Source organism: Lagopus muta, chromosome 5 (genome assembly GCF_023343835.1).
Source record: "Lagopus muta isolate bLagMut1 chromosome 5, bLagMut1 primary, whole genome shotgun sequence".
NCBI lineage: Eukaryota > Metazoa > Chordata > Aves > Galliformes > Phasianidae > Lagopus > Lagopus muta.
The window spans coordinates 12,910,577-12,982,665 of NC_064437.1; positions in this window are offsets into that span (position 1 = coordinate 12,910,577).

Here is a 72,089-nt window from a genome sequence, read left to right on the forward strand (position 1 = left end):
GGAGTGTAAGAAATCTGATGCACATTAATGTAAATTCAACCTTAACAATGCACTGAAAAAATGTCTTATGGTTACCATGATCAGTGTCTTCCTGGATATAAGAGAATTTATAGGATTGTGAAGTAAAGCCCTAAATCCATTACATTTTTTGCTATGGAAAAATAAAGACTGATTGCTAAGGACAACTGTAACGGTATTTCGGTGAACTACAGACCCCACTTGTCATTAGTGGTCAGAAACTAAATTAGATCTCCCAATATGTTTTTCTGTATATATTCTAAACAATCTTCTTGCTATTTGACCCATGTAATTTTAGAAAATAGGCTGAACACTGGTAAGTTTGACAAAGCTGCAGTAAACCAGACTATTCTATAGTTCTGTTTCTGACATATTCTTAGATTAAAATAGCTGGTAATTTACATCCAAAGATTTAAAGCAAACAAAACATGATGCATTCAAGTTGGAAGCATAACTGCTGCAAAACTATGAATAACTTATTCACTAGTATCAACAGTAATTTCATCTGGATTGCAGTCTTTACATTGTCAGCACTGAAAGGATATTAAATACAACAATATTAACTTCTGCCTTTGTTATCAAGCAATACTTCTTAGTCTTTGAAAGTGAAAACAATAGGGAAAAAAAATGAAAGAACAACATGATCAAAATTAACTCTGCATATCCAGAGGATGTGGATAAGTGTTGTTTGTGAGTCTATCGAAACACTTAAATGAAAAACACTGTAAGCTTTAAAAATACATCCACATTGTAGCTCTGCATATAAAGAGAATAACATTACTCCTGCAAAATATTAGATGACACTGAGTGAAATATCTTACACACTTATTCCAGATTGGAGATCCATAAAGCCTGCTTATTTCTGACCTCTTTGAGACACTTTTAAGAACTCAAAAGAGAAAAGAGAGAGAGAGTAACATTGAGTATTCAGTATTTTACTATCCATCAATTGTTTTCATTCAGTATTAATGCGTATATGCTTTGGTGCTTACAAAGGGTTGCAAGGAACATTCGATGTTATTAAATTGATAACTACCTCATATCCTCTACAGGTGGCTCATAAATACTTAAACACCTGCAGATTATTTGGGAGAAGATAGTCTTCATTTGTGGTTTTAGGTCATACTAATGTGATTTTCTCTTACAAACAGAACTAAATAGATGTGTCAAGAGGTAAAATTCTTAATGGGAGAGAACACATAGTTTCTAACCTGCTGGTAAGGTTAGAAATGTCACAGGTTGTTGTCATTACCATCAAATAGAGTTCTTCATCATTTCAAATGCATTTTCATATCCACAGGTAGTCAGATAAGTGACCATTACCACACGTAGCAAAAGGACAAACAGATGGGATACAGCTCATTCATTTTTCTCTATCCTGTATGCTTCTTTTGTTTTCTAAATATGCAGTCATCTACTGATCATGATGAGAGCAGTTCACTCTTCTTCACTGCAAAGGCATTTATACATGCAACAGAAATTATCATGTCTTTTGTAAAGACATTCTGTACAAGTTGAAATTCTATACTAATTTGGATCTTGAGACAGTATTTACCTGACACATTAGTTACGTGCACACTGCTCTGCAAGAGACCAGAGGCAGAGTTAAAGGGAAGAATTGAATAAAATAAAAATAGTGATGTATCCTCATGTTATTATTTTTAAGCAAGACCAGAAAAAAAAAAAAAGAAAAAAAAAAAAGGTTAAAATTTAATAAGTGAAACAGTTACATTATCAGTACATTTAAAATACTGACAAAATAACATCAGAGTATAAATCATGACTCATTACATGATTGAGGCAACTGACCTGATGTATCATCCCAAATATTTTAAAGGCAATCTGTCATGGCAGTTAAATCACAGCTTCTTTAGAAAAATAATCCTAGCCAATTAACATTTGCAGCCATTCAGTATGATTTTCCTTAATTTTTGCATGCAATTTACACAACATGCATCCTAATACATGTACACTTTACAAACATGTAGCTTGAACAGTTAAAGCGACCTTCATAATGTCCAGAGTAAGACTGCAAATAATCCATCTCCTCGCCCATCTGCTTACAAAATTATAAAGCAGTGAAATCAGCGGCATGCACAGCTCCTACCTATAGTTGTTGCTGCCTAAGGATGGACAAAAACATCTCTAACTAGACAACTGTGTTCCTTTAGGCGCTAGCAGCATGTGTTCATTTAGTTTGACTTCACTAAGTGAGCTTTCAACAGCAAATGCAAGTTTGTAATTACGTCTCAGGAGTGGAAAGACACTGAAGCCCTGATTCTGCAAAGACTTAGATGTGCTTAGGTTTCTGCACTGTGAGAAAAGCCATTCATCTCAGTGAAACTCCCTCCCTGTGTACACAAATATATGCACAAGTCCTGAAAGAACTGGGCTGTAGGTTGGAATTTTATTTCAATCATTTAAATGTGCTGCACCCCCAAAAGAGGGGTGGCTAGTAGGGTGAGGGAGGAAATTGTCATCCTTTACTCTGCCCTGGTGAGGCCCACATGGATACTGACTCCAGGCCTTGGGCCCCCAGCACAAGAAAGACATGGAGCTTTCTGGAATGGGTCCAGAGGAAGAAAGAAGATGCTCAAAGTGCTGGAGCATTTCTCCAACGAAGACAGGCTGAGAGGCTTGTTCAGTGTGGAAAAGAGATGGCTCTGTAGAAACCATATTGTATCTTTCCAATATTTAAAAGGAGCAGAAAGAAATCAATGTTTTACACAGGCAGATTGGACAAGGGGGGAAGTTTTAAACTGAAAGTGAGAATTAAATTAGATGTTGGGGAAAATTTTTGACTCAGAGGGAGGTAAGGAATTGGCATAGGCTGCCAGTAAAGTTGTGAATGCTCCTTGTCTGGAGAGGTTCAAGGCCCAGTTGGACAGGACCATAGTCAGCTTGATCAAATGTCTGATCTAGTGATCAGGAAACCCGCCCAAGGCAGGGGGTTAAGCTAGTTGATCTTTGAGGTACTTTCCAACCCAAGCCATCCTATGAACTGTATAAATTTGCCAAGTTCAATAAAGTAGAATAAAAATGAAAAATTGATTAGTCTCTGGCTGAGACTAATGCTTATGAACCTCTCACTGTTCATGGCCCATGGGATAATTCTAGCCCAGAATGACAGTTTCTGTATCACCTAAGTAAACAGATCAGTAGAGTTATATTTACATTGGTATAGATGTCCAGAGAAAAGCCTAGTTTACTGTGTTTATAGGCATCAAGTTTTGATATGATCACATTGGAGATACCACGGAAGAGCATGCAGTGATGAACACAGAAAAAACAATCTGTTTGGTCTGCATCCAATGACTGAAAGAGCAGAATTAATTTTAATTCACATGGGATTCATTGTTCCTAGCTCATTTTGGCAGATAAATGCCCCAGTAATGGGGCAGAATAGTCCATCTTTCAAGTAACACAGCAATTTTTACATTAGAAAGTTATAAGGACAGCAAATCTGTCATAGTTTTCCTATTCTGTCTGTGCCAAAGCCCTAGAAAATAAGCTTCCTTGGCTGCTGCACCACTTAAGAGAAGTGATATTCATAAGTTTCAAAAAACTACCACATCCTAAAAACAAACTAAAACTACCAATATTAATCAGGGGTTATAGCAAGGCTTTGTCATTCAATCTTACCCCTTAACATCAAATGGAGTTTCTATCCCAAATCACCTATTCTCCTTTTCCTTTAGGGAAACGTGGTAGTAGCAAGTGTCTGTCAGGCTCCCCATGTACAGAAAGGCAGAGGAGAATTTGTGCATCAAAGCATTTACTAGGACAAGTAGGAAACTGCAGTACAGTGCTCATGACCTACAGCTTCAGGACATTCCCAAAGAATCAGAAAAGTGCTCACATTTCAAATAAAATCAAATCATCCCACCAATCACTCAGATTCTCACTGCTGATCTTCCACCAAGGCCTTTCCTTGCACGTGCTACATATCTGTACAAAAACCACACACATCCTCTCGTCTTCCCACAAATGTGACTAACTTCGCTCTTCCACAAGGAAACAGTTTTATGCTTAAGTTTTAGGAGCTTTTTTCCCTACATCTCAAAAGCAGTGCTCAGTAGTCTAGGCTATTCTATTTCAGTATTATGTAATATGGATGAAACAAAGAAATACTGGAACAACTTTCTTCTAAGCAAACTTGTGTTTCTCCAAATCAGCAGCTGACTTCTGCCTTCATGCGTAAATCCTCCTTAATATGAACTGCCCAGGTGTTACACTGAAAACTGTTTCGCCAGTAAACCTGCCATACAAAGAACTCAAATATGATATTATAGCCATGTTTAAGAGAATACGCTGTTAATCAAACATTTCACTGAAGGTGAATGTACAAGCAGACTGTTGCATACAAGAACTTCTAATTGATTCTTTAGAGGCACTGAACTTTTCATAAACAAGCTAGTTTTGAAGTGGAAATTGCTTAGCAGTAGCACTTAAGTTGCAGCTGGGCCACTTATCATGTCCAATTCTTTGGTATACTGCAATATAGTTAAATTGGAAAGTATTATCCTAGCTTCCATTCTAGGCAGTGCCATCATTATGGCTACACAGAATTACATTTAAAATTTCTGTTTTTTTCTCATTACTGTTTGCTTGGGAAAATCAAATGAGAGAGGAAGAGGTTTGGAAAGTAACAAAAGTTGTGATGCTTCCCCTCTGCAAGTTGGGTTTTATTCATTTACAGCATGAACAAGCATGAATACAACAGCATGATTTCTAAGGAAGAAAAAATTGCTCGTGTTTCCCTTCACCATACCACCATACTCCATTATCCACCCTTCTCTTTTAATTCTGTACTTATTCAGTTATACAGTGGAGTAAAGAGAAGCTGTGTGACACAATAACAAAATAGCAAATAAAGTAATTACAAAGTGTAAGCAATGCAAGGGGACAGGTACTGAACCACTACACATAAAAACTCCCAGCAGGGAATTTGTTTAATATTCACATAAAGAAACCTGTGAAATTAAGAGTTTAATATAGAAATCCTAGTAGACCCATATCTGTAGCTACCAATACACTGTCTTAACACACATTCCCTTTTGCAATATCTCCAGCTTCTTTTTTTCCTTAAATATTGTGATTTCATCCAGGTTACAAGAAGGAACTAAAGCTCTGCTAAAATACTCTAATGACATGTAAGATGTTGTCATTTTCTGTTTTACCTATCAATATTTATGAGTACCAAGTCATTTTATGTTGGTCAAGTAGAACAGATCTCTGTTGAATGTTTCCTCCTTTTTCCTTCCTAGTTAATAACTTGGAGTAGGGATTTAAGTTAAACAGTTCTACACCTTGACCTCCATCTTGATGTGAACCATAGGTGGCAGAGACTGTATTAGAGTTGTCTCTGGGGTGTTATGCAAAAGACTTCAGTAAAGAAAATTGTGCCTTTGTGCTAGCATGCTGAGCAAGAGTTATAATTCTCTAACTGTTTTCAGCAAGGTGAAATGTGGTAGTCAGTGCTTTTAAATGTTGCATATTTGTTAGGAGGTTGCATTAATTTTTCATGTAAGGTTCATGAACCAGGTTTACATGTTAAATGTGTTGCTTTTATTTTTTTGTTGTTGTTGCTGTTAAACTTACACGTGTATGTCAAATGACTTTCAGAAAATCTAAATCTCAAACCTCGGAAACCAAATTCTTCTCTTTTAGGAATTATCTGAACAGTATGATTCAATACAATGCCCTGTGAAGAATATATCAGAGGAAAACATTGTATAGTCACAAAGACAGCGTTAAAAAACGCTAAAATCTGTTAAAACCATTTCTATTCTACTCAAGATCAGTCTGGTGATATTGGCCCAACTTATTGCCTTAAATAGCAAAGACCTCACTCCAACATAAGGGGTTGTGGGGCTGGAGTCAGTCTTCATAAAAAGAGAAATTGTTGTCTTTTGAGACAGCATTCATTGTGCCTAAAGTTACCACGTTGTAATTCCTTATTCAGTGACTTCAGTATGGATCAGGGTAGGGTATATGGAGAGGGGGCAGTTAAGAAAAGCTGGTCCCACCTTTCTAGTGCTTTAACTTCAATCTATCATTAAGTCTCATCAAACAGAAACATGTAGTCCCTGCCTGAGGCACAGACTGTATTTCAGGATGTACCAGTACAGGAATCAGAACCACAGATTTCACCATTCCAGTTGAAATGTTTTCTGCTATTTCAGAGTAGATTACACAAACACTTTCTATATCTAAATATACAGGTATACATAATCTCCAGTCTGGGTATGCAGATGCATGCACACACAAACCTATATGTACACACACATACTGTGCCAAGTACATTATCAAGCAGGAATTCTGCTGAACAGCAATCCTTCATCAAGTTACGATTCATCATCAAATGATTACAAATTACAAAAAGAGATTGTACCTTATTTGTTGCTTAATTCTTATATATTAATACATTGATGAAAAATATTTTTTTTTTTTAAATATAATCGTGATCCGTAAAACAAAGTGATTAATGCTGTCAAAGAGCAAGCACTTCTAATTCTACTTGTTACCTCATTCACAAAAAGTTTTAGCTACTTCTTGTTCCTAAATTTTTCTGATGAAATGTAAAACTGGAAGACTCAGTTTTCTTTAGATAACATCAGTCTTACACAGCTATGAGAAAAACAGTTTTATTTTTGCCTTTGAATTCAAGAAAATAATATTAAGATAGTTGAAAGAAAGAAATAAAGAAAACTTCCTTTATAATTCTTTAGGAAGCAAAAATTATAGCTTTTTGCAATTCATAAATTTTCATGCTTTTTTTTTTTAAATGATGAAACATTATTAAAATGAGTTCCACATATAATTCCTCTTAATATTCCATTAGGCAACTGTGCTGAATGCAGTTTTATTTGCATGTGCTATTTACAACCTACATGTTCTCCCCAGTTCATTTAACACACATTTAGATAGGAGAAAATAACATTATAACTACAATAAGGCAGTGTTTTTGGACAACATATCCAAACTAGCCCAGAGGAAACGCAGATGCCTACCACAGAATTTAACAGGAGAATTTAACAGGAGAAAAATGACTCAGAAAAAATAAAAAGATTATAAAAGAAAAAGAAACCTGAATAGTTTTAGCCATTGATGATATATTTGTTCAGATAGACCACTCTGTTTTCATCTTGCCTTTACACAATGATTATCTTGGTGAATTATCATTACTCTAGCAGACCTTCATTACAGCTGATCATGAAGTGGGCTTATGAATCACTGATACAGAACACCAAATTTTCATCACCATCCTTTGTCAATGAATACTGCAAAAAAGAAAACAAATCCAAACCAAGTTTACTTTAGATGCCCTTAATTCTGTTTCTATTTGTCATCTGTGTGCCCAAGGAAAATTTTATTTACCTGCCTTAAACTACTCTTTGCCTCAATTCTGTTCTTCTCTTCTCAACTATTATTGTTTCCACAATCTTTCCCTACTTTTTCCCTGTCTGTTTCTGCAATATATTCCTTCAACTAACCTTTCTGCTTTTTGTTCAATGTGATTGCTAGTCCAGACCATTTAGGCATTTTATATCTAACTCAGCCACTTGCCAGCATACACATTTCAGAATTTCTGTGAGTCACTTTTAACCTTTGTTCAGCTCCTACTGCCAGGACATAAGTCTCAATACATATCAGATGTTTTATGTACCATTAAAATACCATACTGCCCTATTCACTTTCTTTATCTGAGTTCACCAGTGATGTAGGTGTTTTTGTAAGGTTTTAGTTGTTTTTTTTTTCCTTATACACAAACTACATTCCAGATAAATGACAGCTTTTGCTGTTTCCTTACCAACTCTGTAAGCCCCAATATCCCAAATACTTGCGTTGTAGGGTTTGGCTCGAGCGTGCATTTCAATATACTATCATCACACGATACTCAAATGCCACAACAAGAGAACAAAAAGTAAAAACTTTACACACAAAAGGTTGTAGTATATAAAAAGAGAATCTCCAGCCCCGTGATGTAGAACACTGAATCCTAGTTAGTAATTCTTCTAGTAGTGTGAGTAGGTAAAACTCCTACTAAGTGTGAGTTTTACCCACTCACAAGGAACCCCATTTTGGGGAGACACGAAGAGGGGTGCTTCCAAAGATATATTCCGATGACTCAGAAAAAAAAACAATTAGAAATATAGCTAGAAACAACCATTTTAGAAACATGAAACACCCATCATGATTGAGATATAAATAGCCACGTTTAACCTTTATTAAAATCATTGAAAATACTACGCATAACAATTTACTGTAGTTAGCTAAGACTCTACAAAACTGTGTCCTTAACAAATGAGGTTCATCAGTAGTAAATGGCTTGGTACAACACTGGCATCTCTAATCAAATTTGGAACAGATGAGTTCCATAGATTCCATTTATTTCATTAATTTACAACTGCTTAGTGCTCATGGTAGATGGTCAAACAATATCATTTGTGACAACACTAAATAAAATAACCAAAAGAAAAAGAGGCAGATGATGTATTACCAGGATAAATCATACCACAGAATGTAGGGAGATGAAAGCCTACTGCAGAAACACTTAGCACACTTCATTTGATTCCCATCCATCAGTTTCAGTGCCAGTGGCTCAAAAAAGAATGCAAAGGTAAATGAACACCAAAATATGATTTACGGCACTTGAAAGAGAATCACAGAAAAATAAATAAAAATTCTAGTGTTTTGTAGGCAGAGGTTTATTCAAAATATGGGACTTTCGTAATAATAATATACAGTACAAATGCAGCTATAAAAATAAATAAATAAATCCATAGCTGAGACTCCCCATGGGAAGTTGGAGGAGGGGAGCAGGTGGGATTTAGAAGATAGCTGTTATCATTCCATCCTAAAGAGCATGCACAGTCACCTAAAATGTCAGTGGTGGTTTGTGATGCTGAGTGTCCTCTTCCCTGCTTTGTTTCAAAACGTTACCTCCTTCTCTCTCTCAAAAACAAACAAACCACAAACCATCCCCTTCATTGTAGCCTTCTGGAGCCATGCGCCTGTGAGTCCTGGCTCAGAGGGGCATAGACTGGGTTTTTACCAACTCTGGGAGGTTCTCAATGCCCACCAGCTTCCACATAGCCCAGTGGCATCAGCTCTGCAACACTTGAAGCCAGATGTAACAAGTTACCAAGCTGACCAGCTGCACATTGTGCATAGGCAAGGGGCTGAGGTTCTCCTTGCTAAGACATGAGGTACACATAGTAATGAGTTGTGGTAACACTAATAAAGCAAGAGTACTGCATAGAACACAAGAACTGAAAGATCTCAGCATACACAAAATTGAGTTTTCAACAACCTATTTCCCCTGGAGAAAATAGCCTGGCTGATGGCAGGATCCCTGGCAGCAGTGCACAAAAAAAAAAAAAAAGCAGCAGCACACAGCAAAAGATACACACACACACACACACAAAGATACATATTGCAAGCCTGTTGCATGGGAAAAAGAAAAGAATAATAATAACAAAAATGAGCCTTCATATGTCACACCATATCCAGGTCAATCCTATTTAGACTACTCTTAAGCATAACAGCTCTTGAAAGACTTATATTTCACAGGTTAATCAGCATTCATTATTACACTAAGCTTAAAGTGTTGATTGTTTTTGCTTTCAATAATCAGAGCTCTTTCTCAAGGTTAACTAATCCACTGCTGCAGTTTGAACGTTTGCATTCCTTTTTACTTAATTGCATGTAGAACCAACACATTGCAGTATTTTTAACCACCTACTGCTGTATCTCATAAGATTTATATCCAGTACTTTTATTAACAGGCTAAAAAGAAGCAGCAAAGAAAAGCTTTGGCGATAATAATAAAAAATCCTAAACCTTATTTCATACCTGTAATATCTTTCCCATCAAGATGTTTTCCTAGTGCTTGCTACACAAATGCTTTTAATATTACCAAAACTTAGATGGTAATACTGTTGCAAGGAGGGATGAAACATTAACAAATCTAGGCTACTAAAGCAGTACGAAGTTACGATCACACATTTCAAAGGTTTAAATAGGTGTTTGCCTAAGAGCAGCAATCTCTGTGGAAAACAAATTTGAGAAAGAAAACACCAGTTGGATTTTCATTCTATTATCATTGAAATGGCATGAGGCTTTTTTGTTAATGACTGAATAAATCAGAACTTCAGCCTTATATTCACAACATTTTCCTCTAGTTATTCCATGTTTGATGCAAAACTGAATGGCAGCAGAAGAAATAGCTCACTTTACAATAAAATGTAGAGTCTGCAAATTTAAGCAGTTTATATTGAAACAACTCTCAGTTTTATTACAGTGAAATAAGGGTACATCTCACAAAATACAAATAAAAAATTACAGAATCAATCTTGCAGCTTTTCGCATGAAAGCTATTAAGTATCACTTGAAGTTTGAATGCATATTTAACCTCTTCTCTTCCCTGCCTGCCCTGAAGCAGGCAGTCTCAGCACCCTGTGGTTGAGCTACTGTTTGATTTTGGATCTTTCTCAACCAGATAACTTTCTAGAATCTCTAACAGAAATGGGAAGTCTGTCCAACACAAATTGGAGCAAACCTTAAAAATACATTGCTTCCCACCATCAGTAACCCAACAGTTTTCAAACAATTGGGCATAAAACAAGAACAAAAAGAAACATACACAAAAACTGCATATATGCACAAGAACAAATACAAAGCTCATGAGTGATGAGTGGATTACTTCTGGTTCTCCTCACGTACAGTATTATTTCCTACCTGCATAAAAATGTTGCAAATAAAATTCCTGCTATTGTTAACTGAATGGGCAAGTAAATCATAGATGTTCACAGAAGATCACAAAAGTTTTTTCCAGTGAAAATTATCTCTATAAACACAAGAACTACTAGAAGTAATTATGTAGTGGGTTAGTGGGTTAACCTTAAAGAATGCTAGGGGGGATTCTTCAGATGGTAATGCAATCTGTGAAAGGTACCTGACAAATGTCTGCACACAAGTTCTTGGATCCTGATTCACAGTTCCTCACATCTTTTGCAGTTATTCACACCTGAATGAGACAGGTGTGAAGCACATGTTCAGATCTGTCCGCATTTATAGCCATATAGCACAGCTGTGAACATCAACAAAAATCAGACCACAGCTCCAAGCACTGTCCTCATCCCAGCTCGTCTTCTAGTCCAATACGCTACTGGAAAAGCTATCAACTGTGTTGCCTTAAAGCTCAATACACATAAGAAGTTCAGAACGACCTTTAATACCTTTCTAATTGTATTTCTTAAATCTATAACTAACAACTGGAGTTTTTGATAAATATCAATATATCTAAATGTCTTGCCCATTTTATTTTTGGAGGAAGTATACGAGACTCATAACAACTATTTACATATGGTCTTTCTTTAGTTTTCAACCAACAATTCTGAAAGAGGGAAGGTACTTCATTGTTTTACCCATTAACATGATATGCAAATAATAATTACAGCTTGTTAGAGAACAAGCTAACTGTAATCTATTTTAATCTAGTGCATTAGCTGCCTGAATGATGCCCCAAAAGCACATGGGCTGGCAGCAGCAGCACAGAAGCACTGGAGTTAGCCCAAGAATTCTCCATCCTCAGCACTCCATGTGGGACTGCCCCTGCAGCATGGATCTGGCCAGCAGTACCACTGAAATGCTGCTGCTGTTAGGAGTGGGGGAAGCTGGAGACTGGCCACAAGATTTTGTGTTCTCCTGTACCCCTTTGGCATCCAAGTTGCAGCCATGTACAAAAAGCAAGGAGCGAGAAAAGCAGGAAGTGAGAACTCAGTTTCACTGGTGGGAGCTGCAGGTGGAGTTGTGTGCAAGCATCTGCTCAGAGCCAGCTGAACTTAAAGAAATTACAGCTTCCAGAAGAATGACAAACCCTAAACAAAGCACTGACTGTTCTAGTAACTCATAAATTTATCTTTGTCAGAATATTTCTCTGTCAATTCAGAAATGCTTCACATACAGCACGTAACTCTTATTCGTTGCTGTTGTCAGACCACTACCATCTATAGCTTGATCACAAGCAATTATGCAATTCAATATTAAAAATTCAAAGTCACGTGGAATTTGCCCATATTAGGTGTGGAACAACATAAATCTCAATCCATTAAAAATGCCTATGGAGAACAAATTAATCTGATGGTTTCTGTGAATGCCTCATGATTTCTTTCCATTAATTCTCTTTAACATTCAAAGGCAAAAAAAAAAGACAAAAAAAAGCAATGATAGATTCAGTAAAAAAAGTGAAAGGAATTTCTCTTGCAAGTTACACAAGTGAAAAGTAACATCTGACCAACTCCAACAGAAAAAAAAAAAACGTGGTTGTATGAGTGGAAGAACAAGTTACAGTATAAAAATAAAAATGGAAAGGAGTGAAAAATGAATGGTAAAGAAAATATTTATTAATTCTACTCACAATTTTGAAAGGGAGGGATGAAGGAAATAGACAGTTTTAAAATAGAGAGATCATAGAAAACTGTTATTGACCTCAAGGGATAAAGAAGAAAGCAAATCAGGAAATGTTTACGTAGATAAGGGAGGTATGTAAAAAAGCCAGTCAATTGCCCAGGAGAGATTTCAGTTACTTCTCAGATTTGAAGGACAGGGGGATTACAAAGGAAGTATTCATTTTCCTGGAGCTGGGACTGAGTTTCAAAAGCTGTTCTGGAGCTCGTTTAAGGAATTAAGCCAAACAAAATTAATAACATGGGTAAACATCTACAGTTTCATGATGAGAACAAAGTTTGGAAGACACGTGGCTAAAAAAACCCTCAAACTTCATAGTACATAAGTAGTAAAGTTTTATCAGAAGAATATAGGAAATATTTGTACAAATTAAGTAAAAATCTACAGGTCAAGTTCATTTCAATTACAAGATAGCTTGTAATTTTACTCTGCTTTCATTTGTACTCATCCCTGATACAGTATTCTTAAGTCAGAAACAAAATATTGTCACTGAAAAACCTTCAGTAGTTTGTACTCTTGAGCAACATTAAAACTATACTACCAATCTTTCAATGCTAAAATGAATTAATAGAAGGCACCATGCCTAAAATGTCTGTCTCTGAAAGACTTCAGTGCACAACTTCATACTGTCTTGATAATTGAAAGGAAATTCTGAAATCCAACCAATTATTACAATATTACCAAAAAAATTACAGTCTTAACTAAAGCCCATGATGTAAGCTGGATTAGCTGACTTCACAGTAAGGGTACCAGGAGCATCCATGCATTGCAGTACCTGAGTTGAGGAGCTGTACATTGAAGGGAATAGCCACTAACTTCTTTCAGCTGTTCTAGTAATGATTCACACTTCACGGATACTTTAAAACTCAGTTTAACATGTCCAGAAAGTCCAAATTATGTTCTCCCTCACATAGCTACACTTTATAGCTATACTTATTCCACTCTTCACTTGTTCTCATGCCCTCCACACAGTCTCTCCTTCTTTATCCCTTGTTCATCCTGGATATATCAGCCTCATCCACAGAATTGCATTATATTTAAACACAAATCAAACATGCAAGATTTCTGCTGAAAATAACTGGCATTCTCAAGTGACAAGTTTCCCTACTTATCAACCACACTTTTTTCCTCTATCCCTCCTATCTATTCTGTCAAATAGCAATTTAAATGTTCATATTTTAATTTCAGATTGGGTAGATACTAATTTAAGCCTTTCATTTGCTGCTTGGATTAATTGTACGCATTTTTCTCTTCTAACTCTTTACTCTGGGAAAAACCTTTTTTGTAGTGTTTGGTTGCTTTCTAGGAAAGCTGGCAAAGATTAACAAATTCATCAAGTGGAAAAGATGAGCAGAAGAAAAACAATCATCAAGAACTATCAAATAACATTTTCCCCAGCTGATACACTGCGTTTCCATCTCCAGCAAAGTTCCTCACCTTGTGAACTGATCCAAGACCTTTAGCTAGCAATGGTATTGAGTTTCATTTTTGGTTCAGATGGACACCTGATTGTTAGAGGCAGCATCTCCAGGCCTGCACACCTCAGTTTTGATCAGGCTCCTAAGTTGGGAAATCAAGAAATCAAAGCATAGGAAGTAAAGAAATAATTCAGTTGTGCGTACTAAAAGAAGGTAAATTCTTCACTGATCTGAAACAATGTAACTGGTTAATTTTTTTAAGCATCTTTTCCTTTCAAAGTTAAAGGTCAATTCTCAGCTTGTTTAGGTAAAGCGATAAATTGTGTTCTTCTGGGTTGTGGTGATACATATGAAGTTACTAGAAACTGTTATCTTGTAATTTATAGCAGCCAGACCTCAGCCTCCTTTTGCCTGAAACCCTGTAAAGTGTGCTTAAATGGGAATGTCAGGGCTTTTTACTTGGCAGCTTAGAGGCCATATCCCTGCTCAAAGAACTATCATGTAATGCAGACAGACAAATCATAAAAATTAACCCAGCTGGAGCCCATGCTGGGCCTGCTGCCAGAGCTGTGGAGGCCCAAGAGCTACTGGCTGTGAAGCAGAGACAGCAGGGTGACAGTGCAGGACATCTCACAATAGAGTGAAGGCAAGAGTTGCATCCTGCCATCACAGCAAAAAGATACTCCAGGTGTTGCAAGAGGAGCTGACACACACTGAGCACAGAGCAGGAGCACGGGGCTTTGGGCTGCAGTCAGCAGTCCAAGAACAGGTACCACTCCAGAGTTGAGTGGCTGCAGGAAGTAAGGCACTTGTGGCACCTTTTAGTAGAGAAAAAAAAAAAAAAAGAAAAAAGAAAAATTATGTTATACTCAGCCCTGTTTAGGTCAAAGAATTTTATTATTTTACAACTTAAAACATAAGATTTCTCAGGGCCTGAATAAGAAATCTAAGCAGCTTCAGTTCTTAGACATACCCAGTAGTCTCCTCTGATACGCAAACGCATGACACGAGGGGAATATGTCACTTCTAATTTTTTAGTATTTTTCATACACTGCATTTCTCATAACCTAACTACTTCTCTAGGTGTAGCTGTACCACAGTCAGGAATGACCAACATGCTCCTTCTGTGATGGAGAGTTTTTTGGTATGCTGACTGAAACTCAAAGGATTGTGTCCGTTCCTGGTGCTCACTGAATAATTACACAAGACCTTCTGCTCATTATCACACCATGTTTTTATTTTCTGCAGTATTGCAGGAAGTTCCTGCTTTTCAAAATCCTTATTCTTAAAAAAATATTTTTTGCATATTTTGGAGTTGAAATCCATATTGGTATTTACTGGGAATGACTTCTCTTTACACACTATTTCATTATTTGCTCGCCTTTCTGGTACTTGTTTCTTCTTTCCATTTTACATAGAATCCTCTTCAAATTGAATATGAAGATGTAGTTTTATTCCCTCATTTCTTTTATGAGTTAGGATGTTTGACATGTTCTTGAAAGAATTAATGTTGTTATATTAGAAAAGTATAATCATATGAGTATCAGCAACAGGTATGAGAAGTAAGTTATAGAATACAAACCATAGTTAAGAATATCTTGACCACATGAGAACGTATATTTTGCCTTGCATCAAAGTGGATCTCAGTAAAACAGATTTCCTTTGAATTACTGACAGATTGTACTTATTTCTTCTCATCAGTTATGTTTTTCTCAAAATGTTGCTTCCCCCACATTTCAATCCCAAAATGACCCAGCTGTTTATTGCAAGAACCTGCAACAGTGGGTCTTATGCCAGTATATTCACAGGCAGCTAACTTTTTACATTATAATTCTGACAAATAAAATGAAGACAACATTGTTCATGAGAAGTACAGCTAAATAATGACAGCAGAAAATCCAAGGAAGAATATTCAAGGGCTTAAATTAAAAAAAAAAAAAAAAAAAAAAAAAAAAGTTTAACAGGATAAAAATCTGCATCAGTTGATTGGACAGGCCACCCCACAGAGTGCCCCTTCCACACAGATCCTGGCCTTGTCCCAGTGGATCACTGAGAGGGGCTGGGCAGCCACATCACAGCCAAGCTGGTGCTCTCTGAGACAGGGCCACCAGGTTGCCAGAGGCCTGATCAGGGACACAACTGGGTGACAGAGGTGCTACCAACAACTCCAAAGTAGCATTTCTCACGTACAGTGAGGTAAATCACAATTAACAGCAAAAGGAGCAATGAAATGTGTTAAGCTATCCTACTTCAGCCTTTTCTTCCTTGCATGCAATAGATTTACAATGCGGGGGGAAAGGATCAATGGTATGGAAGTGCAAATCCTTTTTAATATTATGATGTACAAACAAAATTAAAGTGAAGTATGTGCTGTGTTTGTCTCTCCTGTGAAGAGTTCAGAAGTTTGCTTCTGAAGGAGGAAGATTTTTTTCCCCCCCTGCACTGCTGGGGAAGTTATTAAAATTGTTAGACCTTCTCAAAAACCATGGCCCAACAAATAGCCAAATGTGTTAAGGAAGTAAGGGGAGAAACTAAGGAATTAGCAGACACATTCAAAAGTTCATTTAGTTTAGAAGAGACCCCTGGAGACTGGAAAGTGGCTAACATAACAAAGTTATTTTAAAAGTGCCTGGAGACATAACAGGAAACCACAGACCAGTTAGCTTGATATAAAGTGGGGAGAAAGTCCTAGAACATCAAATGAGAAAACACTTGAAGAAGCACAGCTTGATTAAGGATTGACAGTATGAGAGCAGAGAGAGGAGAGAGATGGGGGTTCATGGCTCACTAACTTGCTGGATTCTTTGAGATTTCTGCCACACTAGACCCAGCAAACGCAGTAGGCACTGCCAACACAAACTTTTATCTCTATTAAAGGGTGCATATGCTTCTATTTGCAGATGAGGATTAACTCTTTTGTTGACTACTACATCACCACAACATATCGGTAGGGGAAAAAAAATAAAAAAGATTTCCAGACACCCAAGTAGTCCAAGAAATATCCTCAAAAGCTGGTCCTTGCATAAGTGTTTTTCTTACAATCCAGCTAAAGTAATTCCAATGAAAAATTTGGTAACATTTTTCATCAGCTGTTTCTGACAATATCACCTAGGAACGCTGTTTATCAGAAATCCTTATTAAGTGTTATAAAAGATGATAGGAAAATAGAGGAAAAATTAAGAAGTGGGCCACATTTTTAAATCAACAAAATGTAAACAGCTTGGAGTTTGATTTCTTTATACTTTACATGAAAGTAAGCACATTATCTTGATACGCTACAATCTGTAGATAATGAACCAGGCAGAAAAGACAGCACTGAAAGTCTACTTTGATTCATGGACTAGACACAATAAAGGCAATGAATATGAAGATGTCTACTACTCAGTAAGCATTTCAAATAAGTTTCGTGATTACTTATAATTGTCACCATATTTGTAAAACTGAACACTGAATTCCTCTTTTTGTTAAAGAGAACTGTCTAATTTATGTGAACAGAAGTTATTCTTTTTTCCCTGCTCCTATTAAGTAGCTGTTACATGTGCTAAGTTATATTACACAAAGCAAGAGAGCTGAGATACTGATTTGAACAGTAAGTAACTGAAATGTTAGCAAAAATGAGATGTTGAGGAAAAAAAAAAAAAAAAAAAAAAGGCAAACAGTCATGTAGAGGCATTTTGTTATTAGAAATGTCTCTTTCTATTCTCCTGCCTGCCCATGAGAAACCAAAAATTATTTGGATATCTGGCTAGGAGTTGTGAGCTTCGGCCTTGGACAGGTTGTTTTTTTTAATACATTTTGAAGAACAGAACTGATTGACAAGACTCGTCATTCTCAAACAGAAATAGCCTGGATTTAACAGCAGATTCAACTCACATGTCAAAAGTATACCTGCATTACTAGTATGAAGGCAGTAAAGCATTAACTAAGTTTTTTACTTAATCATTAATTTGGTGCTATTATCATCACAATCAATAGAATCCACATCTTTGAAAAGCATATGCTGGAAGCATATGCTTTTTTTTGTTTGTTTGCTTGTTTTGTTGTTGTTGTTGTTCGTTTTTGTTTTTATGAACTCATTTTTACCCAATTTGAGTGACAAGGCAAGGGAAATAGTTTACTGCAGACCGTGAAATAGAAAATATATTCAATTGGTACCATAGGCTGGATTCATCCGAATCCAGTTCAGGTAGCTAAAAGGTGGGATAAGATTGACACAATAGAAATTCCCACTGAAAAATCCTGTTTTGCAGAAAACCGGTGAGATTTTTGAACAAACATTAGCAACTCTCGCCAAAGCTCAGCTAGTGAAGAAAGGAACATAAAAGATACTTGGGGATGGGATCAGAAATTGAAACAACTGCAGGAGTTGGAAATAGCTGATTTAAAGATCACTTGAGAAGAATCCTGCAAGATATTTTTGCTATGTTTTGGGAAAGAAAAAAAAAAAAAAAAGAACCTAGACATTGAACTGGCTGCAATCTGCACTAGCCATCAGGAATATGGAAAAAAATCCAATAAAACAACTCATGTGACATGTAGCTGGTGTAAAAAGGTATGCTGAAATCGACAACTCTGCATGACAGTCTGAATGCCTTACACTGCAGCATGCTAACTCCACCTAAGCTAGAAAAAGATAAAAACAAAAGCACAAACCAGATGGCTTAACTCCTGTCTCCAGCTCTGTGAGCAGAGCAAGAAGAAAAATGATTTAAATATCACCTAAAATACAGCATTAACAACTACTGGTATTCCTGCCTTTTCACAGGCTTTCCTCATTCTTTCACCAGCCTGAAAAATATCTGATTTCCTTTCAAAGAGCAAGCGTCATCACCTTCACTACATACATCAACAGCAAATCTGCATGCATGATATGGAGTGCCACAGCATGCTTTGCAACTGTTTTCACAGCCAAATATTTTCTGCCTCATCCTCTCCATTTGCCTGTAGAAGTGTCAACATGTCTTTCTCCCTATTCCCCTCCCTCCCTCTAAGAAAGGAACAAAGTTCCAGTGGAAGTTCTGTTATTGTTAATTCTCAAGAAAATGTGTACCACATAAATCCTTTAAGAGACGATCTTCATGATGAGCCAAAATCACCTTTTTCTTTCCTTCTTTACAGAAGAAAAAAAGAAACAAAACAAATAAACAAAAAAACCACCAAATCTGGTAAAATAAGAGTAATGGAGTTTGGTTGTGCCTGCCTTCAGACTTCTAAATGTCAGAGATTCTATACTTTGCTGATAATACATAAGAAATAATTCTACCTCAGGCCAGCCTCTTTATAACATACAACCCAGTCCAGTCATTCCCAAAGGCAGTTTGTTCATCTACCACTTTCCATCACAATGATAACTGATAATTTTTTTAGATTCCAGCTCCATGCATCACTGTACTCAGCTCATAAAGCACAACTCTATCTGTTCCTTTTCTCCCTTATATCCAGAATCGGAGCTAAACACCTTGGAATAGATAGATAGGATTGCCTGCCAGCAAGTGGTCACAAACCAGTTTCCAGGTCTCCTCATCACCTGCAGGCTGACAAAGTCATAAGCCTTCAAACTACTTCTTGCAGAAAGGAGGCAGGAGATAGCTCCTAATTTGACGGCTCATGCACATGAGGTGCCAGAAGCTAGAATTAGATTCCCAGCCCCATACCCATCTAGGCTTATTCATGTTGCTTAGTCTGAATATCTGTTATGGCAATTGCTACTAACGCTAGCTGGAATTGTAATCCTTCTAGATGGATTCTTCCCTTTCTGACTCATCCTGAGCATGGAAGCAGCATGGCAAAGCTGGCTGACACCGAAACACTTAATTTTCTGGAGCAGTGAGAAACTGCATATCCATTATATGTGTTTTGAGGGTATTAAATAGTTCTGTCCAGTTACATCACGTAACAAGCAGTGTTAGTCAGTTGTCTCGTTCAAAGGTTTCTCTCACAATCCCAAGTTAACTTCTCACAACTCATCATCAAATTACATAATACAGTCTGAAATCTAAGACTGAGGAGGTTTGTCAGAGCTAGCATAACTGGTTACTGTGAGACTAGACAGTGAGCAGCACAACACCTCAGGTGAATGCATCCTTGTATTTGGCCGATAGCATACAAAAAATTAAATTTTACTCCTGGTAAAGCAGTATATTATAGAGTGGATAAACATGCTGCTGACATAATCAGATAACCCCCTACTCAGGATTTCTGAGGACTTTTATAATAAATGATAAGAAAATATCACCTTTGGCCCCTTCTTCCTTTTCTTCTTCCACACAACTCTCTGCTGTCTTCCAGGACCCTGTGCCACCATACTGCTTTCTCTGCACAAATATCTTCTGGTTATAAACTTCACACTGAGAAACACTCTTCACAGCCAGACAGTCTCCAGATATAGCAAAAGGCACTGTTCACAATTATATGAAAAACAATCCCAGGGTTGTTGGGTCAGGTTGTTTTTCAACTGTTATGTTGTAAATAGAGTAGTAAATCAAACAATATTTAAACAATGTAAAACACTGCATTTTTTTTTTTTTTAGACTGGTGTGCCTCATAAACACCTTGTCCAATTCATTTTTCTCACCATCCATCCTTAAATAAATATAAGTTCTCCTGCAGCACAGGAGAGCACATGAGGAATGTCTTGGCTGCATAGCGAATTTGAAACTGAAATCAATCAGATTTACAGCAGAAAAAGAGAAAGCTAATTACTAGCTTAAACATAAAAACAATTGTCTCATATAATATATTGTGATGAATCAGCAGAGCAGTCACAGGTCATCAGGGACAGGGTGAAGAATGAAGCCACTGCTTCTATCGAGGGGTCACACGTCATCAAGAGATAGATTATTCTGCGAGGCCAAACAATCTTGCAGCAGCTTTTAGAAGGAGCTGTCAGTACTGGAGCAGGGACAGACTTTCTTCAGAATGGGACAGATGCAGAGACTAAAGAGAAACACATTGTGTTGCATGGTATTAGCAGGACAGAAGAGGAAGCACCATCACTGACCTGCAGGCTGCTGACATGGTACCATGCTAAAGCTTGCAGGATTGTAACAACCCCACAAGACACCCTGGCAATGCATCCCACAAGTACAGCCTGCTTGCCTCATGCAGCAGAACAAGCTGGCAGATGGTAACCGCTCCTTGGATGGCTCACTCCAGGCCAAGTCAGGTATTTATGAGTTGTAACTTTTAAATCAAGCAATATAAATATTGGTAGCTTTATCTTATCTTTCCTTTAAGGCACGGTCCACGTAACTTACTAGAGCCTGAAAGGCTATAGAAGATACAGGCTTACTGGTACTTATAAGTAAACGAGGAAAAAAGACTGTCTCACCAGCCCACTACACTCTTTGAGAAAAAATGCTGATATAACACAGTCACCAAATACACTGAACTACAAAATATCTCTTAGAGAAAAAAAGAAATTCCATCCCTATGAGCTGCCCATTTGTTCTTTTTCCTAAGTACTGTCTATGTTACTGTAATAACCAAAGCCAGATGTATTTACATATAATCCATTTTACATTCATTTAGAAACCATAATCTGTCTTTGGTATTGCAGAAGGACCCATTTTGGGACTTTATTTCAGAAGAACATTTGCTTTTCCTGTCTGTAATTGAATAAAGTTTTGTCATTTACCAATGTTCACTTTTTCCATCATATTTTCTTGATTTTCAGTATTTGCTTCATTCACAAGTGTGGTGATGACTTGCAAACTAAAATCCTCCCTGTTTTAAAGTAAAGTTATTTCTCAAAAGGTGCTACATTTTTAAATAAATAGTTGCTCCTGTAACTGTGTAGCATGACAGCACCCACTGATGTCTAACAGGATCCTACCCTTCCTGGAGTGCAGAGGAACACAAAAGAGAAGTGCTCAGGAGAACATGGTATCTAACAAAAAGAAGATTGTCACTATGCCTGTTCATACAGCCCTCCTGGATGGAAAAATGTTACATCCTGTTAGGTGCTGTGTGAATCTAATGCTAATTCTAATGCTTAAGCCCACTTTTCAAGAAGGTATGCATGCATTGCCCATGTAGCAAGTAGAGTGTTTGAACAGAAGAGTGCCTGGACAGAGCTAAGTAAGCCCATGCAGATTCTGTCCTTCCAGGTTTTCTGAAAATAAAGGGTTTGTTGTTGTAGGGGTTCAAAAAATGCACTTCCATAAATTTTTATAACTTTTGTAGATTTTTTTTTTTTAATTTTTACTTAAGTCTGCATAGATTTAAAATCTCTTTATACAACTCAGCTTGAACTTTGTTTTCCACATGCAAAAGATTCTGTATGATACCAGAGGTGCAGCAAGAACTTATGGGCCTCAGAAAAAGCTGTGCAAAGAGAAAAGTTGTTTGTTTTTTTTTTTCCTCCCCTGCAATTTATTCCTAAATTAATCCTGAAATTATTCCTACCACAATTATTTTTCTTGTTAGCTTCCTTGTCACATTAGCAGAAAATTCCCATGCCTCATAACAGTGTCACCAAGAAGAAAAATTACACTCTTCATTTGACCTGTTACAAATTGCTCACACAGTAAAATTCTGGATCTTCTATTAAACCACATTTGTATGAGTAACTTTTGCATTGACAGTTGCGCAAGACAGAAAAACTTCGATATTTCAACAGTTTTGGGCAAAAGTGTCATTTCACAAAACAGATCTTTTTGACTCTTTAGTTACAGAGGGAGAAAGCTCACAAGCTTCACCACATCTTTCAGTACAAAGATTACAGGTCTCTAACACGTGATCTTTCCCAACAGAAATGAAAACTTAGGCATGCTTAAAAATATTTATCAAAAGACTGCGGATTTTGGATTAAATAAAAAAATAAAATATTCTGGACAGCTGTTTTAGTCAGTAACTGCTATAATGCAGGTATAAGATCTCAATCTCTTTAAACATCAGCTATTGACGTACTCTGCAATCCACAGCCCTGAAAAATACTGTAAACACTGGAGCTAAAACAGGATGGCAGCTAAGAATACCCCAAAATATAAGTCACATACATGTCCTCAAGAAAGAACCCCACGGAGAATTATTCCTAAGTATTTCTCAGAAGGCAAACAATTGTTCCTAAAATAGTAAAGGTCTCTTGCGGCACCACAAATATAAATGGTTTAACACCATGTATCTACATTTAACTGAGTAGTTAAAAAGATTTCCCATTGTCTAGCTTTTCTGTAAGCTGGAAGGAAAAATATGAGAGCCTAGGAATTAGTGTCAATCTGAATTAATCTAATAAATCACACACCAAATTCCTACCACCACAAAGGTATCAGACATGAGAGTGACAACAACAAGCAATTTAGAAACGACATTCATTGGAAAACTATTAGGGAGGAGCAAAAATAATGATAGATCTTAGCTGTTTCATTAAAATACACGTTACCACAACTTTAAGTTTACAGAAACATTGATTTCTGGAATAGATCAGAACCAGACGATGTATCTGTGCTTCACAATGCAGCTACAGCATTATTGATCTGTTCCACCTAATTTCACCAATATTTAAAGATAAACATTTGTGTTGAATTTTCTATGTAACATAATTCTTACTGACTGCAGTCAGCTGCATCTCCCGTACTTCAGAAGACTGGGTCACCAGCAACCGCACAAACATCAAATTCCAAGACTCTCTGGGGCTTCATCTAGGTCTCAATCATGGTTTTCCCACTTTCTCCCTACATTCTATTTAGACACACAGTATCTCCCTATCAGCTCATTTATCACAGCTACCCATATCCAAGGTTCTCCATTTCACTGCTCCATTTGTTAGAAATAATCTTCCATGCACATACTATCATATCATTTTCCACCAAATATGCTTGAAAGGTATATTTCTCTTTCATTTAGCCTCAGCTCCTTCACAACTTTCTGCAGTCTATCCATCTATCCCCTTCTGACAACCTGAGATCCTTAGTAATAATATTGGGCAGTCCCATGAGAGGTTTCTAATTGAGGCAGAAAAGAGAGCAAGCACAGCCAACTTCACCAATCTAAGCCTAGCTTCCTACATCCTGCTTCTCTTCTCCACTCCTCACTGCTGTTCTATTTTTCATCACTGGCTTCTATTAAAAAGGAAATCTGGCTCAGCCAACAAAGATTCCTATCTCACACTGATTGCTCTTCTTCATTATTGCAGCTAAGCTCCATGCTGGCATAGCTTGTCATTTCCAGCAGACAAGAGAGCATGTGATCTGCTGCTCATTTCCATTAGTAAGGTTAAGTTTAAAAGCTGGAACATACATTTCCTAATTTCTGTTTGTGGTTCCTCCATTATTATCATCTACTTGTCCTTTCGTGTCTTCAAGGAAAGAGGACTGGACACAAACATAAGCAGACAAATCAGCATTAACTAATTCTCAAATTAAACTTCTCATTTTTTAAAGAAAAAGATATTTCATTCTAAATGCCATTTAAAAGACTACCTTCCACTGAAGGAGAAAAAGCAAAAAAAAAAAAAAAAAAAAAAAAAAAAAAAAATTTATTTGCTACTTACATTTCAAATAGCAGTAATGCCGTTACTATGATGGGTGAAGCATACAAGCAACACAAAATCTTGCACAAGGAAGCTATACCTTCTTAATGGTATATAGTAGACAACACAAGGCCCTCTTTAGACTTGAAATATAAGTTGTGAGCGTCAATCTGATGCCCCCATCAGGAACTGTTCTGAATTAAGTTTACCTATTTTGATGATCCTAATCTGTCTAGCACCTGTGCCTGAAACAGGTTGAAGGTAGTTTTAATGGTCTTTCCTTCTTTTCCTCTACACTTTTTAAAAGAGGTGGAAAGGTATTTAGTGGCAGTTATTTACCATGGGACTAAGTAGGTAAAGATATCAGCTCTAGAATAATTCAGTCTTACTGAAATGCCCTATGTATAACAATCTTGATTTCAACTACTGAAGCTTATTTGGCTCATGGAAATTAACATGTAGACTTCCAGAGAAGATCTGAACTTTTATATAAATACAGGAGCTAAGCTGATGAATCTACCTTAGAATGGCTTGAAGAAAACTATATGCCTAACTGCTGTTTGGTACAGCATGGCATTGAAAAACTTCAGCTCCCTGTGTAGACATCTAAGGTCTAGAAAAAATTCAGTTTTCCTCCTGTGAATTTCAGTATCAAAACTTCCATTGTTCTTGACTATAGCAATATTGTCTGGTCTGGCAAGTAGGCTAGTATTCAAGCAGATGACTCTGCTCACCTACGTTTTTTTCCATGAATTTTCGATCAGAAAGGCTACAACAGGAAGGAAACAACTTAGGCATCATCTTTCTAGCAGTCCATAAACTGCCAAGTAAAATAGGAGGAGAGTTAAGGAGGAAATAAAGCCCTCTGAGGAAGGAGATGGAGGGGACTGAGCAATTCTCTGAAGACATATTTTTATTGAAGTACAGAGTTATTGATAGTCTGGAGCAACAGAATACATATGTGCTGTCCATGAACTAAAGTGATCCTTTGAAGGGATTTCTCAGCTGTATCCAGTACAGAAGATAAATTGAAACAGATGCAAAAAATTCCTTTTTTCTCCACCTCCACTATGTAATTATGACATTACTGAAGCAAGATTTTATATCCATGTTTTTGACTGAAAAGTTTCAGATTTTTTTTTTTTAAATTGGACTTTATAGAGTATATTTTCTTTATGGTATTACATTCCTCCTCCTTTCCTCACTTTTCTCCCTTTGTCTATATTATTTTCCCTAGTTTTGTTTCTTCTTTCCATTCTCTTTCTGCCTTTCACTGCTATTATACTGTGAATGTCATAACATATTTTAATTAAAATGCCAACATCTGGAAGAGAGAGACCATGAGATGAACTCTCTTTTCATCTACTATACACAAAACTGATTTCCTACAGAGTTGTATCCTTGTCTAATTCCTATCTCACAAAACCTACAATAATCAGTTTCCCCTTTAAATCTGAAAACTTGACTGGAGAAGAGATAGCATTACTGTGACTGGTTCGGACGTGTGAGTACTAAACAGGTCAAGCAGCTGCTACCCAGATGAATTCATGGTGACTGAGTACTCCCTGAGTGCTACCCTGTCAGGGAGGAAACTTTAGAAACTTTATTACTATGGGTGTTGCTACTATTTTTTCATGTGTATAACTTTTTTAGTTTAGAAAGAAATCTTGAAGAAAAAAAAGATTAAAAGAATAACAAGCTACTATTTCTACAATATCAGCATCTGAAGAAAAATTTCTAATTAATATTAGAATAACACAATTCAAATTCATATATTCATATTACCATTTAATGCAAGGCAGACATGCTTCTGTGCATACAGATAGAGATACCCTCTCTACTCACCCTAAAAACAGCTGTCACTACTGTGATAGAAATAATCCTCTGCATCCTTTGTCAATGGCTCAGTGTCTAGACAGTGGTCAGTGACAAGTTGTGTTCTTCAGGAGTCAGTACTGGGACCAGTGCTCCTTAGTATCTTTATCAGTGATATCAACAGTGGGATTGAGTGCACCCTCAGCAAGTCTACAGATGACACCAAGCAGTTGTCAACACACCTGAGGGACAGGTTGTAATTCAGAGAGACTTAGACAGGCTCAAGCAGCAGGCCCAAATGAACCTCATGAAGTTCAACAAATCCAAATGCAGGGTCTTGCGCGTGGGCTGTGGCAACCCCACCATCAGTACGAGCCAGGGAATGTAAGGATAGGTCACAACCCTGCTGAAAAGGATTTGGGAGTACTGGTGGATGGTAGGGTAGACATGCACTGGTGAGGGTAGATATTCTGGTCTATGTCTAGTTGAGGAGTCGTCAGTATGGGAGAGATGTGGACCTGTTGCATCACATCCAGGAGAAGATCACAAAAATGATCCAAGGGTGGAACATCTTCCTATAAGAACAGGCTGAGAGAGCTGGGGCTGCTCAGCCTAGAGAAGAGAAGCCTCCAGGGAGAACTGAGAGAGGCCTTTCAGTATCTTTAGATACCTAATAGATACCTTTAGATACCTTTTTAGAAACCTTTTTAGATACCTTTTTAGGTACCTTTAGGAAGGCTATAAGAAAGGAGGCAGACTATTCAGCAAGGTCGACTGTGAAAAGACAAGGGGAAATGGTTTAAAATTAAAAGAAGGGAGATTTAGATTGGATTATAAGGGAAGAAGTTTTTTACAGTAATGATAGTGAAGTACTAAGACAGACTGCCTGGAAATGTGGTGGATGCCCCATCCCTAGAAACATTCAAGGTCAGGCTGGACGGGGCCCTAAACAATCCGATCTAGCTGTAAATGCCATTTTCACTGCAGGGGAGTTGGACTAGATAAACTTTAATGGTCCCTGCCAACTCAAAAAATTCTATGATGATTCTATAATCCCACTCTCCCACACACAGAATACCGCCCTCTTCCTTGAACAGTTGCTAGCTGCTCAGCCACTCATCAAGCCAGAGAAATCTTTCAATATAGGAGGACAGACAACTTTGTTTTCATTATGAAAGTAGTATCAGAATGTGAAGCCTTTCTACCTGTTATCATTGCACAACAGGACAGTACCTCACCATACCTGGAAATATTTAACTAATACATGGATATGGCATATAGGGACTTGGTTTAGAGTGGACTTAAAGGCAGATGGTTGAATTTGATGATATCAAAGTTCTTTTCCAACCTCACAGATTCAGTGCTCCTATGATTCAGTCAGGAAGGCAGCCACAGGACAAATGAGCGATATGCAGAAGCACAAGCCAGGCCTACAGGTATTTTTACTTACTCGACCCTGTCTGTCAGTTGGTATGTTTCTCCACTTCTAGAGCAAAGACATGTCTCAGCTGAAGAGCAGATCTACGTCAGAATATAGCATGTAAATACATCCATTTGTTTATCAAGTTCTTTTGGATATTCTAGGAAGAATACCAATAACTGTATTCATACACAAAAGAAACTACTTACTGTTGCTACAAAGGTTAGATTCACTATATGGAGAATCCTTAGGAAACTCAAGAGTATACTTTGATTCTCAGAAGAACTAAAACAAAACCTCACATGCAGTTGAGATTCTCTTATCTTATGGAAAGCATGGTGTAAATTTTACTTATTCCACTGCACAGATTTTCAGTGATGAATTAATTACATCTCACATAAATGATAGTAGAATTCACTAGGGAAATCAAGTCGTCCTTAATGTATTGACTTTCTCCATTGATGATAGCACATTCCAGTGCTAATATAATTCTCATAGTGAGTCTGTAAGCATTTCTCTAAACAGAATAGTCTTCAGTCCTAAGCAGAGAAAGTAAGGGTTTGAGACTGAAAATTACTGTGAAAAGAAAGAAAAAACTCCAGAAGATAATTCCAAACAAAGAACATAGGGATACAATAATAGTAGTAATAATCTTCTTTCATTCTTAACACCTTTCACCTTGAAAGTTTCTAAAGCTCTTTCAAAATTATGTATAGAAGAGTAGCTTACCAGCTGCTGAAAATGAATACTGCCTGAGAATGAATTCAGCTAAGGGAAGAGAGGATATGCTGTTTTCTTCCACCGCAGCCTTCCTTCACAACATGTATCCAATACAGAATAACTTTTGTGGAAAGTATTTCAAGGTTGCCATTGCATTCTCTTAATTCACTTCCAAGATCATTCAACGTGTTTCACAAGTACTTGACCATCCAAACCTGATACAGTTAACTTAAAAATAAAACCTCTTTTCCCATGTATGCAACATATTATGGTGCTGAAACAAGTTCCCCATGGCAGCCATACCACCTCTTACCTGGCATTTCCCTTTATCTCCCACAGAAGTCGTCTGCAAGGGAAGAGTTCTCCACCAATCTGAGACATCTTGTCTTCCTTGGAGGCTGCCATATGCTCTGTGGCCTATAGATATTTTTTCTAGAAAGATCTGTCTTCTAGGTTCTTGGCAGCTCATTCTAATATCTCACAGGATGCAGTGCAAACCTAGCAAGTACAAAGACAATGGATTAATATTTATGAGGAAATAACACTACAATAAATTTTATTTGTTGAATATAGCTGCATATTTTTTTTTATTCAAAAGACTTTCTTGTCAACTGGTCATTTGTTAAAAAGTAGAATGATAATTTTCTGGATACATTATTTTGTACAAGATCTGCGATCATACTTTTCCTACAGAATTAATAAAGTTTTATTTATATTCTTGCACTTCAAATAATCAAGTCCCCATTATGCCTTCTCAGCAAATAGAGAGACAATCCTTGCTAAAAATATGTGCCAAGCAATTACTTTCTTTAGGGAATTTCTCCTTTTTTTAAAAAAAAAGCAAAGCATGCCAAAGGTACTAACCTGGATTTTCTCTAATGCTACCCAACACTTTCTGAAATTGAATTTTCTTCACAATTAGAAAATTCATCATTTGCTCTTTTTCAAACTTACATCCAAGGACACATCTACTTTGCCAGCACTTTAATCATGCAGAGACCTTAAAGTTAACACACTGCAAAACATTCAATAACCAAATGTGCAGACTACTGAAAAAAGGATTAATATGAAGAGTGTCATACACAAGGCCTCACCACCCTGCTCTGTCATTCCTATAACAAAAGTTGGGAGCTTGATCAAATTCCATTGGGTAGACAGTAGCGTAGGATGTAAATATACATAGCCAAACTAGTAAGGATTGTAAGAAAAAATATTTTATAAAATGTTTAGGATCATACTTGGATGGAGGATAATCAGATGAAGGAATCACAATATAAAGAAAGAATTGAACTCTTTTTTTCCTTGCAAAACACCTTTTATATTTGTCTCCCCCCATAGCAGCGTACAGGATCATGTCACAGGACATAAGTTTGGACTGAGAGAACAAAAGGAAATTGCGAAGTTCTTTCATACAGCCTTAAACTTTTTGGGGGGGTTATAGATCTCGTAGCAGAAACCACAGTGCTCCCACTGGAATGTGAGCTGCCACTTTCTAACGCAGAAAAAAGACCAGAAATGAAAAAATCCTGATTTCCCATTCCTTCCAGCAGAGGCATTTCACAGCTTTCCTCATAATCACACATAAATTATGTACTTTCTTCAAAGTCAAGGTGTCCAAAAAATGACGTTAGCAGCTCATACATCTTCTCTTCTTTCATCTGCTGTGTTCTTCTCAGGACCATGATTCATTTCCTAATCTGATGACTATATAATGCTCGTAAGGTCTTTTCTTGTGTGAGATTTTGTCATTTTTTGTTTTTTGTTTTTAATTTCAGCTTGATTTCCTATGACTAGATTTCCCCTTCATTAATTACGCTGAATTAAAAGCAAGTGGCCATAGCGAAGTAACCCGGATCTATCAACAACCAAGTACAAGCAGGAATCCTGATTTCACAACCTCATCTTTTGCAACACACAAGAAAGAAAAAATCAGAGTAAAGTTATGCTCACATGCAGTAGATCATGGTGAAAACACCATAAGGACTAAAGTCTTGCTAAAATCAGTTGTAGTGTACACTATTTCATAGTGAAATGTGAATTAATCAAGCCTTGCTTTTGATATAGAACAGAGTGCTGTAAATTTACCTTCCTCTTTCTTTCAACTTCTGGCTGCTTGTGAATCAAGAATTAGTGGTACAAAGAGTTGCACTGAATTCTGTCCACAACAGTTTCTTTGGAGAAAAAGCAGGCAAGTTAAAACTCCACTCATCCCACTCTAGCTTAAATTTGGAGATCGCACTAGTGAGTTTCCAGAACTAGGAAAACTCTGTCAATCCTGGCTTAGAATTTTCCAGAATATCCTCCAGTGTAGATGGACATTTGCTGACCTTTTCCCTCCTGCGATTCCACTAAAATAGGAGTTTCTCTGCTGGGCCAACATATCCACTTTAAACGAATCAGTACCATGAAAGGAAGAAGGCTGCTTAATCTCACTATTTTGGGCTATATAATTTGTAATGATGAGACATACACTATAGGCAATACAAGTTAAGAGACTTATTTAATTTACATACAGTCAGGAATACAAGTTAGATTTTCTACCAAGGTACTTAGAAATTTAAGTTTCTGAGTTTGGAATTAAGTACTACCTTGGAAATAAGAATATAACCTGAAAATAACAGATGTGAGATTCTTATACAGAAAAATCATTGACAGTTACAACACAATTATGCTTTCAGAAAAATGAACCCTCCATCTCCTGCTCCATGTAATCAACTGTTAGACATGTAGCAATTCGAATTACAACATAGTCAGTCAATATCAATATTAATTAGAGCAGAGAAAGAAGCTCTTAACAAAGAATTCATTTGCTATGTTCCATATCTTTATGCAAATATCAATGCTCTTCTAAATTCATAATTTTTCATTATTTTATGCAATATAAACTTTCAGCTAACTACTGTTTGAATTGTTACTTAATTGTAGTTTGTCACAGAGATGATTTAAAAACATCTTTTCTTTTGCTTTTTATATTATAAACAACTCTCAGAAAACAAGTTTTAAATGAGTTTATTGGGAGAATAGGAGCTTTCAACATTAAAATAAACATTCTGTGAACATCTGTATGCACATATTTTGGGTGATTGGGGAAAATGCACAAAGAGCAGAATGATATGACTAAAAACAATGCACTAAAATGCTGTGGAACATTTTGAGGAAATTTTGATTGCATTTAATAGTACCAGTTTCAACCATATTCTGATGAACAAAAATTAAACTGTCAAAGGAAGGAAAAATCTGCAAAACACTGTTTCCCAATTGTTTTACTGAGGACTACAAGGTCTTTCACAACCTCTGAAGTCTTGCCAGTGAATCCCAGAACTCACCCACAGGTCAGAGGTAACAGTAGCAAAGCCCTATTGTCCAACCCCATTCATGGTCACTATTATTTGCTAATTGACAACATATTCCCCTGAGATTCATGCTACAGACTTCGCAACTGAACTGAACATTGTTGTTTAGCCTAAACCTCAGCAGTAATTTAAGGCAGGACCCAGAAATCCATGAAAGCCTTATGTTGCATGAAATATTCTAGCAGACCTTATTCCGCAGAAAATACTGAATTCTGTGTTCTCTGTGTTCTCTTTTTGCTCAAAGCTTGGCTCTTTTCCACACTTGAACTTCAGAGTCTGATGAATGTGGAGAGTCCTGAGGACTCCCCAGAAAATTATCCATTAGACTTGCAAATGGGAAAAACTGAGGGAGAAAAAGACAACACAATACCTAAGACCTCCACTGATTTCAAAGAAGTCAAACACACAGCAGCCAATTGCGCCAGAGTACAGACACTTTAGAAACATAGTTTTGCAATGGAAGTCCACTTTGCCAAGTATTTGACTTGTGCCAAAATTTAAATAATAATACCAATAGTGAAAATGTTTTATATTCTGTATGTATTTGAAAATACTGAGCAGCATTTTGGGATTTAGAAAAACTACAGTTTTCAATCAGTTTTTATTTTAAATAAAAGCATTCTACATCACTCAGCAAAGACTTTTCCTGTACTATTGATAAAGTTTCTCAGAAAAGACAACTATCATTTATAAAAAATGGACTCAAATATACGTATTCTTCTCAACTCCTCACATCTTAAATCATTCTGCAATTTATTTCCCCACTTTCATCTACTGAGATTCAGAGCAGCCATGGTGTGATTATATGTTTTTCAAGAATAGCTGATGAATACCTGAAAACTCTCCCACTGTGGGGCATTATGTTTTCTCAAGAATAAAAAAAAAAAAAAAAAAAAAGTAGCCAGAATGACACATTTTCTCTTTCTAAAAATAAACTAAAAGGCCAGAGAAATCAATGAGAAAAATTGCCATTAAAAATGCACAAAACACCAAACACCAATTATAGTTTGGCAATGTGACTAATGAGAAAACCAGCTAATTACCTGATTCTGATAAACTTTATAGCAAATAGAATTCATGTGGGTAATGCCTAATTCCTATCTAACAGTGCCATTTTTCATAATGAAAAATCATAAAGAACAACATATTATAAAATCCCTCTCTGCCTGAAACACTGGTTATATGCTCTTAACCATTAAGGAAGCTTGCAGATGGGGGCTGACTGGGAACAGGTTGATCTTTTCCCCATATTGCTTTATGTGAGAAGCTAATTTAATTTATGTAGCCTTGTAAGCAAGTATTTCCTGCATTCCCTGCTCTGAGAGCTCTGCACCCTACCTGGCACTAAGGCAGAAAGGAAAGGACCTGTCTGTAACCCCGGCTCCTCTGCACAGGAATTCACATCCACATCCAAAGACTCCCTCCTCATTTGATAATCACCAAATACTGCAAAGTGAAGAGTTTAATTCAACCAACATTCAACCAGCTGTTCCAGGGAGATGACAGCACGGGTGAGTTCATCATTTTGTGGGTCCCAGTGTACTCCTCTGATCCATGAATTCAAATATGTAGGAATAGTTTCTCCTTGTTGAAGGATTTTTCAGAGCACTGTGTGTATCAGCACAAGTCTGCTGAATTCATCTCTATGCAGGTGTTGCAGGGCTGGAGTACAAGCATTATTCTGATCTTTAAAAAATACCCATTACCATGTACACTGTGTGCCCCCTCCAGAGGCATAACATATTAGTTCTTCTGAATATTTCCTCTCTAATAGGCATTGTTTCATCACTAACCCAAGGCAAAGAAAACACTCCATATACTTTTTTTCCGTGTTAGAGATTCTAAACAACTGTGCATGAAAGGTAAAGAACTTCAGTAGAAATCTTGCCCTGCACAGTGAACAAACAGCTGTTTTTCACTGGCCTAATTACCAAGTTAATGAGATACTAATTTCTATATTCATAAAGTATGCATGAGCGCACGCAAAACAGAGCATAGTGACAAATTTAATAAATAAAATAACAACTATCTGTAAATAAACATTAATGATCTTTAAAGGCAAGAATCAGGTTATGTTTTATGGGTAGCTTGGATAAGCAAGATATTATTCTAGTATGTCTATGTGTTTGTTTTAACAGCATCAGATGAGTATAAGCCAATTTATTTAGAAAAAAACATGTATGAAACATACAAATTTATACTTGGGAATAGCTGGGTTGGCAGCAGGACTGAAAAGAGATTTTGAAGTTACAACACAGCACCAAAATAAGTGAAATTAATAATAATTTCACTTATAAGAATAAGTAATAAATAATAAGAAATTAATAATATGCAGGTGTTGTCAGAAAAGCAAAATTTTCTAGGATGCCACCTAAAAGTACAAGCAGTAATTCCGCCCTCTTCTACAGTGTCACAGCTGGAGTGCTCAATAGGAAAGCTGGAGAAATTAGCGAGAATCCGGAATACAACGAAAATGCTAAGAGGTTTGGAAATTGTAAGCTTTGAAGAAAGGATGAAAAAAAGATGAACTGTTCCACTCAGAAAGTAAAATCTGAAAAGTACACTGTAAATTCTTCAAATATATAAAATATTGTAGTGAGAAGTATAATGGCTGATTTTCTCCATGCATCCCTGAGGAATTATGAGTACTCAGTGACAGCAGTGGGGACTTAATATATTAGGAAATCTTTCTCATAGTCAAGCCCTGGACATTTAAGCATTGGAACAGCTTATCTATGAGAGTTTCAAAAGCCTTGCAACTGGCAGGTTTCTAAAAAATAGTGTGACAACCATCTCCCAAGAGATTTTCACTTCAGAGGAAGAAGATGAGATCAAATAGTTCTGCACTTTTTTTTTTTCCAGAGTTCACTTCCATTATTGGCCATTTTTTTCTGATTATGTATATATGAAAAATAAAGTAAAATAGTTTCTGACAGTTATCTTCTACAAAAACTGAATTCTACCAGATGTCCCAACCACACATCCTTGTGTCCCTACTCTGAGGAGGGAGTGTAATTTTAGGACTACTGTCTGTGAGACAGTTTGCTCTTTGCAAATACACATGTTTGAATGAGCTGTGATGCAGAGACAGCAGAGATATCAATTCAGAAGTTTTCTCTTGCTGACTGGTGCAAATGTTTCAGATCAATGTACTTAGACAATTGTATTGGAGAATATGAAAAATGAACAACCTGAAATCAAATGGCTTGAGAACTGAAGGTCATTTTAACTCTGAAAATGTTCAGCCTGGCAAAAACATGGCAAAGAGAAGCTCTTAAAAACACTTGCTTCCCTTTTCTATCCATCATTTCCCCCCCCAAAAAAAATAATAAGATGACAAAATGACATTAACGTTACAAATCCTGGAATGCCAACATGAACCAGATGGCATCTGACTACCAAGCCTAAAAATAGCTTGGAGTCCTAGAAAACACAGGTTGGACTAATTTCATCTTTTTTTCCTTTTCCATTTTAAGGATGGACTGACTATTACAGATCCTGCTTACGTGAAGATGGTAGCTGCATGAAAAAATGCTTAATTTAAAATGAGATTTATTTTACTTGCACTGAAGATGATGAGTTTGACCCAATTTTCTCTGGAAAATCCAGAGCTAGGCTTCATCCCTTCTTATCCATTATCCAGGCTTAGTCTCCTCCTCTAGGACAAAGGAAATTCAATTCTCTCTTTAGCTTACGCAAGAAAGGAAAGAGACAGAAATTCTATGCTTCTCACATTGTGTTGGGACGTTACTGAAATATCAGCAGAAAAGTTCATCACCTAAATAATTTATTTTGGTTTTACTTGTTATTATTATTTTTTTGTTTAGTTGATAAACTGAAAAATACATTCTTCACACAGATGAGTAATACTGTGCAGGTCATTAACTTCCATACACTTAGCTACCTACTTACAAGTAGTTGCATTTTTTGAAAAGCTGCGCATCTGATGGTAGTTAATAATGGTGTATTGGTAGCTTCTCCACATCCTGCTGAAGCTAGCTGTGTATTATAGACCTTTTTCTTCCTGTCAAATTCTCTCATTATTGTAAGGATGTTGCATCTTGAAAAAACATGTGAATCAGTTACATTTGTTTTTCTAGCCATCATGATCATTTCAGTAACAACACTTTTTAAAAAATGACTCATATGATAATGTTTTGTTTTGTTTCTAAAAACTTGAGTTTGAGTACATATTTTGACCCAGATAAAAGGACTGAGATGCAAAATCCTTATATAAAATAAAAGCTTACACATATGCTGCATTTTGTGTATCTGAGAAGTCCCACAGGTTTCTCAACATCATGTCAAGTTTTTAATCTTTATTTCATTAAGATTTTACTTATGGAAAAAATAAACAAGAAAGCTTCTAAATCTTACACTTCACATGTACATCCATATAATATTTAGTCAAGCAACTCAAAATTAGATAAACATCAATAAGCTACGCCAAATATTTTCCTTTCAAACTTGAGGAGATTTTTATCTTTAGTGAAAAAAATCATATGGAAACACTTTATAGATTCCTATTACACTGTTAGACAGAAAGACTTCCTAATTTATAATGTACTGGTTTCAGTCTCACAGTGTTCATTCTATACTATTTGATGCATGGAATTCGATGCATTCTATATTATTTGATGCTGGCTTTCAGCCATTCCAGATCTTGACATAATTTACTCAAAAACATTTAGTTGTAGAAAATGGAAAATATGTTGATCTCCTCTTGTTGCTGCAGCTGCCTGTGTTTCAGGGATTTCTGCTTTTTTCTTTTTCCTTTTCAGAAGCTTTCCAACTCAAATATTTTATAAGGTAAAGTAAAATAATAAAATAAAATAAAATAAAATAAAATAAAATAAAATAAAATAAAATAAAATAAAAATTTTCTATAGTGGATTGTTCATTCTTTAGTCTGGCAACTAGTGATCATAAATTGTCATTCTTGCCTCATTCCCTTTAAAATTTTAACTTCATTCAGTATAACCATTCACCATCTCCATAGAGATTCTAAGCCTGTACATCACTGATGTCAGTAATATTTTGCTTTCTTTCATTCTTTTGTTGATTTACATCTCAATCCTTAACAAACTGCTGAAATTATAGAGACAACGTAATTTTAGTCTGAAATCCTCTCAAAAATTATTTAAAATATCACTAGCCTTCAAATCAACAGTTAGTACATTATTGATCTAATTCTTCTTCTAGCTACTAAGATAAAATAGAAATTTTAGAGCAGTCACATTTTCCAGGTATTTCCATCCATCACACATTTTCCAAAGTTCACTTCCATAGCTTTTTGTCTTACCAGAGATTTCCTGGGGAGCGAGCAGAGCTCCCACTCTGCAGCACTAGCTCTCTTTATTTATTCCACCTATTTGTTATTCAGTTTCAAAGCTTCCTGCCTCAGCTTAGCAGTGTGAAGCATTCTGCCTCACTAAATTCTCCCAGTGATTAGACTACTTTTGACTTCTTTTATGAAAATAGGGCCTATCACCAACCCAGTATCACTTCCATCTCAATTTTCCTCACCTTGCCTTCAATCAATAGTCCATCTCATATGGTTTTTTATACACTAGATGAAGCAATACCAGACTTTTCCCTATGAAAATTAGTAAATCTATTTAGTACGTTAGAACCACAAATAAAGAATCTAATACCATCATCAGCCATTGCTTACTACTATTTTTTTTTTTCATTTTTTTGTATAGCCATTTGTAATGTAGAAAGAGTAGGACTGAGACTCCATTTCATAAGACCTGCAGATACTCTGAAGTGTTTTGAAATTACAGGATCTCAGCAGGTGGAAGATGCAGCTCCCTGAAGTGGGTCTGCATTCCATTGCACCCTTCCCACACATAGCTTGCATAATGGGTAGATTTTGGCTCCTGGTTCCTCCTAGACAGACTCTGTAGCATTCAAGTACCCACTGCCAGCTTCTTTGCAGCACAGTTTATATTCTGCTACTTAGAAGTCCACACATTTTCTTATGAAGTAGAAGAGAAACTGCAGCAACATGTTGGCATACCTACGTTCTTGCACTGTAGCAGAACAGATAGAGAGATGTAGATAGGTCTTCCCTCACCTCAAAAAATTAACAATGGATAATGCTAAAGTACAGATCAATATGCAATCTGCAACAAGTGGTTTATTCAAGCTTTAGCAAGGAAAATGAACATCCCTCCCTTGCTTTAAAGAAGTGTTGATATAAAAACAATTGTCAAAACCTCATCATCTGTCCATCTGATACTGATCCCTTCATGTCAGTAGTGCTGTGGATTCTTTAAAAAATCAGAACACTATTGATAATGACTGCTCCTACAAAACAGAAAACTACCATACCAGCCTGTTTTAAGACCTCTCTTTTTCAAAATGTATTGAAATTATAATTTAACACCCTGTAAGAACAGAAATTATGTCTAGAGCATCCAATCAAATTATTCTCTGCATGGACATCAGTGAAGCATATTCAAGATAAGTTGGTTCACAGAGCTGGTGCATTTCTTGCAGCTATGGCCTTTGACTGAAGCCTCATTCAACGCAGCGGTCTCATTCATGAATTATCCTAACACACCTTGCTGATTCTCTTATACAACAAAAATTGCTGCTTGTTCTCTCCTAAAAGTCACATAAAATTAATTCAGAGACAATATTGAGATTTTAAACCTGAGAACCCTATAAATGAAAAAAGATACTGTGTAATGTGACTCAATCCTCAAAATCCTGTCATGGTAACACAAATAAAGAGAATGCATGGAGTATGAGAATTCTTACTCCTAACCTCCAGATAGAACAAGTTAATCTTAATGTCCTTGTTGTTCAGAACCAAAATTAACAGGTATTTGAAGTGAAGCCAAATTCAGAGAGCACAGGATGGCACTTGTCAAAGTATATGTAATTTCTGCTTTTAGCATGCAGGAGAGTTGGTGTACCTATTGTCTTCTGATGGCTGTTTAGTAGAGAGATATTAACTATCCTCTTTTCTCTCTGACTGCAACTTTTTGTTCAACTCTAAATATGGTAGATTTTTCATAGCCTCTTGTATGTGAAACAGACTTCCCTGCTACTCTCCCTGCATGGTAATCTTGTTTCACTAGTACAATAATTTAGAGTTATATTGGAAAATCCCTTGCTAAATACCTTGACAGCTGAGAACAGACAACACCATGCTACTAAAAAGTCACTGTAAAAGACTTAAAATCTTCCCCAGATGTGGCAATAACTATTAGTCATTGTTAATTTAACAATTTTCACTTTAGTTGAATGTACAGGGTTGCTGCCAATGCTAATCATGCTGTATTTGAAAGTCTGTTTAATTTTCCAAATTCAAAGAGAAGAGTCTACAAAATGGATAGAATATTATCTGCAAATTAAAGTGAGCCACAGAGAAGGCATAATAATATGAACAGGTTAGCTAAGGCATTGCATTGGGAAAATGCCAAAAGTGCTGCGCGGAGTGAAATTGTGATAAGCAGGCAATGTGATTTGGTTGTGACAGTATTAAGAAGACTGAACTGCTGCAAAAATCTGCAGGTTTTCCTTCCTCCAGCACAGAAAGTTTGGAAGCACATCTAGAGAATAAGTTCCTGTAGAACACGAAGATGCTTTAAGAAAACACCTACATAAAAATATGTCTGACTGGAAAAGAAAAAAATACTTTAGGGATACCATTTCTCTCTTTAGATTCATCATTACCATTTATTGAACAGAAGCAACCCTTGAAATTATATGATGAGACCACAGATAGACAGACCACTTGGCCATGCCTGTAAGCACTGTGCCTTCTGTTTGGAATAAAAACATATTCCTTCAGATGACAAAATCCCAGAGGATGCATTTATCCCAAATAGTGTGTACAAAGGCCTCCCAGTGAAGTTAATGCAAGGTGCAGGTGCTCTAAACCTATGAAAGTCAGCTCACTTTTAGTCAAATGTGAATGGTCAGCTGAGATTCAGGAAGCTTGATCTGAGTAAGTGGAACTCGTTTCCTTCATGAAACGGATGCCAAGGGATAAGGAGGAGCCTTTAACAGACATAAAAACTCTACTGAGTTACCTTTTATAGGTAGACATAGGTGGTCTAGCTTTAAAATCGTCTCTACTTAATTTTTATTTTCAGCCAGCGCTTCAGAAAATTATAATGAGCATTTCTAGCCATCCTCTGTCAAGCATAGACTGCTCCCTATTCCCACGGGCACATCAATGGGGCTGCCTGGGCAAATGTCTTCAAAAACTTTATCATCTGTCATGAGGAACACTCTTTTTTCCCTATGGACTGTGAGAAAGGAAACGAAGGGCACTGCTTAGCATCTGGAATGCAAAAAAATATATATATCTTTTGGATCACACAAAGTTTAGGGGAAAAATATTTCTTGAAGTGGTCTTTTTCCCCTCTTCTATCCATGTGGCTCAACACAACTTGTTCAGGAAATTTGTGGATGGAGTTACATTAGAAAGTTCCAAGCTACTAAGCTTTTCCTGATCACTGCAGTACACCTGTGAGGCGTAGGGAGCTTTTCTACATTTCTTCTACATTATTTGTATTTGTCAGTGAATTTCAAAATGACAGTTGTAATTATTTATAGAAGATGATGTTTGAGTGATTTTTTTTTTCCATTTAGCTTGCAAGAGTTCTTGAATAAGTCTGTAAAGTTGCTTTTAGATCAAGCTCTGAAAATGCCATGTTTATTATGAGTTTATTGACCATTACCTAAATAATAATAATATAAGCCTGACAAAAAGAATAATGATATATATCACTGTGTGTTGCGCTTGATAGGATCAGTCATAGCAATTACAGCAGTGATTCCAAAATGGGGGCAGGCCCATAAGGTTACACGTAAGTCTCACTATTCAGAGAAGGCTCAGAGAAGATACCACCTACACCCTTGCAAGAGAGTACATTTAATGATTGTACCGCTCTTGTCCAAGAATACACAAGCATGGAAAGCAATACAAAGTTTGTTATGCCAAAATTGCTGCATTGCTTTTAAAAATACAATTTTTACAGTCCAAATTCTATGGCTATTACAACAAAAGCATCTGTTTAGTGTTGCTACTCAAGACAAGACTGCCTGCTCTTTAAGTGAATGGGATTTGCAGAATAAACAGTCAGAATGATTATGCTTTTCACTGCTGCAGGGACTTTTATTTACTTCTACAGCATATTAATATAGACTAGAAAAAACAGATAAACATTTTTTTTTGGTTGTGCTAAATCGCAAAAGTATATAATTACATTGCTCAGAATCTCATCAGCTCCCATCAGTCTAAGCCATTTTTTGAACATACTGAAAACTGCCGAATATAGAGCAATTACAGAAAAGCATTCTCCTTTCTTAATGCATCCGCACATTTACTGTGGTCTGATCTAATTAACATCACTCCCATTAAAGTCATATCTGGAGTATTTCCACTCCAGTTTAAGGCAAAGACACAATAAGCAAAGAAGACCACAGTTCCCACTGTCAAACACTGGTATCAGAGATTCAGTTTCAATTTTAAGCAAAGAAAGGTATTTCTAGAAATGATATTAAACAGGACCTCAATACAAAGCTAATTCAAGAGAGCAGGTTGTCTGGCTTCATTTTCTCTGTAGGAGTCAAAAACCCTCCTACATAGTATGGGATTACAGGAAATTGAACTCAAACAAACGCAGTTTAGGGACAAAAAAATTACTGAAAAAGACAAAGATCGAAGCTCCATGTTCCATTATTTACAGGCAGCTGGAACTGATCTCTATTTTTCACTCAAGCACTTAGTGTGTTGAGAGAGACAGTGATCTATTTTATGGTCTCCCACGTCCTAAAAATTCTACCAGTGTTAATATATGTAAGGAATGGCAAGTTAAAAAAAAAAAAAAAAGAAACAAAAAAGAAAAGCACAGGCAAACCAACAAACTGTGCTACTGCTAGAGTTTGGTAAAACTATTGCAATGGACTACAATATACTTCTTTTTTTAAGGAGAAAAAATTTGAAGTATTTTAAATGTGAAAGGTTAATGTGACAGACAATTTCAACTTCTCTTAATTCATTTTTCCATATTTAGTTCACTTTGATTCCTCTCCCACAAATATTCACTCTGAATCTGAACAACTTTTAATGCTAAAAAGTCTGGAAAGACTGCCTAAAACCCGTTCATTAATAATTTCAGTAGGAATTTTTAAATGTCACAAATATAGCCCTAGTTCACATTCATTTCCCAGAAAATAAATAAATAAATGAATAAAAACATATCACAGTTAAATATCAATGTTCTGGCTTCAGAAAAGCTGGCAAGAAAATTTACTTAGATTTGTCAAGAAGCAAAATGTTTCTGTTCATATGATGAAGTACTTAACAAAAGATCGTAATAGATAAACAGAAACTGCTAACAGCATCACTGACTTTGAAAGCCTTTCACTTCCTTATGTCGAAAGTGAAAATTTGTCTAACATGATGGGCCTTCCTTTAAAGGAAAATCTATTGTATGCATTTATTAACCAAACATGAAGGTAAGAACAATTTTGTTTTTCATTCAAAGTCAGACTTTTCAAGGATAGCTTTAATTTTAATTCTTAATTGGGCTCATTAGTAACAAATAAAGTCCTTTGTTTTAAATAACTGGATTGGTGAGTATCTGCTCACGCTGCTTACTTGATCTCTAGTTTTCAAAATTAGGAAAGCAGAGAGTATATACCCATTGTGCTAGAACAAAAGGCTGAGCATAGACATTTTTTAGTTTTTTCTAAAGGAGAGAAGGAGAAACATTTTTAGGCCATATTAAATAAACATAATACACAATAGGTATATTTAAGGAATGTGAACTTCTGAAGTGTTTAGTGACAACATAACTTTTCAGGACACATCACTGCCTATCTTCCCTTTTCTTTCTCATTGCTAATAAAACATTCATAACATGATGTACACAGGCAGAATTTGAAGGAGATGTAACTAACTGCTTGGTACACCAGAAAAGATTTATTTTCCTTTGGTTTCTCCTGAAAGAAAAGCAGTGTCCATCTAATTATATGCATAGATGGTCTTCAGCATGAGAAAGTCATTTTTCCTTGAAAACACCCCATCAATGCATCAGCAAGAATCATCACAGCAGTGATGCAGATAGAAAAAAAGAAAAAAAAAATTACAGTATTTTACAGGTAACAAAGAGGAAAACAGCGAGCAGCAGCTTGAGTATCAAGCTCCAAAATGGATACAAGTTGGATTAGTGATCTTACAAACAAGATTTCCTTCTCTCTCTTCCTGCTTCATTTTTACACTTCAAAGGATTTCTGAGTTCATTCTTTTTTTGCTTTTTTTTTTTTTCCTCTTTACTAAGTGTTAGGTAACTTTGTGTCTTATTGATAAACATTAGACGAACAAGTAAGTAAATAAGACTGTGAGCAGTATGATTTGCATTATTATAAAATCACACTACACAAGCCATATTTATATTTCAGTGCTTGAAATTAATAAATCTAAAGAAAATAAAAAACTAAAACTGGAAAGCTGCCTCCTTTTATGTACGCACAGACAAGTGTAATTCAACATACCCACAGTTCCTTCACTTTAAGTCATTTCTTTTTAGTTATTACTCTAGCTTAATTATTTCAGTTAGATACTAAATAACCTTTTCTGAGGAGTACTGAGTTCATAAACATTTCCACCAGAGCAGGATGTAACTCATGAGCCTTTACAGCAAGCAAATATCCTACTCTGACATTGTCAAAAATTACATAAGACAATTTTGCCCAAAAAGACAGCTATCTCATGCTTAAATCTAGATTGATAAAAGATATTGGGTTGAGTTCCTGACTATTTCACAGTCTTTCATTACGGCCTGAGGCAAGTGGTTTAACCTCTATGTATCTGCTTGCTATGACTAAAATGAGTATAATAACAATTCTTCCTTTATTTTTTCATCTGCCTTGCCTTTGGGTATTCTCCAGCATGTATTTCACTCTGAATTCAGTCCTGCTAAAGTGCACAGGCTTCAGCAGAATTACCCATGTACTTGCTACTACTACACACATTTTAGTCAACTTTCTGCACTGGAAAAAGCACCACAATGAAGGTTCAAAGACACTTTGATATATGAAGAATAGGTCCTTAACAACATCACTCGGTTTTATTACATACAAACTTCTATATAGAACTTATATATAGAACTTATTTTTAAAAAAATTACAACAATGATATTTCTATGTTGTAAGGAAAAATACTCTAGGATTACAACTGAGCAACTCTGTGGTATTTTAGAAGTATTCTGAAGTTGGCAATGAGTAGTTTCATTGGCTTCAACCAGTGAGGCAGTTACATGGGCACTTACTAGGTTTTACTAGGTATGTTTTCTCTTCTTTACAATAAACAGGCTTAGTTTGCAAAAAGTCTGGAATACCATTAAGAAAAATATTTGGCATTTATTAGATAAGTTACATTCATGAAACTTATTTCCTATTTCACAGGGAATTTGCCACTGCCCCACAAAGCAGCTATTACCAATTCCTTTTGTGCTCCTTGTGCATAGCTAGAACTATTGTTCTAGCTATGCTGCCCACTCAAATATCTTTTTCCTCACTCTCTCTCCCCTGCATTACCTCAGACCAAACATCTTTTGCCTCTCCATTTTCAGTGCCACATAAAACAAATCTGTTGTCAATATGAGGACACCTGGAATGAACTTAGCAGCAGATTATTTGACCTTTTTAACACATCAGGGTCAAAAATCGCCACCAGCAGTTGGAGAGAAAAATGCAAAAGATCAAAGTCCTCCCCTTCCACTACTGTTCTTGTTTTCCTTCATTGGTATGTGCAGTGCTGACAGAAACCAGCAATTTTTATCTTAAAAGTGCAAATATTTGATAGTGAAACTGAGGCCAGCTGTATAAACCTAAAATAAACAGCAAATATTACTATGATTTTTCTAATGGAAGTGGAAAAGTTCCTTTTTAACAAACAAAATCTTTCTCCGGGAGGGTCTGTAAGTCAAACATTTTAGCTTTATTAGTTGATAGACTGTTTTTACTAAGTAAGAGCCAACTTTAAACCCAAGAGTAACTGCATAGACTCCTTTGTGGAGCTGAGATATGAAAAAAGTAAACACCATAAATCATGAAAACTTTGCTTTGTACAAGTATTTCATATTATTATGCGACATTTTGGTAGAATGGGCAATGTTTTTTCAAAAATTCCTTTTTTTTTTTTTTTTTTTTTTTTAATCAGACCCTCTGCAAAGTCATGTATTACAAAGAAAGGTACTAATTTTATTTTGCTTTCCTTGAAATAAACTTCTCTTTTGTTTTCCTATTATTGCTCTCTGCTGACCTTTGCATGGCCCAAATTTTAAAGCAATGTAATGAAAATGCCTCCAAGCATCTTAACGGTTCCAAATTGTTTATATTTGGAACTGACTTCATCCTAAATCAAATGTCAATATATATTTGGTCTTATAAAAAGGCACAACATTCTTTTGGAAGTATATTTAGATAAATATTGAAGAAAGATAAGAAAAAGAGTGCAGAATCAAAAGAACATAGATTGGGTGTGCAGTTGTACTTCATTTGTCCTGTAAAGTTACACATAAAATACCCTCAAATGTTCCAATTCTTTTTTCTGCCAATCAACAGAAAACTGTTGAAACTGAGTGAAAGGTGTAAAGCTGCCACTGAGGAAGAAGATAATAATATTTTAGGACACAGTAGCAATGAAGTCCCAGTTTAACATAAGTTCCCATGTTACTCTAAAACAATTTCCTGTGCACCTATGTTTTACAGAGTGCCACAGCCTCAAATTAGTTAATACTTCACAGATCTTGTTTATGTTCAAATAAGTGCTCTAACCATGCAATTACAATTAAGATGACTATGCAAGAAAACTAGTATAGATTAGGATCGAGATTTATCAAGGATATCTTATTCAGTGGAACAAGCATTCTTGATAGAAGCTAAAGCCTTTGCCCTTGCCCCTCACACTCTTGGTACAGAAATGACAGAAATATCTCCTAAGTGACTTAAGAAAAGACTACTGCTGAAGAATGTGGCCTCTGTCTTTGAATTTTTTCCATCCAAGCAGAGTCAGGGGTCAGAATATGCGTCTAATTACTCAGAAGGTACGTTCCAAAAATCTCCTAGCTGCTGAGTTTCCTTTAAATACTTCATGCATAACAGTAGCATAACACTAATATAAATCAAGTATTTTGTATGTTCTAAAGAGCTAACTCCTAAAATGTGTGTTTTTAATTCAAAGTACCAAAACAGCAAATGTTCAAAATCACTAGATGATTTGTCAGCTAACCAAAATATCAAAATATCTGAACAAATCATTGGAGAACCATAAGGCAGAAGCAATTTCCACAAAAACTTAACCAGCCTGTACAATGACTTCCTTGATTTGATATTTTTAGAGAATTTTGATCCTGCCTTAATTCCCATAGCTTTACCATCTGCACAGCATTTTTATGAAAGGTAATTTTATCCCCTCTGCCAACCTGTTAAATATTGTCATGGGAGGATTTATTAGTTTCCATGACTCCAGACAATATTTTATTCTCCCTGAGTTTTCAGCTGGCAGAGCCAAGTTCCTAATTTTATCAATTGAAAGCACTGAAACCATTCATTAATGAATGGTTCTAATCTACTTGTTCAGTGACTCAAGAGCAACACTTGCCTTTCAGCCCCCAGATGAAAACCTGTTTCTTTCACCAGGAAGGAAAAAAGGGAGGAAAAAAGGGCGGAAAAATAAGAAAAAGGGGAAAAAAAAAAAAAAAAAAAAAGTTTCTGTATGATGCAAACCCCTGCAAGTTAAGAATTCTGGTTCATATATAGTGTCCCACTTTCTACTAAGCAAATCCTTCAGAAGTAGGAAATTACAAGAAGCCTAATTGCTACAATGTATTGGAGAGATTTAATATTCAATTAAGCGCTAAGCTTTTTAAGAGTAAAAAACTCATTTTACTCTTAAATTTCTATGCACGCTACTCATGATCTTTAATTATTACAGTGCAGTGATTAATAAAAGTAGCACTAAGCCTGGCAGACTACGCTTACTTGAACTCTTCCTGCTTTAGAGAAGCCTGAAATGCATGACAGCAGATTCCTTTCAAATGTATTTGTCAGAAACCTGTTTATCTTCTGTAGTAGAGCTTGATTCATAGTCATTCCATTTATGTCAATGAATGCAGCACAAGGCCTTTAATACTCCCTTGTTGGGAGCTAATGTCCTTAGCTTTCCATTAGGTAATTTGAGAGACCTATTCATGTTTTTTTCACAGTCAGCTAACTAATTCTTTAACACTTTATTTCAATACCACTAAAGATTACTAAGGAATTGACTTCACTAAGTGAACAATCTCGGCTGTCGCAACATTTCATCATTACATGACACATATAGCTGTGCCTAAATCAGTGAATCACACTGAAGTAGCTGAGGTAGGTCTATCCCCTTGTGTAATTTTTTTTTTTTTTTAAGTCTAATCCCAGTGCTCCTCTTTACTGTTCAATGGGAAACTACCAAAATGTATGGTAAGAACAGTATACTTGATTTTTCCCCACTTCATTTTCTGAACTGTTCTTTTAGTTGTGTTACAGACCATCAGGTCTCCATTTCAAGCACAATGGTTGCATTTCAAAATGCATCCTTATAAACTTTCTGATTTTCTCCACATCTCATACTGTGTTTCTTCCTTCTGTTTAGCCTGCAAAGACAATTGGATATCACAACAATAGGCAGTGTAGGAAAGATTATTCATATTCTTTTTTTTCCCCCCACCATCTTTTAAAAATGCATTCTCTTGTAAAAAAACTATAAAACTCTTGGAGGATGACTCTCTCGGGTAAATTCATGGTAGCATTCAAGATAAATCTACGAGCACATAGTGAGTTTACACTTCTGTTGCTATCTGCTTTGACTATAGAAAATACCAAATCAAAACATAACCACCTATTTTTCCAGTCATGCTTTAGAATGTGAAAACTGATAGAGTTTTATCTTCTGATGTGTCTGCCCTACAGACAGCAGTATAATGAAGGTGCTAGTAAAATATTTAAAAGTATATTTAGAAATGAAACCATTAAATTCAAGTTAATCTTCTCTCAGTGCCTGGTCTAAATACTAAAAAAAGGACTCTGTTGAGATGCAGAATATACAGCTTTTGTTGTCAGGCTGTTTGAATATGCTTTCTTTGCAGCTTCTGCTGCTCTGAAGAAGTTATTATTGTCCCTCCAATGCTTGCTTGCCTGTATCTCAAATGCGTTATTGAAGTGGACTGCAAGAATTGACTTGCTTAGAATGTTTTCCAATCAACTTTGCAGTTAAATAACATTAGGATATCTTTTACCACTATATCTCTCCTCAGTAGTATACATCTTGTATAATACTGAAGAAGAATATAAGTGGCACACCTTATTTTTGGCATGACCAGGTTTACAGTACACTTTTAATGGATATATATACACATACATTCCTAAACAAAAAGAATAGTAACAATCTTCTATGAGCAAAGTAATCAAATGAGAAAAATCTGACTCTAGAATCTTTTTAAGAGTTTGCATGATTTAAAACATCCAGTGAGGTTTGCCTTTTCCATTGGAACACTAGCTGAAGAAGCTGTTGTTTATTTGTAGGATGCCTGTCAGTTTGTTCTCCCCAGAGCACGTCCTGTAGCCTCCCTTGTGAATTTCATTGCTAGGAAAATCAGAAGAGGACCAAATTTCAAACCATCTGTTGATTTACTATGCTGAGGACCTTTCTATTCTAGTCTCATTGAGCTCCCTTGCCAGCAGGAAGTAGGTGTCAACCTTAATCCTACAATTTCTGCTTCTTTAATGAATCTTATAGCAAATAGAGTGTGCTTTGATGTTGTCCTGCTGTATGAGATTGTGTCTCTCTACAAACCAAAGCTGGTTTCCCCACACTTACAGTAACACTGAAAACGGAATGATTTCCAAACTTTTTAGGTACACTATTTAGGCACCTAAATGCAACCCAATTTTCAAAGACAGCTATAACTCAACTTGACCAGAAGCCAATAGTATAAGACATTAAAAAAAAAAGTACAAATAAATTACCGACCTCTTTTGAGTACAGAATAAACTGCTACTGTACTAAATCATGGGTGTATTATCTTGCAATTTCATCGGTGTGATGTTTTTTCAGACTGAAAAGGCAATGAAGTCTCATATAAATCAGAGCCAATTCATCTTCTTCATGATTGGAAAGCCTTTTGTTATTTTCATTGTCAGAAAAGAGAATCACTTCTTTTGAAACAGTGGAACCAGGTATACACATTAAGCATTGTGACACAGAAGTCACAACAGAAGATTACTACCAAATTCTTTTAATTCATACAAAGCCCTCTTTTTAGTAAACAGTACTTCGTATTTGGCCATGATTTGTATAAACAGATAATATTTTTCACTTGTATCATAAATTTTCTTATTGGATATGACATTCAGGTACTATTTACAGCTTGCATATTGAGAGAGAATCAGGTTTTGTTTGGTACAATTAAATGCGCAATTAACTGATATTCCCAAGTAATTCCTAATGCCTCTGGAAGAAATGGGTAGGAAAAAGACTGTTTCTATGCTTTATGACAGTACCTATCCCAGCAGAACAACTTCCCTAATCTTAAGCACCAGAGAGGACAAAGAAATAGAAGTTAAAAGAAAGGTATTTGTCAAAATATTAACTAAGGCCTTTTGAATGAGTCTGGATTTATTTCTCTCTTCACAGGCCTCATACCTTTTCCAGAGTAAATTTTAAGAAATTAAAAATAGATGAATAAATAAATCATCACTACCACAGTACTGTGAAGCTGAACTATTTTCATCAGGCTGTCAAAATACACCTGTCCTGATAATGAAAAATTACATTATTTTATAGAACTCCAACATGAATAAAATCTTTTTAGAAGAGAACATGCAACAACAAAAATCCAGCCTGCAGTCTCAAAATAATTCTGTCCCAGTAATTCTGAAGAGTTTGAAAAGACTGAGGAAACAAAGCTAAATATCAATTAAGGACTGTGAAAGGGGAAATGGTATCCTATAACAACGACATCTGGACTGCTGCTAGCACATGTAATGTATATCTGTCACTGACAGTTTATCAGTTTATATATAATTTTCAATCATTAGTCATGATTTCTACAGCAAGCACAGGAATCTGCAAAACCAACAGTCATAAAAATAGTACCTTTGGAGGACAAACTCACAAATAGCAATCTATTAGAAAGTAGATTGGAAAGTAATTAGAAATTACAATTAGAAAGTAATCATAAGTCATTAATATGAAGTAGACCATAAATGTCAATACAAATAATCAAATGCATATCAGCAAACAGGGTATAGGCATGACTGACAAAGGCAATCAACTTAATACAGTAAATGATAACTTTGGATGCACATTTAACCTCCATGTGCTTAAGATCCAACAGCAAGAAAGTAAAATGTGTCCAGCATCATTTCAGAAAAGAGAGAAAAACCTGTTACTATTTCTGCAGCCTTGTAAAAGAGAGAGAACGTCTGAAAAACTGGAAAGAAAAATGCAGCATGCCCCAACACAAACTTATTCAAGATGTCTCAAGCAGATAAAAGTTCTACACATGGCATAGATTGGTTAAACAGAGGCAGGTTCTACGTGCCCTGTCATTTGATCATGATATTGATGAATCATTTCTATTACAGAACTAGACTGTAATGAAAAGCCTTGTGAATGTGCTAAGACCATTTTAACAGCTCACTAGAGACCTAAGTGCAGAAGGAGCACGCGTAAGCCAAGTTCTATATGCAGTCCATACACTACTATGAATAATGAAGTGTTTTAGGGAAAAACTGAAGACAGTACAGCAGGAATTTTTTCTGTCACTAAGATATTTTGGAGTCATTCTACTGGCAATTGATTGGGTGTTGTAGAACTGGTGGATATTTGATTAAATTTTCAACCATAAAAATATTTTTCCTAATAGTATAACTTAGTGTAAGAGACATCAATTTGCATACATATAGGATGAACTAAAATAAAATAAATATGAAAGAGCTTAATTTAGCACTGCTGCAGAGGACTGGACAGCAAACACTTAGCTAAAACCAGCTTTCTTTCTAAAACACTACAGTGGTGTTTTTTTTTTGCCCTGTAAAAGTACAGTGAAACACAGAGGATATAGGATTTCCTTGTATGCTGGCAGCACGACAGACACAAATAGAGTTTAGAACAATGTTGGAGGTCTAAAAAATTCATCATCTTAACAATTCAAACATTATTCATCTCTTTGCATAAGAAATTCATGTCCTAAATGCAGTCATGCAATTATTAACATTTTCTGTTAGCATCTGAGTTCACATACAGAAACTTTAGATATTACATAAAATTTTATAATCAATCCTCTTAATATCTCCTTCTGAAACATATGTTTAAAAAGACTGAGAGGTTATTGGAAGAGCAAAACCTCCCGAACTCTATTCATCCAGTGTCTTTCATTTGCTCATGCCCATGACAGAATTAATTCCTCAAATTTTCCAGGAATGACAATCTCATTACCTATACCAGTGTGATCAGGTCTTGAAAAGCTTTTTAAAACAGAATTTGAAATATTTTAAATTAATATAAAAATAAAAATGTTATATAAGATTTATATATATATATATATATATATATAATTTCTAAATGAGAAATTTTGTGAAAATAACATAATTTTAATTAATATTTTGGTGGAGCCAAAACTTTATTTCTAATTGGAAATGCTAGAGTTGAAAAATGTTGTCTAGCTCCACTCCTAGTTTACTGAAAAAAGCAGTTTCAAAGCAGACATTTGCTGATGGATGAAGTAGATTTGCAACATGCAACAGTTCTGGAAAAGTCAAAAGGATAGAATGTAATAAATGTATAGATGATATGAATCTCATGATGTGCCATGATATGATGCATGTGTGAAACAAACTGTCCATCTACTTTTCCCCAGAATAGATCAGATTCATAGTACTACATTTTCGTAATAAAGTCAGCATTTTAAAATTGATGGCTTTAAAGAACTGACCCATTTGAATTAATGATCCTTATCACACTGTTACACATTTCAAGTGAAGCAGCATGCTTTATTTGCTGACACTATTCAGTACTGAGATAATGATTTAATTTTGATCAGAGATCATTTTTCTGCTCAGAACATGAATTAGAGCAACAAAAATGTTAGAAGAAAAAATTGCATACGGTTAATTGCCTGGCTGAGTAAACAACTGCCCTTTCCTTTTAAGAGCTTTTTATCAAATCCTCACTTGATACCCATTAGTAGCAGGCATTCATGGAGTCTTTGCTCATGGTTTCAAAGAGAACCCAGGAAACAAATGTTAATGCTTGCCTCAATGCACAGGATGTGCCTTTCCCTTAAGTTTAGCCCTTAATATCATGTGGATTATAAGACAATTCAATATGTTTTCATATATATATGATGAATGGAGCCAAAACAGAAAATGTTTCCTTTACCAAGAGGCAGGATTTGGGCCAGATCCCTTTGGTGAGGAATGTCTTAGAAATGGCCAATTAGAGGAGAGTAAACAGCTTAAGGTTCTCAGCCAGCAGGAGTCATTTGTTAGGGCCCTTCAAGAGATAAGGGAACTGCTGACATGCTTGTGGATAGCAGTTAGAATTACAGTCACTCTGCACTCCTTATACATTTGTCATCATTAGGTATAAACATTTATGCTGGTGATAACAAACCACTTACCTTATTTGGCTATTTTGAACAACAATGGATTTTAAAGAATATCATAGCAGTGTGTTACGCTTCTGCTTAAAAAAATGATATCACAAACGCAACATTATCAAATTGCACAATTTTTACTTCTCTCACTCCAACATAAGTCTTATAACTACAATACAAATAGTCTTAATCACTGCAGCGTAATAAGGCACCTGTAAAACAATGGTTATCTTGCTGTATAGTTAACACATGGCAGAAGATACTGTATTTTTATGTTAAGGCCAGCAGGATTTGATCAGCACTTCGTGTCTCTTCACTGCTAACTACTGAATAATTTCTAATGCTAATTCCAATTTTCACACTTTCCAGCAAAATGAAATCAACACTTATAAAATTTAACACATCACAGCTTAAGCCAGAACCTTTGCATAAACTTTGAGTAAAGTCAAGTAAAAGTGTATTTGAGTGGGGAAGTTTAAAATTAGAATCATAGCATTTGACTTCTCACATTTCTGACAGGATTTCACCTACAAACACCAAATAGGATTTTTAGCCTTGCAAGATATATGACAAACATTTGTGGAGGAAGTTCAAGTTGCAAATTCTTACCTATAAAGCAAGTTTTGTTATGACTTGGGAACTTTGTATTTACAAGGAAAAAATACAGTTCACTTTCAAAAAATCCTTTCAATTCAAAAATAAATAATATGAACACTGAATGTCTGTACAGTCTGGAGATGCTCTATGTGTTTAGTATTTGGGTGACATTTCCTGTGTATTTGCTTACTCTAAAGTATATTTGAAGTTCAACTGTGTTCTCTTAAAATGCCACTGTTATGAAAAACTACTTCAAAAGATAGGAATGTTTGATGTTTATTGTTTCTTAGTGATTCTGTTATCAAATGAGTTCCAGCTCAAAGTTAAATACGTTACTTGCAAAAAGTCTTTAAATTCACTGTAGCTCCAAAAAGTCAGGAGTTGTTAAAATTTGTGTATTCTGTTGCATTTATTAATTGGGATGAGACTTTTTCAAGAAATCTGCAATCTAACAACATAATTTCTAGATAATGCAACAGAACAGTTTATAGGCCATGCCTTAAAAATCTTTTCAGAAATTAGAGGCTATTTATATTCTTGAGCAGGCAATTTCTTTTCTATTAATTTCATTGTGATTTGTGGAGTCAGAGAACACCAAACAGTAATAACTAAGTGATGTAATTACAAATTTGGGGGAGCTTTTAGGCAAATTCAGCATGTCTTTTTGCTATTGAGCTCTGCGTCAGCCAGAGGGCTTTTTAAGACAAAAGCCTATTTACAGTTATGGGAATTCCACAACACTACAGAATGCATTCTTTACCTTTGCTTTCACAGAATGCCCCATTCTTTTCTAACCTTCTCTGATTTCTTTTCTAGTATCTATACCACATGAGAATTTTGTAAGTATTTTCTTCTGCTGCCTTCTCTTCCCGTGGCCAAAACCTGACATCTAAATGTAGAGCAGAAATCTAAAAAAATAGTGTATTTTTTAGAGGATTTAGAGCATGTGGAGAAATAGTTTGAACAACTTGTATTTTTTTTGTTTTGTTTTGTTTTTTTTATCTCAAACATTTTGCAAGTCCTCAGTGAAAAAAGAGATTCTTTATTCTTGCTCTTTGGAGGTAAAGTGGAAAACACAAAGAGGAAAATACATCATTACAAAACTTTGAACTGTAATTGTTTTAGGGAAAAGCTCTTTAAATATTCAGATTCTGCTTATAAAAAGGAAAAGGTTTTGACTCATTTTTTTTTCACCCTACTATTGTGATAACTGAAAACCACAAGAAAATGAATCAAGAATGTATGTTAAGAAGGCAGGTCACTAGGGCATCCAGCTACCTTGTTTGGCATACGAACAAGAAAAACAGTGCCAACAGAATTTACACTATAAATGGTTCTAGGTCTGTCCTTGATAGCTATATCTTATATTTCATTAATGATCTTCTTGTTTTTTGAACAAAACTAAAGTACTCAATTTACATATATAGTAAACATCTCTCCCCTTGCCAAACAGATTTGACTCAGTCTGTCCTACACCACACTAAATTCCTTAATATATGCAAGACCCTCAGTTTTCTATTCAAAATATAAGTCTCTAGAGTCTATCCTTCTGTTACAAAAAAGACAGTATTCCTTTAAGAACTTAAGTATCTCAATCTCTTTGATACTCTCAATGCTTCCATTTTTATTACATAGAATCTTGCTAAAGAAAAAGCAACTCAATTAATTTCTGATAAAAACTCATCTTAATAATATGTCACTTAGGAGGTCACTGTGTCTGAGATTATTAAACACAAATTTAAACAAAAATAAAGTTTGGCAACTAAACTTTTTCTCTCAATGTCCACAGAGCCTTAATAACAGTGGTAAAATCTCTGTGTTGAAAAGTGGTAGGCAATGATTCCCTTGAGTCTTTTTTTTACAGCTAACTCAACTCCTCTATTGGCTCTTTTTGAACAATACTGTATATGGATGATTTAGACTTCTCAAGTATACTATCTCCTGATTGATTATTTTTAAGCTTATTCAGCCTAATTACGACAGAGCTTACATTATCTAATGTGAATGCCAGACATCCATAAAATGCAAGGAGACCCAGACTTTCATACAAATGAGACATCAGTACTATATAGGAACAGTCAAAGGCAAGTATATCCCCCAGTAGAGCATAAACAATCTTATCTCAGATTTTCTTTATCAATAATTTAAAAATAGAAATGTTCATGAAACAGCTGAACTTAAAAAAAAAAAAAAAGAAGAAGAAGAAGAAGAGAAGAAATTCTCTCAGGACAAAAAATGCTGAATTAGTGTTAATTTGTATCAGTATTCCATCAGCTGAGCATTGTTTATCATTGTAACACACATGAAATTAAAATGCTGAAGATAAATCTTAAATATCCAAAAGATAAATCCAAAAGAAGTGAGAAGATTTATATCAACAGCTGAGTTACATTTGATATTGCAGGTGCTACTATGGGATTTACAGGCTTCACAATAGCCCTTGGGAACGTAAGAAGAGTGGATGAAAAGAATATGTAGTTTCTCAACAAGAGAGTATTTCCTATAGGGTTGTTTTTATCCTATCCATTAAAATTTGTACCCGCTGAATTCAGATTATGATGAACTAAGATTATATTAAATCCTTCCTTACTTTATGAACACTGGTTCAATTTCTCAGCTAATGTACACTGTAATATTGCTACTGACTTCTGCGGTGCTACACAAGCCCACTTAAGATTAGGCCAGCTAAATAAGTATTAAAATTCTGTTGGTTTTAATACATTATTAGACTAGAGGTTTCCCCATATTCCCTTATCATCTGTTAATTGAGATAATTTTTATTATCTGCTTCTCTCTCTCTATAATGACTGTGCACCTCCATTATTCTCTTCCCATTAACTTTCTGTTGTTGTGAATATTGACACAAAACATGTTGATAATTGTTCAGTAAATAGTATAGCATTCCATATAGAAAAAATAGCACAAATAAGTTCTGGAAAAGTGAAAGACTATATCTCTTTTATGAAATTTCATTTAAAATGGATCACAGCATCCTACTGTATTTTGTCACAATATCAAAGGTATTATATGTAAATTAAAGAAGCAGGAATAAGAGAAGCTGTCCAGATGAGTGAAAATACTTGCTTGGGGGAATAGCTTTATTCTAATCCTCAAACTGTATATACATGAAAATCTTCATTATCAAGTAAAATCCTAAACCCTGTGACAAGGCCTACTGAAACTGAAATGACTTATGGTAGTTCTCAGGGTCAAAAAATGGCCTCTTGAGTAATTTCTGTCCAGAAAGAAAAAAACAAAAAAACAAAAACCTTAAGGATTTAAGGATTCACACTAGTTTAGCAGCTGTACACCTTATCTTTGTTTTCCATGTCATCAGCTCTGAGAGTCTAAGATTCATTACCCTCTGCTCCTTTATTAACTGTGCTATCAAAGGCTAATGATCCTCACATGACTTCAAGATCTCACTTCAACATCACATTGTTTCAACATCAATTCCCTCTTTTGTCAATACTATTCAAAGTCTCTGGATGTGAATTTCATCTTATATGTAGGGCTTCTACATACTTAGTCATAATGAGCTAAGCACGTCTGCCCTATCGTAAGAGCAGCAAAAGAAACAATAAATAGAACAAACTCAGTTTAAAAATTCAAGGGGCATGGTCTTGTAGCATTTGCTTAGTTCTAGAAACAAACTTTTAGGATCACACCTAAGAACAGTGTGCTCTGAACTGTAACAAACACAGGGCCTTAATGCAGCTGGTTAGATATGAGCCCTTGAGGTCTTCTTAGCAAGCTATTGCTAATTTCACAGATTTCATTCTGGTTCTTGTTCTACCAAACACCAATGGTGGGATAACAGTAGATATGAAGCTGAGAGCTGAACATCTGCACTAGAGACCTTCTGCAGGCAGTGAGCCCCTCCACATCACCATCCCACTAAACACTTTGTCACCATCCAGACAGCAATACAGTTGAAGCACATACAAGATTGTATAGAACATCTTGGCATCTGCCCCAGACTCTAAACCTCTCCCTTTGTGCTGAAGAAATAAGACATCAGTTTAATAAAATCACTGATGGCATTTTAAAGGTTAAAACAGGACTGCAAGTATTCCCTTTTACTTTCATCTCTCTAGAGAAGACACTGCTAGTTCTTTGAAACAGTAAATAAACCTTAAACCTTTATGTGTTCAAAAGAAACTCTGGCTTGTCTCAGAGAGCATTCCTTTTGACACAGCCTCCAAAAACCTGCTCCCTAGCAAGTTCATCCTGTTCCTCAGGCAAGACCTGGGTATTCCCTGCTGTGAAAGAGCAAGCCCTTCTTCCCCTTATCCCTCAGTGGAAAGTACATCTTTCTAGCCAGGCTAACCTTTGACTTTGTCTAGAGCATAACAATACTCTCTCTTTTGAAAGCTTCCTGGAGGACTTCTTCTTTTAAAGCAGAGAATTGCCCTAATTGGACCTCCAAGAATGACTGTCATCTTTTTTCACATTTCTTTAGAAGCCCGCTGTCCTCCCCACCTTTCTATTCTGTGTTGTTAGATTTTGTTAGGTTATAGATTAAAATAAATTAAAGGCAACTGCATGAGGTTAAAGGCACTTCAGGGTTTAAACCATTGTTATTACAGTAGCTCTCTCCCTACTGTGGCACTATCATGCATCCATCACACTGTCACTTCTCCTTTCAATGTACAATTGACAGAGAACAAGATGGAAATAGTCCATCAATCTAGTGTCACAGTTGTAATAAAAGTCCACAGAAAACCTATAAAACTGCTTATACTCTCAGCCACAGCACCAGCCTGATGGCTGGTGTGAAGTATTCCATAGAGCTGCAAAAAGGTAGGATGACATACAGAAAAAACTGTCATTTGACTCATTTTGCAAGCATCAACTGTAAAAGGGCTGCTCCAAAAATAATGTCTCCTATTTTATTATGTTTCCCAATATGTTATATATAATATTTTATTATGTTTCACAATATCTGAGGCAGATGTTGGTGGTAGAGGCTGAATCTTCCCACCAATATCCCATTACATGTTGCTGACATGACAAATGGCAGTAGAGGGGCAGTCTGACAGCATGGTGTCTGACATGGGTATGTATCTGAAGCAAAGGGGTGTTACTGAATTTTTCCATGCAGAAAAATGGCACCATTGACATTCATCGACACTTGCTAAATATTTATGGAACTGAAACAGCGGCTGAGAACACAGTGGATGCATTTCTGTAGTGGCAACAGCAACAGTGGGTCACCTCTATTGGTGCAGGTTTTGACAAGCACAGCACATTGGCTCTTGTTTATTGCTGAGGAAAATACATGCCTAATGGTGGTCACTATGTTGAAAACTAGAATTCTATAGCTGAGAATTTTTTCTACCCAATAGCGTTACTGTTCTCTTAGTATCTATTACAGTTTCTGTGGAAATAAATAGGAGGCATCACTTTCAGAGCGACCTATGTAACACCCTATCTTAATAGGAGAGAATGAAGAGAGCAAGAACAAACCAACCCTACTGCAGTTCTCACAGCAAAAGTAGATAATTTTGTAGATAATTCTGCTTTTTTTCCATCTTTGGGGCTGTGTCTTTTGTACACATTAATGTGGTGAAGTACGTGGTCACCAAAGTCACAAAGCTCTTGTCTAAGTAGTCAGTTAACTGATAGCAAGAAAAGCTAAAATTTAATTCAGTGATCAAAATAAAAATCTGTGTTTTTGTGTGTAGTGTGTATTTGGACCATTTGGTAAAGTACAATTTATGTGCATGTGGATTTGCTCAAGTTGCAGAGAGGTTCATAACTTTGTGGATCTTGTAACATTTCAACTACTGTATTTGCTGGGATGATAAAAGACTCCTCACCAAAAAATACCTGGAGACCACAGTAAAAAGGGTATTCAATTTTTTGGAAAAGAACATGTAGCACATAAATCCTTGTCTACAGGTCACAACAAAAAAAATTCATGGCACAGAACATATGCTTTAGATGCTCTGTTCCCAAATTAGAGGTATGCATATCAAGTGAGAAACACAAGCTCCTCTTAAATAATTATGTTGCCATTGCTGTGAACTTACAAAATGCAAATACAAAACTAAATGAAAGACAGAAGTAAGTGAAGAGAGAAAAATATCAGTGCGCATGTACAGGAGGGAAATGCAGCAGCCTCAGAGTAAATAAACAAGCAAAATATAAAGATGTCTGAGGAAACTGAATATATGGTAGTGGCTTGTGGTAATAATGGTGATGGGAGGAACTTTGGACTAGATGATCTTCTAGGTCCTTTCCAACCTAGTGATTCTATGATATGGAATAACATCCTACTTCAGAAAATAGTAATTTTCTAGAAATTCATATGCAGGTTACACTAAAAAGAAATAATTAAGTCTGATATGAATTACATTTAAATTAAAGAGATCAACTTTATTTTAAAGAAGGTCAGGGAATACCACTTCATCATATCTGTTCACATGAAGTAGGCAGTAGTAAATTAAATCGCTTCTCTGTCACAACAAACAACAACATAAGAATATCTTTACAGACATTCTAACATTAGTTTTATAATAAAAGAGACTCACCTATATTATTTTCTTGTTTCAGTTTTTAAGCGACTGGTCTTTGTTTACTACCATAAAAAGGGGGTAAAAAGCAGTTAAATTCTGCTGCTTTGTCCAGTATTCTTCATAGCCTCTGTCAAAAACGCACTGGAGAAATGTTTTTTTTAATATAAAATCATAATCAGATGTTTGCAGGGTGACACAGAATATGAGCAATGACAGATGTGTTTCATTCTTTGTGTCAGAAGATAATGATTTGAGTTAACAAAAATTGTTTGGGTGAGGTCATGGATCTTTCTATTATCAAATAAGAGTTCAGCAATCTAGGTAATGAGGAGCAGCAGAGAAAGCAAGTAAGAGAATGGAATGAAAAATAAGGTTGTTGCTCTTTTGATTCATTGAGACTAAGCCTTTAACTGTTCTAAGAAATAATTCTTAGAAGAAAATTTTTCTTCATTTGAAATAGCAGCTCAACTTCATCATTTATGTGGACACAGAAAAAATGTGCTATAAAGCCAAAGACAGAAAATGCTAAAATATGGGATTTAAGGTAATTCTTACCATATTGGCAATTGCTCTCTTTCTGATAAATGTGAAGGCTTTTCCTATACAGGATAACCAAGAACAACAAGAGGCGAGGCGAGATGTATTTTGTCATCCCAGCAAATACAGTGGTTGAAATGTTAAAAAGATCCGCAGTTATGAACCTCCCTGCAACACATAAGCAAAGCTCACACTTACACTATGGAGCTGACTTCTACATATAATTCTCCTAGAAACTACATCCATGCTTATTCTGTGCTGTTAACCACTCTTTTAGCATTGCTTCTTTTCCCCCCACCATCAGCAGCCTTTAAGTGCTGCACACTTAGCTTTATGTCACATCTCTAGCCACCTAAATAAGCATGGATTTACTGGAGTAATGGGGATTTAAAGGAATTTCAAGCATTTCATCTTCAATTAGTTAGGGCATGTGAATACACAGATGTGCAGGCCCCTACCTTAAAGGCTATCAATAAAGATGCAGTGGTAACAGCAGAAAGAACCTGATGTTTTCATAACCAGGAGAGCTGTAAGGTTGACTTGTTAACAATAGTATTCAGGTGGTGAAAAGAATACAACTACTTTACTGCTTTGGGAGATGAAATAATATCTAGATGGCTTCAGAATTAGGAATTAGCAACAACAGTGCAATATTTCTCTGATGTTGCTGCTCAATGAGACTGTGAAAGCAGGTTCAGCAAAGGTCCAGGAAGAATTATCATTCTTGGGCTTGCAGAGTCCCTGCCTGTCACAACACCCTCCAAGTGCCTTGGTTTGGGAGCTGGCACTACAGTCCTGTACTCTTTGAAGTCTTCTTGCCACTAGCCACTGTGTCAAACCCAACCTCTTGCACATCATCTCAGACATGGAGCCTTGGGATCCATGGCTGAGAGCATTGCCTATTCAAAGTTCAGATGATCAGTAGTGCTCTCCAATATGCTGCATAGGCTTACACAAACCAATTCAAAGAAAATCAGAATCAAAGAAGTTATCACTTCTGTATATTCTCTAAACTAAGTGCAGACACACATATACTTCGCAAAATTATTCATTCCAGTATATCTTTTCTTAGCACGAGAGAGCACACATCCACTCAAATGAAATGAATTCATCCATACCACAGCCCTGCCTGTTTTCTCCAGTTATCTTGAAAGATCTCATAAACTAATTCAATGTCCTACAAGGCATCCAAATATTCTTTCTGTAATTCACTATCAGAGCTAATCATCACATTTCACCTCCTTCTCTCTATCCAGACTGGCTTCTACTGCTCATGGCTGAGCCTACTTGTTACAAAAACATACTCCAATTTTCTTTTCATAGCTTCCTCTCTCCCTTTCTGAATTTCCTGACTTTTCTCATTTCCTTAGTACCTGTGGTTTTAAACACAACATCAATACTGCTTACACTTGGAAAGATTTCTTTTCTCCAGTCACCTCCATCTGTGAAACAAAAAGTGTTTTTCTTACATGATAATGTCAATATTACAGTTTTATATGGTTATTCTAGGTAAGATGTGGCAAAACATTAGATTGACTACTTCATTGATAAGTATACTGAAACCATTCCATCTTCCTAGAGCAAGATACTTGAGTCAATTCAATAAAGGATAGTTTTAAGATGACAATATAGACAGATTGATGGAAATAAATCAGAATACATAGCTTTGGATATAGACAACCTTCTCATATGAATAACTTCCAATTTCTAACAAGCCAACAGGCAGAGTTTTGATGCTTTATAAAGAGAATAAGGATCTGAAATGTTTAGGCCACCTTGACTCTGAACAACTGTCATCACCTCAGGCATTTATAGACATATTATCACTGAAAGTTCATGGTGCCTGTCCTGTTGAGAATTTATTTCTGATTAAATCCAATATATGGGAAGATTCACAGCAATTAGTGGCTATTGCATTATTTGGTGATTTTAATTGTTAAGTCTCACCCAAACTGGGTTTTGCTTTTTTTGTCTTTTATCTATTTGATGCATTAGCAGTACGATGTTAACAGGACAGCTTTAGATAAAGATTGTTCAGATGTTTGTCATAGATTAAGTAGGAGGGTGTTAATTGGCAAAATAGTCTCTGATTTTGATATTAAATATTAATATAACACAGCATATTTTCACATTTATAAGGCAGCAGCATCTAAGTTCTGCATGCTGTGTTTACTTTGCAGGTCTTGAAATGAATGAAATATGTTGTTTTTAGTGTACAGATGGTCATTCACTTCCTTGCCAAATTAATGATGATTTTTTCCTACCTTTTAACATCTGCCCTAAATTTATCTATTGTTGTGTTACACTTGGCTTTCTTAATTAGAGGAGAAAGTGAGTGTAATTTGAAGACTCAGCTGGGATGTATTTTCCAAACTACCCCACAGAGTCTGAGCCTTCCTGACTCTTGGGACATCCAAACAGCTTGATGTTATTTTGGCAGCTCCTGTTTCCCAAGTTCCATACTTTCTCTTTTGAATACACAGTATTTTTCTCTAGGTCTCCCATATGGACAATAAATAGGGTGCTAACGTCCTGTATGACTGCTAAATTTTAGTTCATTCAGTTTATGGGAACTTCATGACTGCTCACTAGTTCCCATATGTTTTCAATGGTTTGTTGCCACTAGTGAAACAATCTTTACCTCAGGGCCAAATGACAAAATGTCAGTCAGTAATCTTGTGGCCATTATGTTTGAAGATTTAAATCCTTTAATGTACCTGTTTAAATTACACAGATAAAGCTTTTCCCTAGTTTATCACTACTTCCAGATTTTTTATTTCAGTTGTTATTTTTATACATATAGTTTATTAATTCCACCCATATTCCTCTTAAGAGCATTAATTGGTACCTGCCTCATAACTTCTGTTGACTTACTACCCAAGCTGCTGTAAAAAGCATCCTGCAAGGACAATCTGTTTGGTTATTCATGGAGCTCTGTGTTCTGCATATTTCTCAGTCCCAATTTTTCACTAACAGCTTCATAAAGTAGAACTGCATTAGAAAGCTCACTCTCCACTGCAGCTGATGATTTAATGCAAATTGTCAAGATATTCTGCACTATTTATGAAAAATATTTAGGAAAGAGAAAAGTAACATCTCTCCATCCAGCCTATAAAACATTGCAGGATCTCCTCAGAAGTGCAATAGGCCTCTTGTGAAGTCTTGACAGCAAAAAATTTTAATCATATATTCCTTCCCACATCACAACCTTAAATGAAGAGATTTTGATCTTTGCAAGCCCAGTCCACCCTTTATTACCTTAGAGGTACTAAAAATGTTTATTATCTTCATCAGGTTGGAGTTGTTGCCTATTATTTTATTTAGATTTACTTAAAGTGCTCATCCACAGCTCTGTGGCATTTCTCTGTTATTCATTTCCCTTAATCAGAACATTCAGTTAAGGGTGTTGCTATAGCAATACTGCAACTTTTCAAATGACCAAATTTTTGCCTACTGATGCCTGTGTGAAAAAAATTTAGAAATAATTCTATCAAAAGCAAAAGTAGCCATCTAGGAAAAAGCCACTCCCACTTTGAGAGCCCCTTTGCAGGACAAGATCAATTAAGAGCACACCTAAGACACTCACTCCAATATATGATATACGTAGTAAGAGGCTAATAACAGAACATTAGAACAACAGAAGGCGGCTTCTCTACCTTTGTGCAACATGGAGGATGTTTTTCATCAGCAAGTTTTCAAAGTGGCCCTTCACAGCCTGGTGTTAATGGCTAGAAATAGGTCAGAGATCCTACATTAAATAGGTAATGACCCAAATTTCTATGCAAGTGGCAGAGTGTAACTGTCCCTGCAACTCCAGGCTAAGCAAGTAATGCAAACGTACCACTCCTTGCTCCTATGTTCACAGGATGGAATTTGTTTCCCCATTTTCCTTGTGACTGACCCACATAAAGTCCTCTCAGTAAAGATTTAGTATTTGAATTAAATTCACTGATCCACAGTTGTATTTCTCCAGTGTGAGTTACACTGACATAAAATGAAGTGGCGAATTAGGCCCTGAGGGCTTTAGGAATGATGGGGCCTTTTTGCAGGCCTTTTGGCTTGGGATGAGTTTTTGCCCACAGTGAATACATAAAATAACTAGCAAATGCTTTTACTTTGAATATCAGTTACAAGACCAAGGAGTCTTCATTACTTTACTGGCTGGGGATTGAAAGTTCCGAAATTAGAAAAGCTACTCAAGGAAAAAAAAAAATCTCTGCATGCTATAATTGAACTGGTTATGAAAAGAGCTGTGAAGAGACTATACAAGAGAGGCAGTGAATGTACTACTCAACAGAACAGCAGCAGCAAGAGGAATAGACAGTGCAAGCAATTTCTAGGCCAAGAAGGCACAGAGGAGGATAGCGGGCCAAGTAATGAGAACAAAAGAGAATTAAAAGTGCTTTACTGTATGATTAATTTCAAATGTTTATAATGAAGTCACACAAATATTTCAGTTTAGTAACTTAGTCTTAAAATAACATATATTAATCATACCTTAACTTGAGAACATATTCCCTTTGATAAAGTTTGCAGGTGTTTCTTTAACAAATTTATCTTACTGCAGAAATTCATATTAGGTCTTTTTACCTGTTCTCACTTTGTGGTCATAAAAGTTTCACCTTCCTTTGATCCCGTGGAACACATTGATCCCTTACGATTATTGAGAGGACAGCACAGGAAGAGTAAGGATCCCATCCCTTTTACTCTTGCAGTGTCTGTTAAAAGAAAAAAAAAAAAAAAACAGAATAAACACAAAGTAAATCAGTGTACAAATCAGAGGCAGATGATGACAGTCCGGTCACAGTAATTTCCTGCAATCCTTATTTGGGGCTCTCCTTGATTGGCTTAAAAAGCCACACATTAATCAAGCCATTATTTTCTATAATAAAAAACCAGAAATGTGTTATTTTGCAGGCTATAATTCTACTCATAGTAAGTCTACACACAACATGTACTGCACACACCATGCTTAGTAATGAGGACACTTGCATGAGGCTGTCACCAATTTCAGAAGCAGTTTTGGATCAGCTATGCAGAACAATGTGAGCAAGTCCAAGCCTATTTATAAAGATTTTCTCTATTTCTTGTATCTTAAAAGCTGCAATGAAAACTTTGTGGCTGGTGTACAGGATACATAGCAGAACACATTGGTGCAAGCTGAGACTTTTCATATCTCTTTGGGATTTCAGTATAGCAAACCAAATTTCATTAGCACTGGATCCCCTGGCACAGACTCCACTTACTTGATACTCCTATTCGCTGTAAGTATTTATAATGCACAAGCAGTGCAGCATCTGAGCAGCACACAACTGGCATGTGGAATAAATCTTTTGTAAAATATGAGACCAGTAATCAGCACAGAAAAATAAATATATTCCAAAGCATAACTTTAAAGACCATCCCACAGAGCACACATTAATAGTTGTTAAATCTATCAGTATGCATACAAATATCCCATTACGGTGTATCTACAGCCTTATTAAATAGCAGTTTTTCTTCCTATCAGTTAAATCAATCCCTTTTCTTTTTTTGAAACTAAGTACTCCATATTCCTGTAGTTGGCACTAAGCTTAGTTTTGTGGAAATCTGACAGACAAAATAATTTAATTTTCACTATTTACTACATTCAGCCAAGGCTCTGGGCTATATTCAGAATGGCAATTCTGCCCTGCACCCATTCATTCATTAATCTGTTTTCCATAAATCTCATTGCATAAATAATTTAAATTCATTATAAATATAATTAATAATGAATTCAGCTCCAAACTATGAATAAACTATGCTCTGGAGTTTTTCCAGTGTTTCCGAAGAATAACATTTTTTTCTGAGAAATGGTTGAAGAGCCAGCCATTTTGATCTGACACAACAGCAAATTAATATTGTAATAGGAAACTCCTTGGATCAATATAACAGACAGCCTCGGCTGGATGCACATTAAAATCCCTGAGTTAAATGACTGTGTCACTGAAGAACTCAGAGGTAGGGGATGGTTGGAGGCCCAGCATGCGTTTGCTGTAGTGCTCTGCTGAAATGCAGCCTTTATTAAGCCACATATCTTATGAAAAATTACTCTTTAACAATTATTTATCCTTTGCCTTAACTCAGTTTTTCGGAAGAACACATGCTGAAATTTCAGAGGCTGAGCAGACTACTATTACTAGGCAGAGGTACAGAGAAAGCATTAGAATGAGAAAGAAAGCATTAGAATATCCTGAGTTGGAAGGGATGCACAAAGATTGCTGAGGCCAATTCCTGGCTCCATACAGGACCACCCATTACATGTCCCTTTAGCAAAATCAAATCAAGCTTTCTATTTGAGATTTTTCTTCAACATTTAATGAAAACATGCAGAGGAAAAACTGCTGAACTGCTTGCAGGAGCTTTACTTTTCTGCTCATGTTTAAAATACCTAAAGGGGAGGGGATGGAGGGGGAGTGGGGAAAACTCTAAATTATCTTGCAATTGAAAAAAGCAGATGATTTTGTAAGTTGCAAAAAGTTTGCAACTCAGATTCAAAAGTTTCTCTTTTACCTTTGCTGAGGTTTAAGTCTTTACAGAACTTGCATACAGTTTATTCTGAAATACTACTGTTAATAAGAGATTCAATATAATATTAGTATTCATGGACATCAAACAAAAAACTGGCTGAGGATGGCATATTTCCCTTCTAACAGGAAAACTGTTGTGCGAAACTGTACATAGTTCAAACAACTTCAAAAATAATGTTTAATATTTAAAGAAAAGTACTAGTCAAGGGTTCCATAACTTCAGTAGATTTTATCATGTATTATTTACCTATTGGAGACTCTGAGACCCACTTTCTAACAAAAATGTAAAGATGGCTGTTGAAGTAGCCCATCTAACTCTCTGAGAATACCTGAAGGAGCGTTGTTTGAATTTACTATATCCTAAATGGATAGAAAATACATGGATGATTATGTTAGTAAAATAAAATATGTGGTGGTGTTATTATGTTACTTATTTTGTTATAATTAAGCATTCTTCAATCACACCAGACTGAGGCACTTCTGAAGCAAGGCACCTGAAAAACAGATCGGAAGAAAACAATCCTGCCTCACTGACATTCAGGCACGGGACTGTTCTCTGTGCTATCTGCCTACTGCTCTCACTGACTAGAACAGAAGTCATCATATTCTACATCAGTTGGATGTAGAATAGCACTCGTGCTAAAATATCAAAATATATGGAATTAAAATGAATTTTAAAACTGCATGCAGAAGTTTCTAGTGAAATAGCACTATATTTTAGATGGAAGAATAACAGACTTGGCTTTAACAGACTTGGCTTCCAAAATCTTAGGCCAGAGCTGATGTAAAGAACAATCAAACAAGACAGGCAGATTTTCTCAAGAATATGTAGCAAAGAGAAAATTCAGTTTAAACTTTTTGGTATGGTCTTCCAATAGCACACATTTTCTGTGAAGGAGTCTCCAAATTGTACCATTCAAAAGATGCATCTGAAATGAACAGCCTTATTTTTCTTCTCTTTTCCTAGCTGCTTAGTTCCCATAGCCCTCAGGCTAGACCTCAACAGAGGAGTAATAGCAGATGCTTCCCTCACACGGCCTGTGTGCAGTAAACTGTGCATCAAGGGTCCCATAGCATAGGAGCAGGATTGCAGGTGGGCTGCCCCATGTACCCTCCATTGTTCAGGCAGTGTGGAGTAGGGGATTATGGTGTGCAGCCCCTGCCAAATCCATCACTGGGGTAGCGGGCAGCAGGGTGTCCCAACATGCAGAAAGCCACAAGAGAAAGTCTCATCACAAGAGAGGCATTTGAGACCCAAGCATGATGCAGTTTCTCTGCTGGTGAAGCATTCCCAAGCAGCTGGCTTTAGCTAGAGCTGTGAGATGAGGGATACTATAAATTATCATGGCACTCAGTAAAGATAAACCCTGATTCTAAACATTATACTTCATCTGAATGGGAATCAATAACAGACGTTTCACTTGCAACTAATCTTCAGCACAGCTCCAATATCGCATATGAAGCAGCAAGAAAGGAATAGATTCTCTATTAATAAAATTATACAGAAAATACCAAATAAAGACTAATTTTAAAGACTTTGCCATTTGTTCACGGTAATCTTATAAGCAGAAAGATTTATTCAGCATCTATTCATTGGGTAAACTGCTGTGATTAATTTTTCAGGCATCAGTGTCTTCTGTACAAAGAGACATTTACAGAGCATATGCAGTGAACATTTTATGAGTTGCATTTTATTTGGCCAAGAAGTCAGACAGGATAAAGATGACCTTGCCTGACACAATTTCTTTATGAGACCATCTTCTCAATGATCTATGGCTCCAGCAAGTAGAATTATGGTTGCCCTTGGAACATGGGTCAAGTAATGTTGCGAACATACATTCTTCTCTGTCAAACATCTGACTGGTCCTGTGTTTTGCAGAGCTACTACTACTACTTCCAAATTTGATTTGCATGTTTTCAGCAAAGAAGTGCCTATGCCTGCACATGATAAGTAGCTGCACCTGCCTTCAATTTGCTTTACTACATCTGATTTAGTAAGTAAGCAGTTCCAAGTACTAGAAGACGGCAGTCAAAGACTATCAAGATTTCAGTAGCAAAAGTAAGGACTGAATTGCTCTTAGCTTTCGACCTGTGTTTCCCTGGCCTCGTCCAATTTCTTGACTAAAACTGGGAAATAAAGACTCAGCACCACTAAATATAGTTGTCATCTGTTCACCACTAAGCTGCAGGGTAGAAAGCTGTTTTAGCAAGGCATCATGCTTTATTTCAGTAACTCTGAGCTTTATGACCACTGTCTTAAAACTGACAGAGAATTTATTCTAACTTATAAATACAGTGAAGGTACAGATAAGATATATTTGTTTGTATCCTGGAAAATATGTCTCTTGTTCTGCTATTAACTGTTATTTTTCTGATGACAACTAGTGTAGTTGTAGTTGAAAAATGTAAGAGAAATAATGCTTTGATATCATATGTTCAGCTCATGTCTAATATCTGATGCAGTGACAATTATGCAGTTGCTATTACAACTGAGTCCCGCTTCAGCCATCAGGACAAACCTCACTGATCAACACGTTACAATACAATTAATATGTTAGCACATTAATTTTGGTTTTCTAAGGAAAAATTACTTGTGCTTACTGCTTTTAATTAGAGTCTGAAATCAGACAAGCAAGGTGTAAATGACATTATTTCTAAAAAGATTATACTTATCATTTGATACAAGAAGATTACTCCAGTAAACAGAAAAATCAATAGAGCTTTCCATCAGGAACACACAGAAAAAAATCATCATATTGCTGTTGAATCTAGGAAGGGTTGAATGAATCACACCCAAACAAACTTCACTCTGAAATAATCTGAAAGATAGAGAACATATACAGAAGCAAAGGCCAAACTTTAAGTTGTACAGTCCGCAATTAGCCAAATACAGTTTCAGACTGTTTTCTGTTAATATATTAGCTTCTTATTTGTATACGATAGCAATACTTTATACTAAAGCCTTATAGCATTACATTACATGTATAATGGAAGTATTACTTTATACTTTATTACTTTTCACATTTTATTTAATTTGGTCTGAGCAATGCTTATTTTCTAACATACAGAATTCTATCTTTCCATCGAACAAAAACACAGAAAATGATAACTATATATTTTGCTGGTACTGAAAATTAGATTAAATGTATTTAAATTGGATAGAAAAATATATGTCTTAGAGGAATGGAATTAGATAATTTATGATTTAAATGATTAAATCCAATACTACAAATACTTCGTAAAAGTGTACTGGTTTTTATACACAAGTCTTCAGAGAAAAAAAATCAATTAGGAGTGCAAGAATAAAGAGGACATTTTATAGAAGTTTTCACTAGAATGTTAAGTGTATTACTAGTTTGACTAATCAGTACATTATTTTTATTCATTATATTTAGATTTATTTTAAAAGTTGCGCTATAATAGCAGAAGAACTGATATAGAGCATATTTTACTGTCTGAATGAGCACATCTGCTTTTCAAAATCATGATAGTTACTGCTGAAAAGCAGTATGCAATATTTCTCCCTTAAAACATCTCCAAATTTCCAGCTAAATTCCAGCTAAAGTCATTTTCTGAATACAGACTCTAATGCAACTTTAGTGGCTACAGACTCCCCTAGCAACTAATTCTTTAAAGTCATATAATGCATGCCTGAACAGTATTATCTTCTAAAGGGCCTCATAACTTGTCTAAGTTAAAAGAGCAGAGTGATAAAATCCACTTCTTAAATAAAGTCAGAATAGCAGAATTAATTTACTACCAACTAAATTAATAATTTCATTAGTAATATGATTCTTTTATTAATTTTTAATGAAATATGAACTGCACAATGGCAGAAACTACTGTTCAAAAACTACTTGTGATTTAACCTACATATTAATTCATCATCAGATACTCACAGTGAGAGAAGGTCAGTACCTAAGGTTTTCCTGCAAATTTAAAGGAGAAAAACACAGCTGGGGAGCCTACTGAGCCATTATTCTCTAGAAATTGGTCCTAACCTAAATAGCCATAGAAACAATACCACCTGCAGATAGTTCACTAAGGCCTCTAAAATTACTTGCTAGTTTCAACACAGAAAGTATTAGCATAGATTGGCGCTACTTCCTAACTTCTTATCTCATGAGAGCCAGCCAAATAATTAAAACCAAGCTACACGAACTCTAGCTATCAATGCATCTTTTAACCTTCTAAACAAAAACAAAACAAAAAAAAAACATTGTCAGTTTGTCCCTTGAGATACAAATTTAATTCTTTTGTATTCATAGTAAAAACTTGTGGAATCTAAAAAAAAAAAAAAAAAAAAAAAGCACAAGGAAATTAGCAATAAATAAATTACCTGATGGCTGAATGCTGTGCTTAGTAAAAACACTACAAACCTACAGTAGGCTGTGTAGTGAATGCAGGCTTCATTTTACTTGGGCAAGAGTGCTCAAACTCCAACAGAAATGAAAAAAAAGAAGAATTTCAGGAAGTGGTCCAAACAGTGGTGATTCAGGCTTTCATTTGTAGTAGAAACTTTATAAAAAATATATTGATGTTGCTCTATTAGCAATTTCTTTCATCCCAATATTTTCTCAAATATCAGTTATTTGAAAGGGACAAACTTTACATATTACCAGCTCTTTCATCAAATTTGGAAAACAAATATGAACATAGTGTATTCCTATATAATGAAAAATTGATTCTAAGCAAAGAATTTCATACTGTGTTGGTGTTGTAAATTACTTCCTCTGTGGCTGTTACAACACTGCCTATGAACATAATTGAATGTCACTACTTTCTGTTTGTAAATACAATCCCAATGACATTGCACCTGGGAGCATGTAAGCACAGTCATCTGTTATGGAGAAGGATCTAAACATATGGCCTGTTGATTGGGGTCTGGCCCAAAAGCTATGACAAAATCCTCTAGCCAGTTTTCTACCAGACAACACATCACAATAATTCAGTGCTAACAAACAGGAACTTCCCAACAACAACTGAGAAAGTGTATAGCATTTGAAACAGACAGATCTAAACACTAAACATTTGAGAAAGCAAAGCTCACAGGCATACCTCTTATCAAGAGAAAACAATATCAGGTCCAATCTTATATTTTTATTTATATTAATAAATTTGTCTGTTAAGATCCATATTTTATTTTCTCATTTGATTTGCCAATAAAATCCTTCTAGACCAAAACTTTAATAAGCATATCTTTTGTGCATATGAGTAGTATCTCTGTGTTCAAAGTTCAGCTGGCTTGTTGATCTCCTGTGCATGGCTTCCATCAGTAGTACGAAGGCAAAACAGTACGGGACAAGTCACTGATTTTCTGTAACTCACAGATGGGACACACATGCTCCCTTATGGAAACTAAATGTGCTTATTTTCCCCTTTTCTGCATGTGTAATTAAAAAAGCAGAAATTAAACTGTAAGTTTGAATTTTCGAAAATGAGCAAATGTTCAAGGTGATTCTAAAAGATTAGGATGTTTAAACTTTAAATAAATGCCATTAGGCAGAATATTTTTCACCACAAAACAT